Source organism: Passer montanus, unplaced genomic scaffold (assembly GCF_014805655.1).
Source record: "Passer montanus isolate IOZ18808 unplaced genomic scaffold, ASM1480565v1 scaffold65, whole genome shotgun sequence".
In the NCBI taxonomy this organism is placed as follows: domain Eukaryota; kingdom Metazoa; phylum Chordata; class Aves; order Passeriformes; family Passeridae; genus Passer; species Passer montanus.
The window spans coordinates 3,535,858-3,599,221 of NW_024371593.1; the positions used below are offsets into that span (position 1 = coordinate 3,535,858).

The window sequence follows — 63,364 nt, forward strand, 5'->3', positions numbered from 1 at the left end:
GCCTCCCCCCCCTCCAGCGGAGGGTGCCATTGTCGCCTAATATCTTATATCACCTCGTCATAAATGAGCAGTAAAGCAATAAATCCCTTCAAGCCTTGAACTACCTCTGCACTTCCCTGATTTTTTTTTTTTCTCCTTTGGCTGTTCACCCTTGATGGTCTTTTTCTGCGTATGAGACACTTGCGGCCTTTTGTAGAAAAGTTGCCGTTATTGCGGTGATCTTTGTTAAAGCTGGGGTTTGCTGGGTTGTGAGGGAGCTCCTGATAGGCTCCTTCCCTCATCCTTCCCCAAACTATTTCACCTCATGGACTGCTCGCTCATTTTGTTGTATGCTTCACTTCGGCACTCTAGGGCTGGAAAACCCCCAGGGAGCCTACGGATTTTCTAGGAAGTGGTAGGAAAGCTCCAGAAGTGGCTTCGGAACAGGCTTTGTGCTGGCAAAGCAGCTTCAGCAGAACCAAAGCAGTTTTGGCTGAGGCATACCAGACCCTAGTGAAGAGGAAGAGTGATGTATGAGTTAGGGATGCCAAAGTGGGACAGAAGAGATGGAGATTTCTTTTGTCTTTATACCTCAGCTCTTCATTTATGAAATAAAATCCTTGAACTCAGGCACAGATTAGGATGCTGGAGAGGAGACATGCAGTTACTGCTGGAGATGGCTACTCAGGACTGCAGAGTCCTTTCTTTTTCAGGACTCTGTTCAAGTACCTGTCAACATTACCAATGTTAAATAGCTAAACAGAAAAAAACATGTGTGAAGAAGTGGTGAAAATAGCAAAAAAAATTGCCTTCCACATAGGCCCTCCTGTTTCCAAGTGTGATGTTAAATAGCTAAACAGAATAAAACGTGTGAAGAAGTGGTGAAAATAGCAAAAAAAATTGCCTTCCACATAGGCCCTCCTGTTTCCAAGTGCTTGAGCTTCACACTGGTTTGTCATGACAGCACGAATAGCAGGACTTGGGGTTTTTCCTAATTAGAGTTATTTGACTAATTTTTTTTTCTAGATTGCTATCAGTGTAGAAAGAAAAGGCAGTAAAATCAGAGAAAAGAGACATTTGTTCTTCCTGGATATAGAGAAATCGACCCACTTTTATTAGATAAGAAAACTCCATCTTGTTGCTTCTGCCGTTTCACTGACAGTTGTCAAAAAACTTTGCTTCAAAGCCTCCATTAATCTCTTCCAATATATCAGAGAATTTAAAAGGAGATAGGAAAACGATGAACTATTTTTTTACAACCTTTTATTACAACACACCCTTTCTTAGTGTGAGTTTAGCTCGGGTTTCAGTCCTTTAATGACTTCCATTTTGATAAGTACCCTGGATCCATGTGAGGGCCACAAGCGTGTTCCCTTCAGACATCTGCACTGCTCCTGACACCGTTTATTGGTTTCATGCTTTCTCAGCAGTGAGCAACTCGCAGCCATTCATTGCTGATTTTACAAAAAGGGTGTAGCTCACTTGAAAACAGTTCACTGCGTTTTCCAGCAAACATGCTCTCTCTCCTGGGCAGCCATGAGTGGGCAGCTCAATAAAGACAAGAACAAGATACTCCCAAGAGAACCTGTGATATGCATAAGGTGGGTAATCACAAGGGACTGCGGGTTTAGTTGATATGAAAGCAAATAGATATGTTACTTGCCAAAATTATTTTTATTTCATTATGCCTAAAAGTAAATATTGGTTATTGCTTAAGATTATGCTCGTGTTTACATTGTGGGAAGGAGTTCTTTAAGCCATGGTACCCTGCATTGGACATTTCAAGTGTGGCTGGCTGCAGTGGGCAGGAAGCACAGTGGCAGCTGTGACAGAGGCTTTCTCTGACTGAAATCCTAGGCAGCAGTGCCAGAGATATGAAGTCCATGGTCTGAAAACATGATTCAAAACTCAGCAGAGTATGTGGAAAGATAGGAAAAGAAATCTGCTTTTATCCAAGAAAATTTTCTGCTGTTGTCTAAGAGCTTCCCCAGTTTGGCTCATAGCATTCAGGAGGAGCAATGCATCAGAAATTTATGCTGCTCTTCTTCATGCAGTATGCATTTAACAGATAAACAGAGTGAGATACTCTCCTTAGAGAGCTACTAAGATGTGCTTGTCGTAAGTTTTAAATCCACATTCAAATGAAACAGGCAAAAAGAAAACAAAACAATTTCTTCTACTTATATGGGCAATATTTTTCTGCTCCTGAGGAGGAATCAATTACACTTAGGTAATGCTTGTAATCAAATTTAACAAAACTAAGGCTTCTGCTAACTTCAGAATGTATTGAAACCTAAGAGGTACCAGAAAAAAAACAAAACCTTAAAGAAGAAAATTAAGCACTGAATTAGTGGCTCAGAAGCTCCAAGACTGACTGACTAATTGAAGTACTGAACTTGGGTCGGTGAAGCCTGATTTCCCACATTCTCAGCAGCAGCTGATGTCTGTTTCCATGTAGAAGCACATTGTTGTTAGGACCAGTGCAATATCCTATCCCATGGATTAGTCAATCACCAGCCATCTTCTTCAGTAATGGGAAAAGGCAAACATGTCTTCATGATCCTTGTGTTGCATTTTACACCATAGCAACCAAGCAGCATTAGCACACTTGTGTAGCAGACGTGTGTTCTGTATTTATGTTCAACTTCTACCTCAATTTCATAGGTTCATTTGATGTAGCATCTAATAAATGAGACCTGTTAAGAGAATAATTCCTCAGCTGCCTGTATCCCCTGGATAACCTGGCTTTAAGGCCTGTGAAGGAAGTAACTGAGATAAGGAAGGTTAGGCTACAGGCAAACACATAATGACTAATTCTGCTGCAAGCAAGGTACCAGCTGGACTAAGGTCCCCTCTTCTTGTGTGAGCAGAGCCTTGAGACTTTGTATGACCTCTGCTGTCAGCATGGAGGGAGACAAAACTGCTCATCACAAAAATCTCCTTCCTCTCAGACAGTAAAACACATTTTTTTCCTCTGTAATTTACCTTGCCTTCAATTCCATACCATGAGCATGTAATCTGTTACTTCAGTGGCTGAACAGAACGTAATCATCACTGAATCCACTACGTCCTTTGAAGTAATGGAGACACTTCTGCAAGTCTTGAAGGAAATTTCTATTTTTCATTGCCTGTGAATATGGCCTTAATCAAATATTCAATCAGGGCATAGTCAATCATGTCTATTGCCTATGACACTATAATATGAGTCTTTTGTTAATTTATTAATTTGTGTAATTCAGTAAAGCTTATTGGAATATTTTCCCCATTTTTCTGTAAAACTTATATACCTGCAGCAAAGGAAACTGCTGTTGGATTGATGCAATTTTATGTGATTTTATTCACACCAATTGCATTGTTACAGCAGATATTTCTTATTGCTCACAAAAAAGCTAAGTCTACAATTCTGACTCATAAAGCACTCAACTTTCTTTCACAAGTCTCTCTCTATTTCAAGCAGCAGCAGATTTTACTGGCAAGATCAAATGCCATCTAAGGCCAGATCTGCCACATGGCATAGAGAGAATGACAGAGTGCAGATACTTCTTTCAGCTGAAAAGCTTGCAGACATCATAATAGTAGTTGTTGATAAATTGTTGATCCTTTATGGACCAGTAGCAGGTTGATACTGAGTTTTTGAATCCCCTTTCTGAAACTAGGCTGAGCCCAAGACTTAGACATAGCAACTGTGCAGTTGTTGCAGTCTGGGTGAGAGTTTGGGGCTGTCCTTGAGTCCCTCTGCCTCTTGGCTTAGCTCCTCAGTGCACTGCTCAGAGGGGAGCATTTTGCCATAGCAAATACTCCCAGACTAGTCCTGCATTCAGGTTGCACTTGGAGCAGGGAGCCTGCTTTTGTTTTTCAATTCCTTGGTTCTACATCTGGTAAAACACTTGCTGAATTTTAAACAAAAATGAAGGCTGCTGTTTCTTATTCTCTGCATCAACAGCCAAAAAAAATGCTACTTTGAAAGACAGGGATTCGGAAGGTTTGCAGGTTTGCAGTTGTGTTGGACACCTGGGCAAGATGCAGCTGCAAGACAGAGGCTGCACCGCTGTCCCCCTTTCCTCTTCCCCAGTGATAGCAAGGGTGGTAGGATCATGGCAGACAACATTCTCCTAGATCTGTGTCTCCAGCAAAAATACTGCCCGGAAAAGTAGACAAGAAGTCTAGGGACAATAGGGGAGCATAATATTTCACCCAAAGCCCCCTTTGCTTGTCCCTTCCCAAAAGAATTTGCAACTTCTGTGCTTTGACACTGCGAGACAGAGAACTTCAGGACTAAATTTGAGACAATCATAGGTTGCTTTATTTTCCTGCTGTGTTTTTTAGTTTCCAGCACCAAATACTAGCAAAAAACCGAGGTGCAACTTTGGCCCTTGAAGTATACCTGCCAGAACACACAGGGTTAAGGGAGGGTAAAGGGGAGGGATTTACCCTAGGCACTGCTTGGTGTTTGTGTCTCCTGTGAATGCAAGGGGTGTGTTCCACCAGAAAGCAGCCCTGGCAAAGGATAATATGCTCATTCATTTGCTATGTTGGTCTAAGGTAACCACAGAGACCTAGAGCTTGTGCAGTGCCAGGTACTCCAAGCTGTACACTAAGATAACATTACCTGGCCCTAGTCCCAGGGAATGACTTTTCCCAGAGGCAAAGCAACCAAGTCTTTATTATATTACAAGATACTTAATTTCTTACTCTGCACTAATTTGGGCTTATTGAAGAAATAAAGCTGGGAAACTTTCTTAGGACCTCAGATTTAAAAGTCCAATAGTAATAAGCTAAATATTCTCTTACATCTTTTAACAACTGTAGCCTTGAAACTCCTGGTTGTGACATGTACTGTGGTACAGCACCAGCTTCAGATGTAGCTGCCACCCACAGAACAATACACCATGACGTGAGTATCACTTTTAAATGCAGGCTCTCCAACATCTGCTTTACTTTTGGACAAGAGTCAAACTCTTCCACAGCCCTATCCCAGCACCGCCTCCCCGCTCCACGATCCCGACAGAGTTCAAGAGTGCAGCCACGAAACCTTTGTCAAACGAGATCTTGTAGAACCTCCCTCCCCAGCCCGGGGACTGCACAGAAATCCCCATGCGAGGGAGTCCCTCCCAGCCTATGCTCAAAGAAGAGTTGCTATAGTAACCAGTTCTCTACCTGCACGGAATTGGCTCTCTCTACCTCTTAATCTTCTCTGGTTTTATTAGTTCTGAGCGAGAAGCAGCTCGTCAGGTCAGGGCTGTGCTTGGTTCTGCAGGCTGGAGGAATGCGTGGAAGGCACTGGAGGGGGCAGGGGGTCCTCACCCATCAGGTGGTTGTTGCTTGCTAACCCTGCCTGCTAAAGAATGTCCTGTGTGAGGGTTGCCAGCACTGTGCTTTTGTGACAAAGTCACATGAGCTGCAGAGGCACTTTGCTTCCCCTTCCTGCCCCAGCTTGTGGTGGAACCTACTGCTGTCTTGTCCAAGAACAGACCTTCCACTTGCCATCTGTAGCCTTCCTTACACATGTTTTGCAGCCTCACTGGGATAAATTTCAGTGGAAAAAGAAACTGAATACAGTTTCTTTTCTTTGATAGCACATTTTTGCAACTCTTCCTAGGGTTAAAAATTACCAGAAAACACTAAGAAAATTCTAAACTGTGCTAAATTGTATCTTTTCCAATATGTCTGCTGTGGCTAGGCATTAGATTAATAGTCTTCTGTATTATGAATTCCATTGTGGAAGTGTATAACTGGGAGCCAAACAAACCTGCTGTAAGGAATAACATTCCAGACTCACTTCTAGTTCTGCCTGTGCAACATGGAAAAATTGCCTGCACAAGGTGAGGCGTGTTCCCCTGACAGCAAGTGGACTCAGGAGGGTATGATGTGGTGACTAGGGAGGGAGAAAAAAGCCACAGAATTAACTACTGTAGGTGTAGTTATGGCCACTAATAAAAGGCTGCAGAGAATCATGCAGGACAGAGCAGGTAGTGCACTGTAACAAGGCACAGGCACTGTCACTGCTTGTGTTAAATGCTCAGAGTCTGTGTGCTGTGAAGGACCCAAAAGCATGGACTGGACACTGGGACAGACCAGGCAGGAGCAAGCCAACTTGAAGACTTCCTTCTTGTGTTCATGTAGCTGCAATTACCATGATAGAAAATGGCCTATATTTAAGTACAACACAATAAAAAGATTCCAGAACACACCCACATCAATATGTTGCTTGAACAACAGCCAGTAGTAAAATAGAAATGTGCATACATTTATAAAACATTTCAAAATATATTATTGATCCAAATAATGAGGTAGGTCACTGACTAATCTTAGAATGATTTGAACTTCTAAAACACCTTTTTTTTTCACTCTGTTTTTCCTTGTTATGCAACAATTCACTATGCTAAGCATGCAGAGCAATGGACTAATAGCAAGCTGAAATAACTGATTTGTGATGGAACTTGCAACTCCAGTACTGCTGGTTATTCAAGCATGGTGCAGTTTGCCCCATGTTAGGATGTAAAAAGGTGGATTCCAGATATGGTTTCCAGACACCATAGTTTTGACTCAGGTGCTGATTATACTTAAGCAATTGGCATCACTTTTATGGCATCCTGGCAGTTTCCCATTTTAGACAAATAATGGTTTCTAGCTGCTTGTTTCCTCATGGGCCATTAAACCTCTAACAGTCAGCATAAGGAGGTGTCAGAGGGAAGTTTTGGAATCTTTGGGGAGTCAAGCTTGCAGCAATGGTAGCAGTGGAACTCTGCCTGGGGCAAGACACATGTTCTAGGCAAAAGCTTCACCTATTCACCTCACTCAGACCCATTTGTTCCTTGCCAGTGATACCAATTAACAGTCTGAGGTTAAAGAAAGGTCATTGACTTAGAAAATTATTCCAAATAGACCCAGTGTGATCATTCATGGTAAACTGACGTGGTCACTGGACTTGGAGCACACACGTGGAGTGCAGACAGGGTAAACACAGGAGGGTCACCACAACAAAGACGTTTGAGTATTTCAGGGGCTGGCCGTGTTCTTCCTCATACACATTGATTTTCAAGTGCTCTAGACTGAAACCTAGAAAACTACAGATCTTGTCTGTTTTACATAGACACTGACAATTTCTTAGCCTATCTGATGAGATTTAAGTCATATTGCTATTTATAGGAGGAAACACATCACTCTAAATTTTTTGTGCTCATTTATTTTATACATATATATATATATGTTTAAATTTTCTCAAAAGATCAAATAACATTTTAAAAATCAGTCCTCTGACCTAGTATCTTTGACTAACAATATCTTGTTATTGTACAGGTCTTTCAACTTTCAATAATCTTTTAATTGCTATATTGGCATAAAATGAGTGGAGTGGATTTTGTGTGAAATGCTCAAAATCATCCAGATGAATGGCCTTCCTTCAGAAACAGTCACTGATAGTGCCTGGGAGGTGAGGGTAACTTTATAGACAGCCAGAGTGATATTGTGATATGCCTAAACTACCTAAACGTAACAGCTGTAGACTGGTTTTTGACCCCAGAATTAACCTGACTGTTAATTATTACCAGAATAGTGCTGTACACTATAGAGCTTTTTAATGTGAAATTTTGTAAGTAACTAATTTAATCCTAATTTGTTTCCATTTTGAAACACTCATGATAACAATTACTCATGATAACTATAAAATACTGGTCACCAAGAAATTAATCCAGATTAGAAATTCTCTGAAAACAGAATGAAACCCACTGCCTCTTTAAGCAGAGCACATCGTAGTCAGTTACAGGTATTTAATAGATTTATGAATTAAATGCAACATGACAGAATTAATTTCCCCTTTCCATTCTGATGATAACACGTGCCGACTGAATTTACAAATCCGGTTTGTTATGTATTAACCAGTCATCTGGGAATCTGATTGAGTAACACAGCAGTTGTTGCAATACCAAGACTGCCATATAAATCATGCCTGAGTCCTAAGTCAATATTGGTTCAAATATTGATTCCCATGAGAGATAGGGCTGCAGTTGAAGAGGTTACAGGTGCTGACTGAACCACTTCAGAGAGGACTGCTCCCCCCGTGCTCATTTGAGATCGACATCAAAGTGCTCACTTCAGTTTGAATTCACGAGAACAGAGCGTTTGCCTTCACTTTTGATACTGACACTCTCTATCAGAACCTAGTTTTGATGTGCTAAAATCAAAGGTATCACATCATGTTTAAGTACTAAGTTATTCAGTTATTTACACTCCAGAGAGATGTAACATCTGGGAAGAGGAGAGTGAGACACAAAAAGTTATTCTTTATAATTCTTTGCACTAAAAGCAGGAAGGGAGTGGGACATGCAGGTACTTTTTCCTGCTTATAGATTCCTGCTTATATATTTTGCTACACAAAAACAAATGAACAAGCAGAAAAAGGAATGTGAAGTTAAGGAAACACTGAACATCAAAATTGAAAACTGTCTTCAACACTTTGGAAAATAGGAGTCTCTCATCATTTGGAGGAAGCTCCAAGCAGTTGGAAGGGAAAAGGAGTGCAGCATCCAGTTGGTTTTTACTCTAACAAGCGGTGTTGTGTGCCACATCTACACAGGCAATCTGCTCTTCCATTGCAATACAGTGATTTCCCTCACTTAGCCTTGAATCCCAGCTGTTCTTCTGAGCAGGACAAGCACAGATCCTTCTGCATACATTTCACAGTTAGAGACCTAAACGAGAATGAGTTTCCCCAGTCTCTTGGGCACTGCTGTCTTGGCACGTCCTTAGACAGCAGTTAGAGAAAAGAGCATGTATATTCCATTCAAACCAGTCTGAATCAGTGGACTGTGAATAACATAAGCCAGGTGCTCTAAATCTTCATGTGTTGTAGATACTCTTTTTAAGAGTGGCTCTGTAATCGCAGTATTGACTAAATAAGTTGCTAAGAAAAGGGTTTATACCACAAAAATAAAGATCCTCTTTTGGGCAATTTAAGATTTACGTAAAAACAGCTGAACCTAGCCTACTTCTATCTCTTAGAATAGCTCATTGTTTCTATTATTTAAAGGCACAGAAAATAAATCTTTGCATTATCTTGGCTTTCAGACTAATACTGTTTTCTTAATAATATTTGTAACAACTCTGTTGGAATCAATGCTTAGAGCATTGCACCACATGAGACATGATGTAAATCATAACATTTGGAAGTAAATAATACCTAACTAGTCACTGAATTCAGACTAATTAAAATAATAGAACATCCTGAGCTGGAAGGGACCCATGAGAATCGTAAAATCCAGCTTCTGACTGCATGCAGAGCAACCTTATAAAAGGCTGAACAATCTGAGTGTATTGTCCAAATGCTTCTTGAGTAGCGAGAGGCTTGGTGCCATGACCACTTCTCTGGGAAGCCAGTTCCAGTGCTTGAGCACCCCTTCAGTCAAGAACTTTTTTCTAATATCTAACTAGCCCAACAAAATCTTCTCTAGGTGGCATTTTTACTGTGATATGCTTTCCACAATGCCATGGCACATAGCAGAAAATTGTTCCTTGAACTCTGTGCAGACTCTCCTTGCCATGGACACATCCCATGCACACCAAACTGAAGACTTTTGGCCTGCAGTATCTGCTGTGGTTGAGCCTCCCTATGCTCCATGGAATGAAGAACAGAGCAAATTCAGTTATCCCTCCATTCCTTCGAATTGCCAATAGCTGTAAGCCAAAATGCCTGCATGTATCATTCCTCAGCACGTTGTGCAATTTTAAACCCCTTCCTTACAAATGTAGTTAGCAGATTGCTCTGAATTGCACAATTGGTTCCTTTGTCCACTGCTTGACGAACTAGTGAGGTGTTAAGGATCATTTTTGCTGTTGCAATCCAGCTTCTGCAGCCGAAACAAACATGGTGGTTCCCAGCTCGTTGTAGCCGTATATTTTTCCCTATATCAGTTGCAGGAATTCAGTTTGCCAGTCCTCTTCAAAATGAGCTTCCTTTTTGGGACAGGATTTGGCCCAGTGGAGGTCTGCCTTAGCTTCTCTTCAAACTCTGACATGGGCCTGGCAAATCCACCACCTTGGAAGAGCAAAGGACCGCCAGCAGCAGCACATGGGACCCCTCTGTCGTGAATTCCAGTAGGACATCAGGGATCTCAGCTATGCAGCTCATCAAAACATGTCATGCCTCACAGCCAGACATCTGATGATGCACGGAGTGATTCATTGCTGCATCTGGGCAGGAGCATGAGAGTGACCACAGCACTCATTCCTCTGCATATCATTGTGGGATCTGTGCCCCAGCAGCCTGGGAAAGCTTGTGCTGCCGTTTGGAGAAATGCCAGCAGCAGATTCAGCGGCAGCTTGGAGAACCAAAGCTGTGTGGTACCCAATAGAATCACAGCTACATTACACAAATGCTGAAACAACTAATTTAGGAACTAACTTCAAGAAGTGCTGCTCTGGATCCAATGTGCACCTTTTCTGCTGAGAAAAACAAAAGATCTCCTGAGCTACTTTGCAGTTCTCAGCACCGCATGGGAGCAGAGAAGTATTGTAAGCAAGGTGTGATTGATTGTTGTGTCATTTCCTCTCCCCCCTTCTCTAGTGCTGGGTTCAAGTGGGCAATTTTGTACCAGTGACACAGCCATTACTTTATGGAGAGGATTTTCTCTCAGCTTCTCAACAATAGCATGCAAGAGTAGCGTGCTTTCTGGGCATGCAAAGTATCAAAATACTCTATCTCAGCAATTGGCTCTGCTACGAGAAATAATTCTAGCTCATCAACCATTTAAAGCAAAAATTATTGTAATTCCAGGTTTGCACAAGAACAGGAGAAAGTCCTACTTAATTTTGACTCCAAGAACAATATATGTAAGATTCTTGTCACTCGGAGGTTTTAGGAGTGTCTTACAGAGCATTCAAATAAGAATAAGATCTTCCAAATATAAGTCCTGAACATAGATTTTGCCACACATTGTTTTGCAAGGCTCTTTGAAACCTGCATTTATGCTAAATGAAGAGCTAGTGGATAAGATTTTTTTTCCCTCTTGGAATAATGAAAAAGGCTATTTAAACCTTTGTAAGAGTTTTCCTTCTTTCACGTGTGCACGCCAAGGCTATGGCTGCCAAGGCTATTGCTAAGAAGGGCTTGATTCAGGGATGGATAAGTTGCTTAGCACACTGACAGGGTGTGCAGGATGTCAGTAAGATACTCCCCATGCAGAATGTTTGTATTGTGCAGCTATCTTCTTGTCTTGTGACTAGAAAATTGTACAAGAGGACAATTCCCCTCCTCCTGGAGGTTCATTGTTGAGAATATGATGACAAAACCACGGCCACATAGTGTATCAACATAAGAGCAGAACCAGGGCACCTCTTCCCTGTTATTAACCTATTTAGCTTGGGACATCCTATATTTGTCTTTAGAAGGCCACCAGTGTCCTCTTACCTGCCTGGCCATTGCTGTTCCCTGGCACAGCCCCAGCAGTCCTGTTATCCCAAGGAGGTGAGAGGCAGAGGTCCAGCAGTGATGGCACCAGGTTGGGTCAGGCCATTCTGGCACTTGTGCATGACCAGTCTGTCAATGCAGCCTGAGGGATGCTGCCAATCCTGCCTCTTGCTGCCCTTCAAAATCGCTCCTCATGGCTGCATGGCTGCATGCCACAGTAAGACACTGCTCAGTTAAAGTTCAAACTGAATTTGTAGCCAAAGAAAACAACTCCTGGTCCCTTCCTGTCCAGGATTAGAATGACTTCAAAACAAATAGGGTGACCTCACAAAAAACAAAAATAGAAGTGCTCTGCAGTCATCACCTGCCTTCCTAGAAAATCCAATTTCCATCATTTGCACTTATTGGCAAGTCTCACAGGAGCTTCAGTTTTGTAAGGCTACACAGTCCAGCAAGCTGGCCCTGAAATGGGTGACTTGCTGCCTGCAATGTTTTGTCCTCCACACTGAAGCCTAGAGGGGTCTGTTACACCCATTTTCCCCTATTGAAAAAACCATCCCTCTTCATGTAAAGTTGATAGAGTCACAACCTGAAAAGGATTTTTTTTCTTAATAGGTTTTTCATTCACACTTTTATTGTGAATGAATTTTATTGTGATCAGCACCTTCCTTTCACAGTGCAGAATGACTTAGGTCATAAAAAATCCCCTGGGATTTTATTACACGAAGGGTGGGATTTCATCACAGGCACCTGTGTCTTGGCTCAGCCCAAACTCATGGGGCAGTCAACAGCACCAAGGGCAAGGTTCACTTAACCCTGAAAATTCTTCGAACAACTGCTAGTTTCTTTCCTTTGGCTATTAAAAGAACCTTGACTGGCTAGCTTGGTGTACACCTCTACTTTGCAGATATCTAGAATGATGATGTACACCATGGAAAGTGACTCTGAATTCTTTCTGAACAGGATTTACCCTCCTGATTATATTCTCACTGTTCACACAAATGAAGGGAAAGCTAAACGTGCCAGGAGAATGCTCTTTTTTTTCCAGCAGGAGGGCCAGACTTCCTTTTGGTTTGTAACCTTTGCAGCAAGGTTTCTTTCTTTTAAAGGAGAAACATACAAGATTAGAGCCACCTAAATTCTGTATAGTCCTCAACACCTTGGGTGAGACAGTCTCTGTTATGTCCCTAAAGAGCATTTGCACTCCAGAGAGATGCAAAGTGCTTGCACAAGGATCAGTCCATGTGTTTTCCCAGTTCTGGCCCTTACAGGGGCTTTTTGGTCAGACATATCATTTGTCTTCCTTGGTTTCAAACTGAAAAGTCTACCATGGTGAAAAATCTACCATGTCTTAATGGCAGAAGCAAGCTAGGACAGAAGGGAGCTGTTGCAGATTTGCACTGGGAGGGTGGGAATGTGTGTTGGCCTGCTGGGAAGAGGGCAGAGGGCCTGTTTTTAGATGGTGGCCAGGATTAGGTAGACCAGGTTGTTTGGGGAGGGATGAAAGTGTCTGTGTTTCCTTGTTTGTTCAGAAAAGAGCTAGAGAAGTATCAGCATCAGCACAAAGATTGAGCACACATACTGCAAAGGCAGAAAGGATGGTATTTTCTGGTTTAGCCTAGTTGTTGCTTTTGGCTGATAACCAGTAAAAATAAAACTTTACTGTTATTATTACCACATTTGAGAGATCAGTGTGAAGGACAATCCTGCCACCAGATAGAGAGTAACACAGGAGAGAATCTAATAGCTCCCTCCTATCCTTTTCTCTTAGACTGTGCTAAAATGATAACACTTCCTTATCTGCAAATTAACAATAGCTCTGCAGCAGCATAGGAAAGTTAAACAAGCCTTGAGTCAAGGGGATGTAGAGATTACCCCTAGGCACTGACTAAAGCTATAGACCACATATTCTTCTGGGGAAAAAAAAAATCAACCTGCAAAAGGATCAAGTTTTGAGGTGTTACTCACTTAAAACCATAGTCCTGTGGCTCATCATAGGTTCCACCTTCAAATATCTCCCCTAGGTGCTGGTCATAGGCTAGCAAGATCACAGACATGAAGTTTTTTGCCTTTAGCTCAGAATGTATCCCCTGTCAATAGCAGATAATGCTCTAGCAGTGGATTTCATCAGTGCGACAACAAAAATAGGAAAGAAACCCTGACACTGAGCCAGCCATCAATAGACAGGCACAGCATGGTGACTGAACTAACGTGCCCCCAGGAGCTGTCCTGCTATGGAGAGGTTTCCTGCACATGGCAGGGCAGGGAAGAAGTAAGCTGGGAAATTCCTGCTCTTTTATTTATGCTCAGAATCAGGTAGTTTGCAGCTGAATGGTAAATTCTTTCAAAGCATTCTTAAAGGAAAGACAGAAATGTAGCTTGAGCATGTAGTTTCCTTGCTAGAAATGCATTAACTCTGAATAATTCCACTGCACTGCATCATGCTAAGCGGAATAGAATCCCTCTACTTTTTAGAAAGCTTTTGTGCTGCCAGTTACTGAAATCACAGACCATATATCTTGCATTGTACTTGTATGATTCTCCTCCCATGCTATATCAATTTATTTAAAATATTACAGACTTCTGAGGAGGGCTTTGTTCCAAGATGTACTTTTAAAATGTTCTTCACTTTCCTCTCTGTAAGGTGTGTGGTGTGCTCTTCCACACCCACCCTCTGGCCTTGAGAAGCCAGTCCCTTAACAAACCGTGCCACGCTCTGTTTGTTTTAGTAATTCTTACCCAAGGTCTTTATCTTAGAATCCTGTTTGTGCAGCTTTGGACAAGATTCAGTACTTGGAGGGGAGGGTGAGTGAGGTAGGAAAGATTTTTTTAGTGTCTTTAGTATTTAATATGTTATCTCACCTGTGACTATTAAGTAGATGATTTACAAGCTTGTTGACACTGAAATGGTGTGAGTTTCTGCCCCTTACAGTAGATGCAAACACAACTTGAAAGAGCAGCTATAGGAGGGGTCAGGGCTACAGAGAAGTACAGTTTGCAGCCTGTGCACAAAGCACCCAGGAAATCTTTGGAGAAAACACCGTGGTTGGTAGCCCACTGCAAGCCCTTCACCTGCTCCTGGCAGGTCTGTTCACAACAGCAGCACACTAAAATCGCATTCATCTTCTCTTACAGCTGCAAATTCACAGCTTACAGTGCTACTTCACACAGTGAATTTACTAACGAGAGTTGTATGCCAGTCCCTGACCAGAACACACTTGCTGAGGCCAGGCTGCTGCAGCCTGAGCAGCATGAGCTGCTGCTGTGGGAGCTTAGCGGCACAGTGCAGGAATGCCTGGAATGTTTCAGTCAGCAGGTACTTCAGAGATCCTTCTCTAGGAAATGCCTGCACTTCTCAAAGAAGTAGTCCCCCAGCCCACTGCCCCTCTGAGACAGTAACAGTGAGCTCCCTCTTCTCCCCTCCAAGCCCCACACAAATCAAAATTTTCTTTCCAGCTCCAGTGTTAACCCCAGATCCCCTTTGTGAGGCAAAATCACCATGGGAAATGAAAATTCCACAGATCAGCAACATACCAATGTCTTTCTAAACGTGCTGTGGGTCTGGATACAACCTTGGAAGGCAGGCTGATTTTAGAGAATTATCCCCTCCATAGCTGTGGGGCCAAATGCTTGCAACCCATCAATTCAACAGGTTCCAACAGCCAGAAAAAGGAGTTGCTCATTTGCCTGTTTCAGGCAAGAAAAGCTGTCATAGTATTAAAGACCATCTCTGCTTTTGTAATAATATTTCTTATGCTGTCTCCATCTTCCTACCTATCCAACACTGAAACACCTTGCAGACACTCTGAGTTAAATTTTCTGATGAGCACTTCTCTGATTTTCCATATCTTTTAAATTTCCCACATTCTGTAAACCAGTGCTTGGTAAAAGACCTTTGTCCCTACCACACTAATTACCAGCCCAGCATATCAAGGACTTGCTCTCCAGTATCTAGGGCTGTATTGGGAAAGGAGATACAGTATGGAGCCTTCTTTAATACATCCTGAAAACACTTCCGGAACTATTCTAACTGTGAAATACCTCTGTCCTTTGGATTAATTCTTATAATTTCTGGACAGATAAAATGACAGTCAAGAAACATCTTTCACTCGTTTATAATTGGTTAAGAAACTTCACTTCTAGAAGGGAAGAATGTAAATCACTGTAGCTGGCACTTAAATTGACAGGAAGGGTAGAGGTGTCAATTTGAGGGGAAATGAAAGCAGGGCTAGTTGCCAACTTAGCAGTGCAAACCTTTGGAAAAACACCAGTCAATAACATCTCCTTTCTTGTCTCCAGGTTCATTTGTATTACTTGAAATAAGATGCCATCAACCAAATCAAACACCTGAGGTTCTATACCACCATCTGTCCCATTCATGAGATTGTGTTAGGAACACACGACCAGGGACAACTGAACCAGCTATTTCAAAATACCTTTTACTCACCCTGTGCAAACGTGGGTGTCCTAAGTAAGCTGTAGGTACATACCTTGTACACAGGCAGGATGTGCAGTCTTCTGAAAGAAGAATTAAAGCAAATTTCAGTGTTTCATACACAGTTACAGGCACAGTTAATTGACTTGCTGAATATAAAATATTAATTGAACATATAAATATGAGAGAAAGGAAGAAATCAATTCATTTAACTCTAATTTTCTCTATGCTGGCAATCTACTAAAATCCAATAATCTTGATGTTCAAAGGAGAGATTCCTCCAGTGTTCAACCCATTCGTTGTCATTGTTGATCTATAGCACTGGCAGAGGGCAGCCCAATCCTTCCCAGGCATGTAGGGCATTTGGAAAGGCTTGTTGCATAAGGTGCCTCCATTTCAGTATCATGAAAGCACTCCTGAGACAAGCTGCTGCCTGGAGCTCAGCAGGAAAGGGCTCTGCCGAATCCATGGGGCTGGGGATCCTCAGTGTGGCAGATAGGGGCAGACAGAGCTGCAGTCCTGAGCCAGGAGCCTGGCTACCAAAGCTGCAGCCCCAGCGCTGCCGAGAGGTGCGGTGGCACTCCCAGCTGGAACCTCCTGGACTGTAGCGTGCCAGGCAAGCTGCCTTGGCCAGGTTTCCCAAATGCTGTACCCAGAGACAAACTGTACAGAGCATGCCCTGCACAGAGAACACCACTGATGTGCTGCAGCTACTCCTCTGGGACAAAATGTCACACATAAATCCTGAGCAAAAGGAGAAATCCATCTGCCAAGGACACATCTAGAGAAGCTCTGAACTGCAACAGGATGGGCAGCGCCCGGTCTGGTGCTTCCTGTTCATTTTGTACTCCTGTAGGCAAGAGAATCCATCCTCAACTTTCTCCTGAAACAAAGCTGAGTAATGGGGCCCTGCCTAGATTGCTAAAGGGAAAGTAGGGCCTGTCCTTCGTGCACAATGGAATGAACTTGAAGATAAAGGTAAAAACCAGCCACCTGAGTTCTTGCATACCACTTCTGGGGCCCAAGAGAGAGTTACATCAGCAAAATTAGGGCAGCTTTGAGGTTTTATTAACTCAACACTGCACTGACATCCACACTACAGGCTTTGTTGAACCTGCCAAGTGGGTGGTGGAGTTGGTAGGACAATATTTCACTCAGTATCTCAGTGGGTCTGCCACTGACTAGAACTTCAAAGAAGATGAAAAATGTTACCTGCTCAGACTAGCTTGCATGGATGGTGCCACAAACGTTAGAGGAGGAGTTAATTTGACATGTCTTAACTTGTACAGAGAGAGGAATTTCCTTTAAATCTTTATCGGTCTACCAGTCATAAAATCTCAGATTTCTGTTTGTGCACGACACTTCTTCAAACAAAGGCATTATTCTGTATGTAAGTTAAAATCCAGACTCTGGGGAACTGCAAAATTGATCATGTCTTCTGAAGAAATGGCTTCTAGAAGAAAACCCAATTCTAGAGAAAGGGCAAAATTTTTCACCAAATTGGGAGAGGAAACAGAGAAATCCCTTACTCTTGTATTTGTGCTTTCTACCACATGGTGTGATTGTTTATGTCTTTCACTGTGTGGGAAAATGGTTGCACAGTTGCCTGGAAATCTCAGTGCAAGGTCCCTCCGCCTCAGCACAGTTGGGTCTTGTTAATCTTTCCAAGGTCTCCCCTTTCCACTGTCTGTTGCCCTTCCTTCTCCTGGGCCATCGCTGTCTGTTTTTCTCTCCTGCCAAGGTTACTCTTACCTCTGTGCTTGTTCCATTCTTTCTACCTCCTCCCCCCTTCTCCTGTTATCATCTTTCATGCAAATGCCACTCACCTTCTCTGTTGTCTCTTGCTAACTCATGCAGTCTTTATCCCTTTCCAGAGCAGCTGAAAGGCAGGAAAGTGGTAGAAATAGGAGAAACAACAGCTTTCAAACATGGCTACAGGACCAGTGTTTCTGCTGTCCATCATGAGTGGAAGTCTTTGCAAAGAGACTTTGCCTTTCTGCTCTGGGTGAAGACATTGTGTTCTCACACAGCGTCTCAGTTTGTAACAAAAAGGTTTGTACATGCTGACTGTAAGAGCAGGGGAGAGACAGAGCAGGAAGGGCTGGGAGGCTGTGTTCAGTTTGAACTGCAGCAAACAGTACTTCCAGCTGGGAATAAGGGCAGTCCATGGTGTCAGCTGCTCTATTTCTGATTCACAGCTCAGGAGGCCTCTCTTTTCCACAGCCTCACGTTCAGCAGGTAGCTTGGCATGTGCACTTCTGCAAATGCCAAAGCAGACAAGTCTCACTGGCAGTGGTCTGGCTATTGATATTCCAAAATTAGGGATCCAGCTCCATCCCTGCACGCTGAGTGCAGCAGTTTAAAGCACTGTCACCACCCTTGCTGCATAGTTTGCTCTCAGTGCATGAGTGACATAGGGTGTCCTCTCAGTGCCCCAGAAGCAGGACAATAGCACAGGATTTACAGAGCCTGAGGGAATGATTTGCTGGAGCATACAGTGTTGGCCTGGTGCCACTACCATGGAGGTCAGGGTCGAATCAGCCATTGGCTTATGAAGCAGCTGGTACTATTGAAAAATGCCACCCTTGGGCTCTGTGAACTTGGGCTGCTTTCTCTATCCCACAGTAGAATTGAAAACATCTTTAATCTATAGCAGTGTGGAGAGGATGGGCAGTAGAGAAGAGCTATCTAAACAGATGTCCTTTTCTTCCTTCTTCCTTCTTCCTAGTAGCACTTGGGAATCTGCCCTTTAACCAGATTCCTACACAAACTGACAAAGTCATAACCCTTTAAACAGGAACATCTTTCCTATGTAGATTTGTATGTAAGTAAAAGTGAGAGAGCCTGGCAGTTGTCAGAACCCACCTAAGTCCACATCCAGAACTTCAGCTGAACTTAGCTTCTTGCAAGAACCTATCCTGTTTGGTAGTTTTTCTCCATGTTTATATAAATGCCCAGACTCAAGCAAAAAGGGACACAAGGAAAATCCTGGGAGACCCACTATGCATGAGTGTCACAGGTTAAGCATCACTGTTGTGCTTTTAGATACAGACATATCCAGGCACTGCAATGCCAGCAAGTAGAAGGAACATCTGAAAATAACTTTAAAACTTAAGACACACAATTGAAGTAATGAAACATGGAAGCAAAGAGCTAAAAAGACACTAAAATGAAACCTAAAGAGACTGGCCAACATCAACAGAAAAAATCTGCTGCACACCCAACTTTAAGAGGAAGCAGGAATTCCTTGCTGAGGGATGTCTTCTGAACAAAAAGATTATAAAACTGAGATTATAAACTGTCTTAAGAGTCTTGTCCCTTGGGTGGTACTGGCCAACAGGTCTATATGCTGAGATGGCAAAATGAAGTAATACATGCTGTTATCTCAGAGCACGTTACAAGGCTGAGGTGGAGATGGTATTTATATTGACATTCATGTCATGCTTTTTTTTAAAAAAAAAGTAATTCTATGGCCCTATAGTGATTCTTCAGCTGTGGCAGTCCAGAGTCTAAGGTCAGGCCTTCATAAATGGGAATTTACTCATGCTCAGCTGACTGATATTGCCCTTTGAATGGACACATCAATGATATGAGTTAAACTGCCTTACCCACTTCCACTCACCTCCTTCCTTTTTTATACCATTTTGTCAATGCAACCTGGAAGCAGAGATGACAACTCAGACCTGCAAGAGTGAACTTTGGCTGCTGTGTGAAATGTTTACCCTGACTGCTGTGTAGTGTCACCCTCCAGGCTGCAAAATCAACATGAACTTCATGATCTGATGGTTCAGATAACACTCACCAACAGAGACAGAGCAAACTGTCATACTCCAACCAGTGCCTCGTGAACTGCAACACTGCTCAGGTGTACTGTGCCCCTCCACCCAAAGAAAGGACACACACAGCTTCACATCTCAAATCCCACTGTGCTCATGTACAGAAAAGGGGATTTAAGCATGGCCTACATACTGTTAAATGGGAGTAGAGGGGGCTGCTTACAACACAAGCTTTTTGCAGGTGTTTCAGCATGGCTGCTTGTACTAACTTAAAAGAGGCTCTACTCTTAAAAGTTTACCCTGTTCCAGGCTATGGCTGTGGAACAGTAGTCTCCTAGGAGTGCTGTTAGCACCGATACCTTGCGCTGTCCTCAATCTGTCCTTCAGAACTCTGCACGATGCTCCCTGGAAAATTTCCCAGTGGTTCAGCTGACAGTAGCATTAAAAATCACAGCATGTGTCTGTAGTCTTTGTATCAGACATTCAGATAGCACACTGCAGAGATGCAATTGTTGCAGCTATGTGCTCTTAAAAGACTGCATCTGTCCCAGGGAATGTCTTTATTGGAGATGACCATCTCTAAGCAGGCAGCTGCAGATCTTATCCAGTGAAAACACTTTATTCCCCTAACAGCTTTATAATTTCAAGTTTTTGCTGCAAAATCCCCTATTCAAGTTTTGCCTTTAATTTGAGGGTCATCCATACACAAAACCTCTTCGATCTTTCCAGTGGCACACCAAAAGAAAGAGTATTATTCATGCCAGTCACTGCTGCGACAGCCTCCCTGGCACACTAGTTTCCCAGGAATGCTGTTGAACAGATACCTTGTGCTGTCCTCCTCATCTTGTCCTTGAGAATTCCACCCATTATTCCTTGGAAATTTTCCCAGAGTGGTTCAGCTTACAGCAGTGCTAAGAATCACAGCACGCATCAGTAGGTGGTTTTATATCAGGTGCACTGGGATACAATGCAGCAGAGGCTTGAGTATCACAAAGTTAGCTCTGTTACATCCCCCACTTCAGTTATTTAAAAAAGAAAGAAAGAAAGGAAAGAATAAATAGTGAAGTAAGTCAACAAGAAACCACAATCCATTCCTTAAGTGGTAACCAGGCTACTGTGCTTTGGACCTTTTCCTGACACAACAAAAGACACCATGAAGACAGGAACTTTGGCAGCAGTGGTTTTGAACTCCACAACCCCCAGCTTTCCTCTGTTTTTCTATGCATATATTACTGGAAATATAATCATCTGCTAGGGAAACAGTCAACCTCCAAATGGATACCTTAGCAGCAGCAAGCCTCTGGAAGTTACTATTGCTAGAATAAAAAGGAGATTTTCAGCAAAGCAGCCCTGAATTCCCGAATTAACCAATGTCCTCCTTTGCCTGACCACTGTCACCATAGTGACCAGAGGAGTTGCCGCCGAGCCACTGCCCTGTGGCTTGGGACGGAGGCAAGCGGGAGCCGTGCTGGGAATGAAGTGACTGACTCAGGGCTCGGTTATGCAGATGTGGGCTGTGGGACCAGGCACTGGGAGCAGCCTTGGGCGTACAGTGGTGGGAAGTGGGGCTTACAGAGCAAAGAGGTGCAATTCCTGCCCTGAATGCCAGCCTCGAAGGGACCTCGAAGCACTGCTGGAGCTGTTGCAAGGTTACCAGAGGAGTCAGAAGGAGAAACAAAAAGAGTTGATAGTGAGGAGCATGGGGAAAGAAGACATTGACAGCAATACAGCAAACACAGTTAAGCTGGAGCTCGAATGAGCAGATTCATTCCCCTCGACATCATTTGTGTGGACTGCTCCCTCTCCTGGGGAAAACTTGCCCGAAAAAAAAAAAATAATCACAACCCAAACCAGTCCTCAAGCAAACAGTGCACCCCCAGAGTTTACAGGCAGGTAGGCCCCTGCTTCCGGATTCAAATTAGAGAGGGCAAGATGCAAGACCCCTGTGCTGCCGTTCCCCACAGTCTGTGTCCTGGCTACAGGAGCCTGAGCTGGTGAAGCCAGCTGTGACCTCCAGACTTGTGCAGAGCCAAGCACTGCTCCAGCCTGTGCAAACAACAGCAACACTGTCTTCTCCCTGCTTGGTGCTGCTTCCAAGCACCACCCAGACCATGCTCCACTCTCAAACCACTGGAGTGGTCCAGTGGCACAGCAGGCAAGGATCCAGGGAACAGTGCTTGCAAGCACTTTTCAGAGTGAATGCTGGAGTACAATTTCCACTTTGCTGGGAATTGGACAGAAATCACCAGTTCCAGTCTTTAGTGCTGGTAAGGATTGACAATTTTTAGCCACAGAAATAAATTTTAGAATCTGTGAGTGAGAAAATGGAGGAATGACCTTGAAACATACTCTCATGGTGAGAAATATTCACCACTTACTTAATTTTTGCTGCTTTAGGATTCCAAAGTCCAGTTAAAATCTTTGCAGTGAAGCTAGCTCAGAAGATCTTGCAATAAGATTAGAACCAGCTGGTGAAAAATGGCATGTTACTGTAGCCAGTAAATACCCACACGAACCAGCCCTAGAGAGGTGAAAGGCTCTGCTGAGCTTTAAGTATGTACCACACTGGCTGATACTGGGGTATGAGTAATGCCTCTTCCTTTCAAGTCCTTTCCCAGTTTATGACTTCTGATGTGGAAGAGTGATGATTTAAATGCGCACAATTAAAAATGAAAAAATAATTATTTCCATTTTACAGAGAGGGGGACAGGCTTGCCTGTAAACAGAAAGCAGTGTCAGGGTGTAAAAAACCCAAACAAATGAACACTTTCTGAATCCCTGGACTTTGACTAAAGTCATCCATCTTGTCTACTTGCACGTGCTGTGACAGCTTTATGGAACCTTTCACCCTGGTGAGAAAGCCTTGCTTGATTCTTAATGGTCTCTGAGAGTTATCATATGATACCACGTCATGCAATCACACAATCAGCAAAGGTCACAAGACACGCAGCCATTCCTCCTGGCTTTACAGCTGCTTTCCACAGCCAAGACTCCTCCTTCTTACACCATTCTGAAGTCAAGTGCAGCAGCACTCCTGCCTGCCAAGCACTGGGAAGCCCTGCCATAATTTAGACCCTAGAAGGGGCACATAATTTTTTTATGGCAACAAGAGAACCATAATGGATTTGCAACATTTAATCAGTCTAAATGGATTCTTACTGGCTGCAATGGAATCTGCTTGGCAACATAAAAGAAGTGCAATATCTCACTTGTACCGATATGGTAGGTTGGGGCAGGGGTAAAAGCCTTTCCAAGAGATAAAAAGGAATGTAGCAAAGTCACTGTTGCCCTAGATCTTCTACAATCTAAAAGAAAAGAGGTGTTCTAATAATTTTACTGTTCTAACTATGTGAGATACGGGTACCTAATTCAAGGTTCATACTACATACATAAAAATTTGCATAATGAGGAAAAGTCCTTGTCCTTAGGAGCTTGTAGCTTTATTGGACTTAAAGGCTTTATTAGGTGATGGGCAAGATCACCTCTGTTTTGCAGACAGATCACAGATGAGGAGCCAGACTTCAAATGTTTTGGTGATATGTAAGGCAAGTCTAGTAGGGCGAGTCTGAAGGAAGCACAAGAACAGAAGTAATGAATATAAGGTGGAAAAGTTCAGGACTATGCAAAAGAATACCCATTGCAATATTCCCTGAGCAATGCAGCCAAGAAGTCTTGATTCCCAGGCACTCAAACAAACTGCTCCTTTCCTCCAGAGACTACCCCTCTGTTGCAGGGACTGCAGCATGGAATGGCAGCATGGGATGGCTCAGACTCCATAGTCTTGTCCCCTTGACCACAGATCATGTGTGCAGCTTGGAAGGCTGCAGTGAGGGGGCAGATCCCCTTCTGCCTCAGCCCCAGCCTGCTAGTTCTGGCAGAGGCATTTCCCAGTAAGTTGTGGAAAAGCTCAGTTCTCAGGGCCTTGTACCCACTGATAACTATGACTACTCAGTCACTGATTAAAAGCATCTAAATATGCTGTTATGATAGATTTTATAGATTTGGTAGAGCCTCCTCTCTTCTCACCTTCCTTTCTGTGAGTAAATTAGACTTTCTGGAGCACCCAACCTAAGCCAGACTTTCAGAGCAGATCAGTATTTAGATATTGTTCTGCTTTTACTGAACAATAAAATTTGGATTCTGGAACTCAGTTCAAAGGCACACAAGCAACTTATAATAGCCAGCCAAGATTTCCTGCACCCCTGACCATTGCCACCCCTGACTGGATGTCCCAGTCAGTCAGGGAATTCTTAAACCTCTACAGAAGGTATTTTCTCTGCACTTTAATCAGTGTTTAGGAGATCAATGCTATTTCAAAGTGTGTCACTGCTTTGTTCCCTTAAGGAATTAACTGTTAACTGTAACTCTGATCTCCTTCAAGACCATTGTGATATGTGGTAGACTGTTGCTGCACTGTTCTGGGTAATTCTTGATCTAAAAAAAGGCATGGGCAAAAGTAAGAGTCTGTCTACTAAACCCCATGGTTTCTTTGAGAGCAGCAAGGCAGGGCTGCAGAACAAAGAAAAACATCCACATAGCCTGGGTTGAAGGAAGGTCAGGTAGTGTTCACCTACATCTTTAATTTTTGTATTCATCCATCATTTTTGTTAAGACTTCACAGAAATTATTCTACCAGGTCTGCTCAGATAATAAATACCTCACTGTTTGGGGGAGAACAGCAAGTAAACCAAACATGAGAGAGTTCAGTATTCCACAAAGAGATGCTGCCTAGATGGCTACTAGCACATAGCATGGAGGTACGATGCCATAGCAAATACTAATTTAAAAGTACTGCATAGCAACAGGACAGGCAGCAGCCAGCTTGCTCTCACTTGATTTTGGGAGCTGTAAGAGCAGCCAACAACCCTTCCCCCTCAAGAACTCTTACAGCATTCCTGAGGCAAGTGTTAATACTGGATCTCGACCAAGAAAGAATTCCTATAGACTCGGGGGACGAGAGGAGGATGATACACTGCTTGCTTTTTTCCACTCTTTTCCCCTCATGCCCCACTGCTCCTGTACTTGTGCCCCTTGCACAAGGACCTTTAACACAGTGGCAAGCGGCTCCCAGCAGGGCGCAGAGCACATGCAGGCAGCCTGCCTGCCCTTGGCAGCAGTTGCTCTGACCAACGGAAGCAGAGGAAACTCGAGAGACAGGCATGGAGAAGGCTGGAAAGTGCTGAAGGGGGAAACTCGTGGTGGAATGCAAAAGGATTAAAACCAGCAACAGCAGAGCAGCATTCAGCACCAAGTTATTCCCAAACTGTCCTTGCCGAGCATGTGGCTGGTTGTCTTCTTCCCCCATGTAATGCTCAGATGCACTCCCGGGATACCTCACACACAAAAGAATAAATGGCCAAGTAACTTGTAACTAATGCACACTGGTCTCCTAACCGGGAGCAGGGCTGCATGGCTGAGAAGTCCCTCTCTTGGAATCTTAGTGCCACCTTGTGCTGGGAACGGTAACAGTCATGGATAAAAGAGCTGGTCCAGAACAGTGAAGGAGAGAAATGGCAGGAGAAGCAGTCGTTGGAGCAAAGCTGCATTAAGTGTTTTGGCTTTTGGAGATCTTTCCTCTTGGTACAAACCAGCATTACTCCCAATATCCCGCTGTAGAATCCTTTTATGAAGGGACAGGGAGGCTATAGCAACTTCTGCAGGTTTGCCCTGACCCCAGACAGCGGCTCCGAGTCACACCTCTGCTGTAATCGTGCACAGATAGCTGCAGCGGCAGATACCAGCACAGGCAAGTCCAAGGAGAAACGCGATGTCACCTCAGACAGGAAAATTTTGCTGAGTATTATTGGTATCTCCTCTGGAGCCTGGTTTCCAACAGGTAAACCCATAGAGTAGTGCAGGTGTGGAAGATGAACCAGCATTTTACAGAGCAATTTCCAGATGCAAAATACTGCTATCCTAAACCTATGCACAGGTGAGATGAGCCAGCTGGCTTTCTTGGGGGATATAAAAGCAGGGTTTGAATTTCTTATTTGTTACTTTAAAAATTATTTTCAGACTTTTCTCTAAAGATGGATTAAATTCCATCTGGTCAAATTTGAACTTCTGAAAATGCCTGCTTCTCTACACTGAGTGTTAGGGGAGCTTTAGCATTGTCAGCCTCATGGTTTTATTTGTTAGTTTGTTCAAAAACGAGAGGTTATTATTTTGTAAAAAATTGTATTTCAAAGTCAGTTGCAAAGATTTTGCACTGCTGTTGATCAGTTAAGTTTTATCTTTTTACCACTTGGAATGTTTTTGCAAGTTGGCTATGGAATTTTAGACAGTATTGTCTTGAGTTTTATTCGCCTCAGGGTTTCTTTGCAAACTCAAAGGAGGAAAAGAGAAGCATTTTGAAAAATATTTCTGTAGCAAGGTAGGAATTCTCTTGGAAAGAAACAGTGTGAGTATCCTGCCAAAGGGGCAGGATGAATGAACACACAAGTGTATTGACAGGGATAGGGCATCCACAACTTCTCTGGGGAACCTGATCCAGTGTCTCACAACCCTCACAGTAAAGAATTTCTTTCTAACATCTAATCTAAACCTCCTCTCTTGCAGTTTACAGCCATCGCCCCTTGTCCTGTCACTTGTGCAAAGTCCCTCTCGAGCCTTCCTGCAGGCCCCCTTTGAGTGCTGGAAGGTGCTCTAAGGTCTCCGTGGCCCTTCTCCACGCTGAACTACCCCAGCTCTCTCAGCCTGTCCTCACAGGCTCTCTGTCTTCAGCCTCATGGAGCGTAGGGTGCTCCAGCCCTCTGACCATCTCTGTGCCCCTCCTCTGGACCCGTCTGTGTGTTTCCTGTGCTGAGCACTCCAGACCTGGACATAGCACTCCAGGTGGGATCTTATGACAGTACAGCAGAGGGCGAGAATCACTCCCTTGACCTGCTGGCCACATTTTATGGATCTACCAGTTTACCACCAATGTTGTTATAGTGTGGCCAAACATGGGAATTGCACAGAATATTCTGAGTTGCAAGGGACCCACAAGGATCATTGAATTAAATTCTTAAATGAATGGGGACCAAAGCAAAAAATGACTAAAATCTAATTATGAAATAGAACTGACTTCTGATGAACATCATAAAGCACCAGTGGAAAAACCTATGATTTGTTGGATCCATCAATAGCTCCACACTTGACTGAAACTCACTATCAAACACACAAACCTCTGCTTTTTAAGATAAAGTTATTACCAAGCAACACAGTTTCACTGGCCCATATCTGTTTCAGCATTGAGATACCTGCACATGCAACAAGGAGTCCTCCAACAACACCACTTGACCATTCAAGCTTCTGTGCCTGTGGCAGAAACTGTTCTAATCAAATTCCTTGCAAGGATATATCCAAGTAAAATTACAGTTAAATCAAATGTAGATGCCTGGGAAGAAGTAATGGATTTCCTTTGTGGGGAGCACTAACATTGAAATAACCTGTACACCTTGCAATAATAAAAATAGTTATAAAAATAACCTACTTTGTGAAATCAAGAGTTTAGGAAGCGCCAGCAGAGATTATGCAAGGCCATAGGTTTACTTAAGACCCAGCCCAAACAAGGGATTTAGGAATAAGCACGATACTAGAAGATACCATGCAAATTCAGCTGACTTTCAGTAGGTCTTATTCTGCACAGCTCCCAAGCCTTCAACCTTTCATTCTAAAAAGGGCAACCAACAATACAGATATGGGCAGCAAAGAAATTATGTTTCTGAGCTGATTTTAGAAAAGGTAAACTGGCAGTACTAAGCAAAATGCACAAGAAACCAGAAAAAAAAGAACAAAAACCCAGCCAAAAGGAGACATGGCAGACTTTGGCTATGTAAGGAGTTGGCAACATAACTTCACATGACAGGATGCTCCCAAATCTGCAGCCAGCCAGCCTGCCATTTTCATAGTGGCTGGGATGTTTCTTTTATAGGTGGACAACCCATCACATGTAACACACAATGAGCTGGCAAAGCCCATCTATAGTACACTTCCTCCAGTTCTTCAACCTGCTAAAAGGTGCTGTGGTCACCCCTACTCAGCTGTGGCACCTTTTCTTACCAGCATCCTGGGCAATGGGACATCAGGGCTAAACAGGGGTCCCTGTAAGCTCCACAGTGCTTTGCAATCTGGACAAGAAACACAGCTAGGCTGTCAGGTTCTCATACAGGTGACAAACATACATCTTCCCCTGCTACTAAGGTTATGGAAACATTGGGATCCACCAATTCACATATAGATGAATAAAGAAAAAAATGCCCACTTCCTGTGTCAGGGGAAGGGGGCACAACTGGGGTTGTGGAAGCCCTGCCCCATCTGGGGGAACATATTTAATTGCTTTCAAGGTATCTAGAACACAAACATCTGTACAGCAGGATGTGGCCATGGAAATGACCTGGAGCTTTTGTTCCAGATTCTCCAAGACAGGAATGTTGTTCAGTAAACAAGACCAATCCAGAAATCCTGATGCTCAGTTACTTGTACTTACCTTCACACTAAAGGAAAACGAAAGCAGCTTTCATTAAGGGGCTCATATGAGTTAGGAGGATCATCCACTCCAGGAAAACACTTTCTACCTCTAAGGACAGGATTCACTTACTGTTTCTTCTGTTTTATGATCTGCTCTCGTTGCTTGATGCTGGTTTAGCAGCCCTAACCTCGCTCTTGAGCACACTGATCATAAACACCTACAATGGTGGGCACTGTTAGTTGCTGCATTGACCCCCCTTCCCTCACACATCCAGGTGAATGACATTTCTGCCAACCAACCCCCAGCACTACACCCACCGAGGCGGCCCGAGGAGCACTGAGTATGAACCTGCAAGCAGGAGCAGCAGGTTCTGAGCAGAAGGGCTGCAGTAAGAGTATGCAGAGACTATGTTCAGCTTTTGCTCATATAGCCAGAAATGCTTGTAGAGCAGAGCAGCCAGTCACAACGCCTGTGAATTCTAGAAGAAAGAGCTGTATGAGTGCCATTTGTCATCAACTGTTTCCTGGACACTTCCAACTTTAAGGAAAGCTCTTAATAACACATCTCTCTCTCCTTTAACCCATTTTATGACACAGTACAATTAAAGACCCCACAAGATGAGTCACCACAGCTGTGAGCATATTCTTCAAAACATCTGTGTCATCTTCACTGAACTGAAGGCCAAGGTGTGACAGTATGAGCCATGGACTGCACAGAGAGATCCACCCACATTCTAAAAACATAAACACCCTGGCATGACACAAGGCCTTTCCCAAAGACTGACAAAGTTACAAGTATTAGGTTCAATTCTACGCTTAATTCTCTCCACCAATGCTTTCACCACTGGGTAACACAGTGGCCGTGTAAATCAAGCTCTTGATCTTTAGGGCAGAGTTGCACTTGACATCCTGAGCAGCCAACAGTGGATTCAGCTGACCCAACAGCACCTGTTTTAGCATGAAACTTGTGTTTCTACACCCCTAGATACAAAAACTCGAAACCTTAATCCACAGTCAAGTAGAAACACAAATACTACAGACCAAAGCAATACACAGTTATGTCAACTCTGACATTTCAGACCTGTTTGAAAAAAATGGCTTAGAAAGCTGATTCATACATACAAACAATCCATTGTGCCCAGAAGTTTCCTAACATTCTTTTATTAAAAACCAAAGAGCCAAAGATTGCCCTGATGCTCTTCATTGTTATAAAGCAGATTCTGAAGTATTAAGTGAATTATGTATGAGCGAAGAACTCCAACTGATGCAGAGTTTAAAACTAGGTTTACAGTTTCCTATTTTATTGGCATGGATGTATTTCTAAACTTAAAAACCTTTCTGGCAAGTTATCTCAATTTCTTATGACAAAATTTCTCACAACACACAAATATTTACAACATATACATATTTTTCATTCTTTTACAACTGGTTCTTAAAAGACAAACAATTCTTAGGTTACCACAGAACAAAAGCTGTGACTTAGTTGTTTTTAATTTGATAAAACTATCATAAGTTAAAGTGAATAGATTTTTCTTTAAATTCCTTGTAGCATTTTACAAGTGCAACAGAAAAATATGAAGAACCAATTTAGGATAGCTGCAGTTCATTGGATAAATGTTGCCCGTCGTTATCACATTATTTCACAGCAAATTCTTGAAAAAATAAGCACCAATCATTCTTGCAAAGAACAATTTTATCTAAAAGTATTGAAAAGTGTTAAATACAAGGTGTTTAATTTACGTAACAAGCAATAAATACACCATATCCAAACTTTATTCTGCATACTGCTACCCTTGTACATATAATGTACTAAAAAGTCAGCAAATTGTCAACACCTTTTCATATTTTTTTTCTCTTTTTTTAAAGAAATCAATTTGACTTCCAACCAACGGTTTGCTACTATAACAAAGGCCACAAACAGTACGTCTGGGACAGCATACAGTGTTAAAACTGACAAACTCCAAGGGGGAAAACCATCTAGCAAATAAATCGGAAAGCTGTAGATCATTGCTGGTGATGTTAACATATACTAGAAAACCTTAATATGCTGCTACTATGATTTTGTAAATTGTTTAGTCAAATATTGTAAGAGCAAACTAACGCTCCTACTGATCAAAAATAATTCTGTAGCCACACTGTATTCTCATTGTCCTGCATGGAAAGATCTGATGCAATTTCGTAACTTTGCTTGAGCCTTTATTTTACAACAGAGCATTACCTCTAACTTGGAATTGCACATAAGAAGGCTATTAAAAAGTACAATAAAAATCTGCACAAATCAGACTTAAGAAGAGTCAGTATGCTGTACACTTTCTACAATATTACGTTGATAGGTGAATAAAGAAGTGCTGCCACTAAGTTTTTCAGAAAGTTCTTTAGTTGAGGAATAATCAAATGGAATTTTTGTTGGGTTTTCTATTATTATTTTTTTTTTATTATTTTAAATTTTTTTTAGAAATGACATCCAGGTCAGTTTAAGACCTATAAGCTTATGCATTGAGCCTTAAAGACTGATCTTCTCTCCTCCTGGAAGAAATATCAATATCTATTGAATCCTTGCCAACAATAAGCCTTAATCTCTTCGCTGGAGGAAGAGGAATAAAGTCATCAAATTCATCATCATAGTCATCTTCCTCTTCATCATCCTCTTCTGATGAAGATTCATCTGCTGTTTCCTCTTCATAGTGACCATAATCATCTACTTCCATTCTCGACTCCAAAAGGGAGAGAGTTTCACTACAACACACACCATTTTCATGAAGGTCCTCTGGGTATGTCCCTCTGTTTTCGTCCTCTCGTTTTAGCTGTATTTTTAATTTTGTTGAACTATTGCCTGATCCTGAGTTAAACCCATTATTTAGCTTTGCTACATATAAATTGTTATCTTTTTCATGGTCTTTACTTAATTTTATGCTTATTTTTGAAGAATTCATTCCATCACTCTCTTGATCATTTGCCTTGCTACTGCTATCATGGCGCCTACGAAGAGTCAGTTTAGGGATCCCAGAGCTATTTTCAAGGATAAGTTGTGCATCATACCTCGTGATTCGTCTTTTCTTTTTACTTTTTGCAGTTCTAAAGCTGTCTTTTGCTTTAAAATTGTCAGTTGTTACAGAGCAGCCACCAGATCCAGGGATACAGTCTTTAAACCCAACAGGTGTGTCCGCCATGTTATTCCTCTCTTCGAGTTCTGAACGAGAACTAATCAAATCTGGTACTTCATCCTTCATAGGTGTGTTGTGCATAGTATCAGTTTCCTCTGTTTTAGAAGATGGTTTCACAAGCTTTCCTTGTCGAGATTTCTTTTTTGATGTGCCTGCATCACTTTTCTGGCACCGACCCTCTCCTTTATGTGATGGTCCATGAGCCACATCGTTGTCGTTTAACGCACGAGACTGCTGCTCTGCAATGTCCGATTGTGTTCCAGTCAAGTTACTCTTATAGCTATCCAATGTATTTGGTTCAAGCTTTGTGTCAGAGGTCTCCTTCAAACTCATCCTTGTTCTCATCGACCTCCTCGTGATGTATGTGCAGGGTGCAATATCACCATGCTCATAAGCACCTTTCACAGAATTCAGTTTATGTTCTCTCGCTGCATGCCTCGTTAAGCATCCGCTAGAGACTGCAACTTTGACTGGTCCCTCCAATTCTTTATCCTTTTTAATGGGCAAGTTCTTATACAAAACTACTTTAGGCTCTTTGAGAACTAAATTTCCCATTTCAAGCTTTCGAGAAGCATTCTTTTGCTCTGGTCTTTTGCACTGATTTCTCAACTTTATCTTTGAAAGTAAAGGCTTTGCAGGCTTTCTCAGTCTCTTTGGTACCCTGGAATTATTTATATGAGTTAGTTTAGATGAGGTAGAGTTTGATGATGCTGGAATTCTTGATATAGACTGTCTGGTTAATGTTCTATTTTTGCTGTTCTTTTTTACGCCAATTGAAGATTTTCTGTTAGCTGAAAAAGAAAAAAAGCAGTTTTGTTATGACACTACTGTATCCTGAATTTCCCACTCCCAAATACTGCAGTTATTTATTTGGGGAACCTCAAAATATTCCATGAGACAGGAGACAGTATGTAGTAAGGAATGAGACGGCTTACCTTGCAACTCAGCTTATGAAAGGAATTGCCAAACAGGCCACAAGTACATGAACATTTCCAGATACACTTCCCCTCACTACCCCAGTATACCAAGCCGTGTTTTTACTCAGTTTCTTCTACCAATTTAAAAAAAAATCTATTTGACATTATCCACAGCTTTTGCTGAGTATTATTCCAGTAAACTCTGACGGTCAGCATGATGTAATATTATCTCTAGGATTTTTTTTCATGGAGAAGGGGTGAAAAAACCCCAAATACTTTTATCTAATGTAATGGTTTCAATTTCAAGAGAAACCACTGCCTACTGTGGCATGCAAAGGAGTTTTGTCTACTCAACAGAGGTGCAACTCAAAATACTGGTAATTAGAAATCATAAAAAGATTTGGGGACATTTTTAGGTGGTTTTTTTTCATTGGTTGGTTGGGTTTTATGTTTTGTTTTTGTGTTTCATTTTTTTAATATCACATCAGCAAACAGGAGACAGATGGAACCGCAGTATTTTACACAGCTCCAAACCTGTTTACCAGTTAAATCAAAGTTTAAATTATTTGTATTTTGCCCATACTGAGGTTAGTGGAGGTGGGAAAAGCAAGTAAATCATACTCCCTACTGCATGGACAGAAGTCTTGCAGGAAGATTACAAATAACAATCCCTTCCAATTTCTTCTGAAATCACTAACTGTTCACTTTCACTGCACAAGAGGTACCTGAACTATCAACACTGTATGTGGAAAGGGAAGAGCTGCCCAGTTTAAAAGACCTCTAAAGGAAACAACAATTTGTTTAGCAATATCTACTAAGAGTATTTATTTAATAATTCTTTTCCTAAGAATTCAAACTATATAAGTTTTCTTTCATAAACCATACTACTGCCTGTGGTAGTTTACTGTATTTTGAAATACAGAAATTATTGGCAGGACTTTAACTGACATGTTTATAAATATTTGCTTTTGATATTAAAAAAAAGAAAACAAAATAACATACCACCTATTGTTCTTCAAACACTTGTGGAAATCCATGAAGTTGCTGTTTAAATTGCCTTCAGATTCTTAAATAAATTATTTTTAACGACCAGTATGTGAGAAGCATCTCAACACTAAGAGAGGAATTCCATTACTGTGGAAGTTTTCCATGTTTTTGTGAAGCCTTTAATGACTCCAAGCTCTTTCCCTTACTTACTTGCATTACCTTTTTCCTGAGTGGTATCTGCATCAGTGTTGGAGCTGACAGACTGGCTGTCTGAATTCTTGCTGCTGTCACCCAACTTTTTAAGTCTGTTCAGTCGTTTGTCTGTTTCTCTCAGTCCATATTTACTGTTAATCACAGGAGTAGGTGCTGGCAACCCCACTCTTGATTTAAAAGCACCAGTTCCACGTCTACAAATAAAAAGAGGACACAAGGCATTAATAAATCTTAACGTAAACTTAGAGCTTTGTTTCATATACAGTAGTTTGGATCCCAGGTGTATCTGGATCAATGATACCAATAAGCCACAGAACTGGTTAGCATTTTGTGGGCTGTTCTGTCTTCTACCTGTCATCTTGGGTGCCTAAATGTCTCAGCTGGACAGCAAGAGATCACCTAGGAAGAGTGCATGGACATATGCAGAGAGATGCAAATCTTCCTGGTGATGACTTGTGGAGGCTTGAAAGAAATTGTACGGTGCCAAATCTCCCACTGCTCCAAACATACCCACAGATCCTTAGATCCCACCATTTTAACATTGCAAATTAACACTCTTTACAGCATAGTTAAAATTGAGACACTTAAATATTAATTTTTTGTGGCATACAAAGTGACTCTTACCTCATCAGTCTTGAAACAAGCAAAAAATGAGTCCTTGTAACTCCCCCCAAAATAAAATCTTATATATTTGACTGCCTCTGCTACAGCTTTGTAACTAAAAGCAGGTTCCTAAAGTCAGAATTACCCAAAATTAGCTTTAAAAAATAACATTTTCATTTACTTAAAATACAAAACCAAAAAGTTAATGAAAATGTTCAGACACATAAAACTAGTTTGTCCTGAAAAAGAAAGTATGCCCATATTACACTGAAATCAATGATCAAAAGAATTTGAGAAAAACCCCATATTGCTCCATGTCACAAGGGAAGAGCAATTCTGGTGCCTATTTATTCAACACTTTGCAGTCTCCAGGACTGAGGTACATTTTTACTAGTAGCTCTTGAGATTGTCTGAGATTGTATCCTTCACTTGGAATGACATAATATCACATGAGATTGGAGGCCCAAGCCAGAATGTTTTCCCTTTAATTTCAAGATTTGTTAGTGACCAAAGTAGCCAATAAAAATTAAAGTGGGATTATTAAACTATTTTTATGCAGGTGCACTTAGCTCTTTCCCAATATGAGCAATATTTTGTCCTTTATTTTTCTTCCTACAGTTGGACCAAACAGAACAGTGAGTTCTGTGCAGCTCCTCTTGGAACTGAGTGAAGCTCTCTCAGGTAATGCTGAGCCTCCCTGCTCACAGTGAGCAGAAGTTTCAACATGGCAAAAACCAACTATGGAATTCTTTCAACTGATGTGAAGAAACCAGGGTGGGACAGTACATGTGAAGAACAAATACTGAAGGATAAACAGAGAGAAGCAAATACTGTCCAAACCAGTAGATATTTACAAATACACAAACCCCCAAGCTCTAACAACACTGGGTGAAAAACTACTTTGCCCATTCCCAGCAGAAGAGAACTTCAGTTCCACAAATAAAACATTACTGGAATTTGCTTTATCAAGTGCAAAGAAGAGCAAAAGTTGGGGATCAGTTCACAATGGTCTTGCAGAAGCTCTAACTGCTTTTCCTTCCAATTCTACTTTATTCAGTACAAATATTTTTAAGGATCTACATCCCTGTTTTGTTCTGCCTCATTTGGGCTAATCGCCAGAATGGAGGATCAACAGATTAAGAGAACACAGAGTTCTCAGGAACCATCACCATTCTGTAACAACACAGAAAAATCACTATAGGAAACAGGTAGGAAACAATTATTTTGTGTCCAAAAATCTGAGTACTCATAATAAAGGACTTTCAGTTTCACAAAATAGATCATGAATATGCCCAATTCCATCTGAAAGCCATTTACATCAATGCATACCTTTCACAGGTGTAACATTCGCAGTATTCATTGTTTTCTCCAAAAAACCCATCTCCGTAGTAACAAGAGATTTCTTCTCCAGGTTCAATATCTCGTAGAGCTTTCACACATGCTGTATCTCTGCCTGTTGATACGAACTGGAGAAGCAGATGACAGGAAGGGAAAAAAAGATTAATCACTAAGGTTGCACAGTATCTGAGTAAGGAATAAAACTAAAACAGTTGGGGAAGAAATGTTGGAAGGACAAAGAAATAGAAAGTAGGGTACTTTATTTATTTATAATTTCTTGCTTACCTTACAGTTAGGTCTGCAATCTGAAAAAGGTCCAAAAGATAAAGTCAATTAACTGTGGATAAGACCTGAAACATGAATAGTTGTAGATATCTAAAGTAAGGATTCACTTTGACTTCAAAAACTGCAGAATCTCAACTAAATACTGGGAATTAAGTTAGTACTGCACAAAGCCATACACAAAAAGATTCCTGCTTTGGTATAGCTGCATTTCTGAGCTCTCCCCTATGCTATCACGAATGTCCAGTTTCCCTCCTCTTTAGGGTAAACAGTTTCATCTTAAATCCTACCTGCTCTTCCTTTGGTACACAAATGCAACACAATCAGCTAAGCTTCTGCAAAAGGTTAAAGAGCCATAAGAAGTTCACCTAATCAAGATGTTACTGTTGACTGAGTTCACAAAGAATTCAAGGTAACCCACAATATGCTCCACTAACTGAGCTGCTAGTTCCAAAGTCTCTTTCAAGGAAGACAGCATCGCTTCCTAGAGCCTTCTCTGAGTTTCACAACCAATCAGCTCTGGCTGGGAAAATCCCAGTATGATTTTGTCCTACATTAATATAGCATGTCAGATTCAGACATTTTTCTCCAAGTTCTTGTGCTGTTTGGCTCATATACAACACTTCTGAGTTTCTTATGCTCTTCAACATGCTTCCTATACTTACTACTCACCATGATTGATAAATGCAGCAGGACCAAGCCATAGTTGTGCACAGTTTTTTCGTGTGGAATACATGACACTGAAGTCATTTTCCCCATGTCTCAGCAGCATGTTTTCTTCCATTTCTGATAGTTCAGCAATACAGCCCACAAGTAATTCTATTTTATCATTTCGTTTCCTTTAATGTAAAAAGAGTAGCAGAAATAAGACTACACGTGCCAAAATTATAAAATAATTTCACAGAAAGAAAAGTTGTTATGGGATCAATTACATCAAATCTGACGTCAGAAACAATTACAACCATTGTTTCTACAATTTCCTGAGGCTGCTTGCAAGAGTTGATTACTTCAGCTTCTGCAATTGTTAAAACTAAAAGCAAGATCTTTTCATTTGTGTACACTCCCTCCCCATCACCACTTGAGAAATTGACTTCCTCCAGCTGCTCTTGCTTGTGTTTCCTAAACTTCTTCCTGTGACCAGGAAAACCCAGCATAATGAAAATGCTTAGAGCTTCACGGCTTTTTAAATGAGGCCCAGTAGTGACTGGGCCTCATTTAAAAAGGAATTCAAGCAGGATGTTTTCCTCACTCATGTTCTTCAGCATGAAGCTGGTCCTTGAAATAGAGTGAGGAGGGGGAATGACACCTACAAAAATCAACAAAACCATGAAGCCTTTGTGTGCAGACAGCCCGTGTGCCATCACGCCTGGAGCAGTGCAGAGGCACTGAATGCTCGGCCTAGCAGGAGCACATTTCCTTGCACGGGTATTTTTTCCACTGCTCTTCAAAGTGGCCATTCCATATTCCTCTGGCAGAGATGACCATGCAGATGCTAAAGGTATATGAAGAACACAGACCAAAAGCAAAGCCTTTTAAGTGCAAATTTCTCTTTTGACAGAGACTGCTGAGTACTCTAATCTCTAGTTTTGAGTCTTGACAGGTTTCCAGATATCAGCAGGGTTCAGATACCTTTTAAGTGCAAATTTCTCGTTTGACAGAGACTGCTGAGTAATCTCTAGTTTTGAGTCTTGACAGGTTTCCAGATATCAGCAGGGTTCAGATGCAGCCCTCCTGTCTTGCTCACTCCTCAGGCTTCTCTAGATTTTCAGCATGCAAAGTTAATCTATTTTCAACACACCCACATGTAAAGCTTCGACCCAAAAGAATCAGCCAAGGGGTGAATTCAAACAACATCATCATCAACAAAAAAAAACCACCCAAGCAAACAAACAAACCCAAAAAAAACTCAAAACCCAATCAGTATTTTTTGGGTTGTATCGTGATTGTGGAACTCTCAGCTCTAGTCATGAAGAGTCCTCAGTGTATTTAAAGTTTCCTCTACAACATGTGCAGGTTGTGTTGCCACCAGCAGGGTGTCTGGCCACTCAATCCCAGTGTGAACATAACCTCATTTCCTCACCTCAGGTGTGCTGGTATGAACGGCTACTGCCACAAAGCAAAGCTCATACAATTTGTGTCTACATTTGAAGTGATTTTAAAATCTGAATCTGCTGCTGCCACACACATGCTTAAAATGTTAACTCAGATGTGCCAAAATGAGATGGGGCACATGGGTTCCAGCCTTGTGCTTCCAGGAGAGATTTATTTTGCAGACTCAAAATATGCTAACAACACCAGTTTTAAAAAGGCAAAAAAACTCATTTCCCCCACAAAATGTTATTGCTGTGTAACAAATCTGCCATAATGTCATGTTTCTCAGGAAGTCTAACAACTCCCGAGTAGAGAAAAACAATTAACTGACTAAAAACAAGATTTTTTGAAAAAAGTATAATGAACACTATATGCATAAACCCAAACATACAAAGGACTACCTTCCAGAGGCATGGATCCTGTATTAAGTACTTAGCAGAAACAGAGAGAAAATTCAGTTTTCAAGTAACAATAGAAAACTATCTATTTCACTGGTTACAGTTTTAATTCCAATCACACTTCAAAATATATTTTTATAGATTCTTTCAAATAATTGACAGAAACAGAACACAACAGTAAACTGTATTTCTTACCATTCTTTTGTTGCAACGATTTTGGCTCCATTTTGCTCAGAAGAATACCGATTACAAGGCAGTATCTCAAACCCACTGTCAGTTGCAAACATTCGTAAATAAATAAATACCTGCAATGAAAAAACCCAGTACTTGTCTGTTACATGCAAAATGAAAGCAGAGAGGAACTTCTTACATAAATAATGAAAGTGAACTGTACAAAAACACACACAAAATGGATACTGGAGCAGGATGCTGTCTGCTGAAATGTGTTTCAATACATTTAAGCTATACATATTATGTTGATCATATTTCTCCACAGTGACTTGCAGGAATCGTCACACAGGTATTAAGATTATCCAAAGAGTTTAAGAAAATTAAAGACACCTGGAGTGGTACAAAATTGGTCTACTGAAAATGGATCATTTTTTTCTTAAAATCACTGAATAGTCGCATTCAAGAAATCTCATATCTTTAAGAACCAGTGAGACTTAATAATCTCTAGAAATCCATTTCATTGTTTGAAGTTCTGAAAAATGATATTACTTCCACAACAAACCTAGATACTGAATTCAGGGACTCTTGAAATCTTTTTTTTTAGGTTGAGGTGTGACTGTGTTACTCTAAAAACCACTCTAACAAGGAAGAACTTTTTCTGCTAAATCTTTCTTGCATTACTAGATTTGGTGCATTTTAAAGTAGGCCACATTCCTTTTTGATGTACCTGGAAACAACAGACTCATTCTTGAAGAAGCATCTTTTTTGTTACATAAACAGTACCATGGTTTTTTTTCCTTTGAACTTTGAGAATCAAAAACTGTTATGCTACATACAAAATGGATTTGGGGCATGGGAAGTGGAGGAGGAACAACCCTTATGGGTATAGCCCCTATACCCATAACAAATGGGGTATTTTGAGGTAACAAGGCTACTCCCTTTTCCTTTATCTTCCTTTGTCGCCCAATTTGATTGTCACCCAGTGGAAAGTAAAAACAAAAACCTAAACCAAACCCCAAACAAACCACAATACAAACAAATTATGAAGGGGAAAAAAAACCCCTTCCTTTCTACATGCTATTAATAAAAGGCAATACAAGTTAACAAGAAAAAAAAAGGGGAGGGTGTGTCTAGTTAAGTCTTTAAAAACCAAAGGAAGTTTCTCTTAAAAGACAGTAAAACAACATATAACAGAGCACTTGATTGCTTTACTATTGCTACATTCTTAAGAAATTTTTACTTTTTCTTTGCCTTTCAACCATCTGAAAAAGCACATTAATTACAAATACACCTACATGTTCCTTGAACAACCTTTCCTGCATTTTGTTCTTGTTAAGAAAATAGTGCCGGGCCCAGTCACCTGACGTCAAGGACTTGAAGGCTTTTTCTAAGTGCTCATCTTTCTTAAAACGTTCAATCACCTCTTTGAGTTCTTCTTGCCTTCCTTTAATAGGTCGAAATCTGAAATAAAAAATAAAGCTATTCCAGTCCACCATCAGCCATTCTTAATTTTTCCTCAGTTACAGCACACAGTTCTTTTGCTACCCATATAAATATTTAACTCCCTGTATAAAGACACTGAGCAACTTTTGCCAAACCCAAAGCCTTTTTATACTGATAAAGTCACTACATGGGTTTATGTGGATTGCAAATTTAACACGTGCATTCATATAAAATACAACTCTTAATCACAACACAAGAAGTATCTACAAATACTAACACACGGCAGATGCTACATCTGTGGAAGATTAAGGCTCCGAAAGTTAGTGCAATTGTAAGAATTTTTCTCCGCAAACAGGAAATCTTGGGCATGTAAACATGAAAACAAACACCTGTACATTAGCAGAGACTTCTGCCTTCTTCCCAATGCTTGAGATTTAAGAGAAGCTACCCTTCATATCTTCAGTGGGAAAAAGTTACAGGAAAAAACCTGCATGACTGCCAGAAGTGGAAGCTCCGTTTTTGAGTTGCAAAACCACCAAGAGAAAGCAGCCCTTAGGTATTTTGCCAAATCCCTGTAGATTGCCTTTGACTGAGCACATACCCATATGTATGGGTATGCTCTGCTTTGGGGCAGAGGTGGGGTGTGGGTATTCCTAAATGCATGCCACACCCCAGGGGACTCTTTACAAAGATAAAAATTTCCCAGGATCATGGGAAACAGTTTTCTGCAGCTCTTTTTACAAATCAAATATTCTGCTTACAGAGCATATGACAGAAGTGCTAAACAAACCAAGAGTTTTGAGAAAACATATAAGAGTAAATCCTGTTACTTGTTGCGGGAAATGCATTACTATGCTGATGTTATTTCTCTTACTTGCCAAATGAAATCTGTATTTCATTACAAAAGTAAACAAAGGGGGAAAAAATTCTTGAAGTTGATGGAAGGAAACCTCAATCGATTTTCTCACTGATAACTCTGTTTTTTAAATTGCCATATGAACTGGCTTATTGTCACCTTAGAATGCTGAATGTTACAAGTAACTTATTTTACTATGACCACATAAGATTTGCCTCTTCCACGCAAGTTGTATAAAGGAAGCAAAAAAGCGTTACCTCCTGGTTTTGTTTCACTTTGTAAAATACTAAGAGTCTAATCAGAAATAAGTAACAACCATGAGGATTCAACTTCCTTCCTCAGAAGGAAGATCATTTATGCACCTGATAGAACAAAGACAGATCTCCAAAGAGCAGAATCACTTTCAGCAGGTTATCAACGTTCCATGCTACTGCTTTTATAAATCTCTCAAATCTCCATCTGAAAAACTTCCTTGTGACATAATAACTAACCTTTTAGACCTTTTTGAATCCAGCAAAATTTATCAGCATAAACCTGTGAGCTTTCAGAGGACATGGCAAGTAAGGAGTTCTGAGCAGACACCAGGTTCAGTTCTCTTTTGGCTGGGATATGACATTGAACAAGACAGCAGGAATCAGTCCAGATGAACAAATGCCTGCTTACAACTGTAGCACACACCATGCCATGAAGTTTCAAATCAAGTTCTTTATTAAAGACTATACTTGTACTGTCATCCCAAAAAGGTAACTACCTAACAAGATGATGGGACCTTATCATGCAAGAAAACTCCCCTAAGACTAGAGATGACACAATCATTATTTTTTGTTCTGCAGCACACCAAAGTCTTCCTCAACTTGCCAGTCACACATACAAATATCTCTGCTCTCCCAAATCCAGAAAGACTCTGCCCAGATTTGATAGTCATAACTCACAGAGCTTCCTCATGCATGAAGGGAATTTAAAATCATGTAGCCTGAACTGAACCTGACTAGTTTCAGAACAGGATTTGCACTCACTTTCAATTTCAACCAGAAACAACTTTCCCAGCAAGAAGCCAACTGCACTTACACCAGGAGAAGTAGGGAGCTCACCAATTTGCACAAACATGTAACAGTAACATGTTGCTTACACCTCTATCTGCAAATCCTACACATGGGAAAAACCCACAGGATTTCCAGTTAGAATTGGTCTTCAGCTATGTCTGTTTCTGCTGGCCTACATGAATGACTGCCCTCTCCATTACACTGTATTTTACATGTTGAAATACAACATTTTTTAGCTAAGTGACCTGCAGGAGCAAAGATGGGTGGAAAAGCCATCACATTCAAAATTGCACTAGCACATGAGACAGACAATGTATGTGCTGAAACACATCATCATACTTATTTATCATCAAGAAGCTTGGTCTAGGCTAGCTAAGAAAGCAGTATCCCAACTGAACCACCAGTGTGGAAAAGAAATACAGATAAAAAAGAAGATCAGATGCTAAGCTTAACAGTGGCTCTCAAGACCTACAGAAAAAGAATCAACACCCACTATTTTCTAGCAATTTGAAGCACATCTTACAGCCCCAAGTGCTCATATTTTAGCTGTTTCACAAAACATTATTCTCAAGAGGCTGACTCTAACCTGACCAGCTACCTTAGGTAGCTTGGAACTGGCCCCAGCCCTTAAAGTCACTGGCACACCTCCATGGATCACATTCAGCAGGTGTCTCTATGGATTCTTCTCTCAGGCACTACACTGCTGGTGGAATTCATTTCAGCGATTAGCAGAAACTTTTTAAACACCATTCCTGTGAGGTAAAATAGTGTATGCCCAGGCCCTTCAATGGCCAAAAAGATGGCTGGAAACAAGAAAGGGATGAAGAGATTTTAGAATCCTCAAGATGTTACAAGGTCTGATGAATGCTGGACTTCATGGCAGGCATTTCAAACAGGAACTGGGGTTTTTCAAAGAATATGACTCTCTGCACCCAGGGGCTCAAAAATTAATACCAAGGACTCTCAGCAGCACCTCTGTCAAAATGTTGTTCTTAGATAGTGACAAGACAGATATAATGAGGAAAGACAAACAGGAATCCAAACAAGCAAGAAGTATACACAAGTGTATGGAAAGATGCTGGAAACCAACATTATGTTCAACACTTCACTCCAAGGGTTCCCAAACAGATGAAACAGAATGTGCACCCTGAGCCTGAGTTAGAGGGCTGCTCACAGTTCAACAGCACATGTAAATTGCACCGAGAGCATATGAAGTTTGTAAGCAAATTCAGAACTACAGTCCAGACTCCTCATGAAAGCTTTAGTCTTTCACAGGTGTATTTCCATATATACTTTAAAAGGTACCTTCTCATTTGAGACAGTGAAGAAGCCAAGAAACCCTAGAAGTCCAATGTTCCTTAAGAATTTGTGTCTGCTGATAGATACTTCATTTCCCCCAGGAGTATAATTAATTAGTTTATTCATTCGTTTTTTGCAACCAAAATGCCAATTGATTTTGAGAAGCAACCTTGCATACTACCATTTTGCTGTTACAGGGCTTCCACATTCACACACGACATAAAAAAACCCCCAAAAACCTATACATCTGCTAGAAGAGTTTATACACTGTTTCTGAGCTCCACCATGAAGAGAACCTGAAAAGGCCCCACAGCTAAATGTATACATATAAAATGAGCCAAAGAAACTAACTTTTAATCAGTAAAACAAGTGACTAGTTCAAAGAAGAGAGATAGAAAGAGCACAAGGAAACCAACAGAACAAACCAGCCAACCCAGTCTCTGAAAAAAAGGCAATTAAAATCAGAATTGTTTATCCAGACTTTTGGTTTCCTCCTGTCAAGAGTACCCTTATTAAATTCCATCATGGAAACTGAACAAGACACATTGGTGTTTGAATCTGCTCACAGACACAGACTTCTTGAGCCGCCCTACGAGCAGCTTTACAGGTCAGGTCTCATGGGACATGAAGCCTTCTGCAAGACAAGTCAGGTGTTAGAAGTGGGCAAAGAATGAAAACCTCAGCTACGACAGGGTCTTTAAAGAAATAGTATCAGCCCTTCCTGACAACCTGCAGAATATAAACTTTTCACACTTCCCTAGAAAATGCTTTTTTTTTTCCCTAGTCAACAAGATCTGATAAAGCTGTGGCTACTGCAGTTTCAAAACCAGACAGAAGATGATCTCATCCCAACTAAGGGCAAACTGACATGGTCTCAACAAGGAAGACGTAGGAAAATGGCCTGGGGAAGCAAAGCTCTTTCCCTCTCAAGTTTCTCTTACCTCAGGAGTACTTAAAGACTCTTGGAACTCCAAGGTATAAAGCCAAAGGTCAGTGAGATGCTTGCCTATAAAGGAAGTTAAAGGAGAGTTTCTGGTAAGTTCAGAAGCACAGTACCTTGCTCAGTCTCAGCCACTGAGAGCAGTGAGTTTGAACAAAAAGGATAAATTGATCCTGCAAGAGATCCAGTATGGAACTCCACACAGCATACAAGTGCATGATAATAAACAAGGTTTGGAAGTAAAACTAAGTTCTGACTAGGGAACATCAAGAAGAGTGAATTTATCAAAACTACAGTTTACTTCCAAACCTTGTTTATTAAGTTCTGACTAGGGAACATCAAGAAGAGTGAATTTATCAAAACGATATCAACCCATTAGCCTTTTAACAACTGGCACCTTGTCTGGATGGTATTTCTATTTAAGCAGCTCTGGAAAACAGCATGTTCACCTAGTACCAGAGATTGAGCACAAAAGCTGAAACTGCAAGCCTGTTAAGCATTCAAGACAGCAGAATAAGAGTTGAAAATGATCTATTTAAAATAAGCATAAACAACTTAATTAACATGCATTTTGGCTTCCTCCCTGCCCAACCCTGTAGTGTATTTTTTCCTCAAAGCTAGTTATACAAGTTATGATCAACTGGTTCAGCATTTATTGCCAGTGTTTTCATACAGAAAAAAATTAATGTTCTTTAAAGGCCAGATTTCAAAACAGCACTTTTAATGAAGAAAGTAATCCACGTTACTTAAATTTCTTGAACTGACACTAAATTGTGGTCAAAACTCCAATACAGCTGAGAACAGAAATTTCTCACAATTAAGCAAATAGGTAGTTTTAAAAAATAAATATGGGGAACACAAGAAACCCCCCAAACCAAAAACCTAACACTGTCCTCTGATCCTATTCTGACACTCCACATGGTAAATTTAATTTAGCATTTAATCCAGCATGACTGCTGGATGCAAGCCATTCCATGTTTTGAAGATGTAACACTTTTTGTTAAAGCTAAAAGTACAAATAAGAAAACTGTAAAAGCAAGGTGGTGGGTGCTGGTTTGAGGGGCAGGGCATGGTTGTTTAGGGTAGTTTTTTTGTTGTGATTTTTTTTTAAAATTCAAAACATTTGGGAACAGCAAAACAGTTGGTTCCAATGTAATTACTGTGTGATTTATATACAGTGAAGGAAGACAGCATTATATACAGTGAAGGACCAAGGTAAAAGACTTTACTGAATCAAGCTATCTGTAAAAATAATCTAGAAAAAAATGGAAAAATCAGATTTTATGCAAAAGTCAAAACAATCTTGTAAAGCATGCAGACACTGAGGTCTGAAGAATGTAAAAGCTTCACTTTAAAACAGGATACCACTACGTAAGAGTTGTGTACCTCTAATCCAGTATCTCCATAGCACTACAACACTGAAGCTGAACTGTATGGCCACATAACTTTATTTAGCAGAACCCACATCACTTTTCCAGCCTCCAGACCTCACTCAAGATGAATACTGAACCCTTCAGTTGTTATACTGAAATGAGCTAAAGAACACAGAGAAGATTCAGCACAGGCTCATAAATGCAATGGAACTGCTTTGTGTTTTTTGTCTCTATGCCTAGTGGTGACTCTAAGGGATGAGAGTGATGTTCCCTGTCAAGTCTGGTCACATAATCAGTGACTGCTGTTGAGGCAGTGTCCAGAGAAGCAGCTTCCTGTACATCATCCCCAATCACTTAATGTTTCCAATGGAAAACATGGAAATTCTTAAAGCTTGGTCCTTTAGTCCCATGTAATCCGACAAAACCACCCACATTACACACCTGTTTGTAACTTCACTAAAAGCAGCAAACAGACCACAACATATCTGACTTCCTAAACCACTTGCAGATTTGGAGACACACTGGAAGTGCTCTCAGTATCCCCTAGCATGATGCTGGTGCTTTAGGGAACCAGGAAACAGCAGCAAAATGATCCAGAGTCTGGCTTAAGGTTTAAACAGTAACACCTTGGTATGTGAGATAGTATGAAGAGCCACTAAGGCATGTGACTTCAAGATTCAGTGCTCAGCATAGGGAAAAGCACCCAAAAATAAGAGATGGTAAGACAGGCAAGAACTCACTTGGCATTTTACAAGTGTCAGTTTTAATCTCTAAAGTGTTTGTAAACTTTCAACCCAGGAAGAGTAGCTTGCAAAATGAGTTGTTTTTTATCACAAACAAAGGCTGATAAAACAGGATTTCTACAAGAAGCAACAAAACCTCTTAGAACAGTGATACTTGACAAGAACATACTTTCTAAGACATGGGGTTTCTTTTATTAACTGCTAAACTGCTATTCTGTTGAGATAAGAGCTACAACATTGATGAAAGAATGACAACTGGGCCTGTAAAAAGGGTTGGAAGCTCTGAAAACATCCTGTTTTCTCTTGGAAATCCAAGAGGATGAAAAAAAATACTTTTGGGTAAAGCCACTGAGGACATTTCCAGTGCTACATGTTATACTGTCCTTCAAATCCCTAGTGACAGGAAGACATTTCAGAGGAACACTGGACAAACACATTAAGGGATTCAGTTGTAAGCTTTTAAGAAACAGTCTTCAGTTTTTTCAGGCACTCCTGACTTGACAGTTTACAGAGCCAACAGCCCTATTCCCAAGATAGTGGGCATTCACAAACTGTAGGACTTTATTTTTATACACTCAGAAAAAACCTCCAAACCAAAACAGAATAACGCAGCAAGTTACAGTCATGTTCTTGTCATCACCCTACCATAAGATCATTAACTCAATATAAAGAAGATGGAAAACAAGGACATTTCAACATCAACCTAGATACTTTACTTTTTTCTTAAGGTTTTTTTCTTCAATCAATATATTCTGGACAAATCAAATTTACAAACTCTTCAACTGGAAGAATTAAGTAGAAAAAATGCTTACAGAGAAGACACTCATGCATACAAAAGTACAGACATGGCTTCCAAGGTAAGAGGAAGAACTTCAGTAAGTGATCATCAACTTAAAATGGGTTGCAAAAATACAAACCTCTTACATATTTCCAACACAGCACAGCAGAAGAGTGGCACAGACACTTTCACAGGGCATCTTCAAACAAATCAGAACAAGGGAACAGGAAATCTTTGCTTGCCACCATAACTGCCTGTTTTACTTTAAGTGCACCTCCACACACAATCTATGTAACTAATATGACTCCATGGCGCTGAAGCAAAAGATGCCCAAACATAAGCTGCAAATCTTCAATTCTACTACATCATAATATTTGGGTACTGGCACCTGGCATTTCGGAAGCAGTATAGTTTCTTCATATCTGCTTTCCCCCCACCTTCCCTCAAAGCCATTAAAACAACAGTAAGGAGCTCTAGAAAGACTACCAGTTTACTAGATGGAAAAAGATAATCTAAGCATCACAGCCACAGTAACAAGCAGGTGTCATCACTACACCACAAAGATAAACAAGAACTATGCTGATGCCTGGACTTTAATTATTACAGCATCAGAAACTTTCTCAGTATGATAGAGGCAGCAGGTGTGCATCTGGTAGGAGTTGTAAGCCTCACCTAAGTACTTCCCATAGTGCTCCAAGATTATTAACTACTGTCGTTGAAGACTGCCTGTAACTTCTCCAAGTCAGAGAAAGGAAGAAATACATGATGATGGCCTCTGTGTAGCCTTTTGATTCAAAATAGTAATAAATAAGTATTTTAGTTGACAACCTGTCAACATAAAAAACATTCATGAAAGTAGCTTCTCCAACTATTAAACAATGACTACATAATTTCCACAGCAAAAATCGTAATAATTAACAACTTGTACATAACCTGCAGACTATCATTCATGCAACAGAACAAAAAATTCCTTTCAGCATATATTCTTAACTTGATTAACTGATGAAAATACAAAGACACTTCAAACTGAACTGTAAGAGTATCTACCTGGATGTGCTACTGTAACCAATAGCAGGGAGGGAAGAGGAAACATTCCAACATCCTTTTTAAAGGTAGATGTTGCACACTCCAGCAAAAAGGAAAGATCTCTTTGGGGTAAGTCTTTACAGTTATTAGGACTGCACTGCTGCAATTTCATGTGCAGCTGATGCTGTCAGGCTATACCAGCAACTATTTATGTAACATGACAGCACCAATTCATCTAGCAGTCATTTTTGAATCAATTGGTTTGTTGCATACATACAATTTGCTGAACTGATACTGTGTGCATATGACTGCTGCACAGGTGAACTGTCCTTTAAAAATAGTCACAGCAACAGTTTGAAGGGCTGAGAGTCTGTTTCCCATCATGTGCTGCCAGGAAATTCAGCTCTTATTATTGCACAGCAGTAAACACACAGTTCCTGTGCTTAGAAATTTATAGTTTGTATACAGTTTCCCCACTGAGCTATCAATACAGATCCTGCATGCAGGCAAGCTTAAGAGAGATCTATAGAACCCAGTTATCATCAGTGATACATCTGTAACAGAGGGAGAAGCACAAACAGCTAAACCCCGAGACCACACAGAATTCACAACCAAAGCATTCAGACGGATGTGTAACAGTGCAAAAGTAGGTGCAACTCTACTAAGCAACTTTCCAGCTGGCACACTCATTTATCTTATCCACACAGACACATCTGAGCAGCAATTCCGTCAGCAGGGGTCTGCCAGAGCTTCAGATCAAGTAGCACCAACACTGAACTGCTCAGGAGCTACATCTTCCGACGTATGAGAGCAAGGAAGGAAAAATAAAGCATCCAGGCACATGGAATAAACAGAAAAGTTACTAAACACTGGCTTCTGCCTTTGAGTAATTTCAAATGACTACTGGTTTCAAACTTACAATCAGTTAACTGTTTAAGCTAGAAAATGGTGCCTATTACCAACCTGCTCTACAGCACAAATACATGGAAAGCCCTATGATGGAGCACCGTGAGAAGCTGCATTTGTAGTGCCGAGTTCCAGACCCACATGCAACACCATATTAAAGGCAGAAGCAACTCGCAAATTTGCGTTCTTTCACTTTCTTAAAACATGCACAAAATTCCATGGTTTTGCTGATTTACATCAACTAAGAAGATGAATTCTTTTCTAGAAAAATAAAGACAAGTTACCTAGTATTCATTTTGTGTGTCTGAAAACCTAAATAGGGATCAAGAACCAAACTAGTTGCTAGGTCATCATTTTCACAGAGTTCCTTGGCAGACATTCCAGAGGAAGGCACATAACGACTTTGTCCCTCAAATCCTGAAGCACCACTACCTGCAAATAAGAGAGCACAAATTAGATATCATTTAAGGGACACTATAGAGCCCAGCTACATTTGGGGACAGACAGACACACAGGCTGGAGGCAAAAAATATGGAACAGTTGAGGAAGATGATGAAGTACCTGGAGAAGCAGAATAAAGGACTGTAAAGGACATCTGAATAAAGGACTAATTTTTATTTAATCCTTCATCCCAGACCAATAGCAAAAATAACAATCCAAATTCCTTAAAACCTTTTTTAAGGTTTTAAGGAGAATGGCTGCAGAATGGCTATTGATGTAAGTGACTTGATTAAAAAATGGGGTTTACTTCCACAAGTGTACTCACTGAAAGTTAGGCAAGTACTTCAAATTATGTTATCCACTTCAAATCAAACTAGTTGTCACTTAGTGCCAATCATGCATTTTATAATTACAACAGTTCAAAATTAATTTACACCCAGTTATTCTTACTTGACTTTTAAAGTGATCTGAAGAAATCTATATTCCTGAAGGGAGTTAACACATCCAGATAATACATACGTAACTAATATTTCTGATGTTAGCTCCATGCTGACTGCAGACCTCCCTCATGAATTAAGCATGGCAGAAGCCCGGCTGGCAAACTAGGAAGTGAATCATAGCAGTGAGCAGCAGAAACATGTACGTACATCTGCTTGATCTTCTCTCAACTCCATTTTTGCCCGTCTTTGGATTCTCCTTTCCTGCATGCTGCAATTTGGTCTGCGCGTGGTCATTAGATGACTTGCTTCCACTTCTCCGGCCATTCACTACCATGTTCTTGGATTCTCCCAGCCACTTCATACCCACAGACAATCTGACTCAGTTGCATTTAGCCACTTTTCAAAAGGCTTGGAGAAGTGGATGAATAAATTCAGTTCCAATTCCTACTGGAAGTAAAACAAACATGATTAGAACTTACTGGGAAACTGTTTTCAAGACACAGAATTAAAAAAAAAACAAACAATAATACCCCAACAATAATAATAACAATAGTAGTAAAAGAAAACTGAAACACACCCTCACCCCCAGCTCCCCAAAGAAAAAGTGGGGAAAGGTGGGAGGAAAGATGGCAATCTGCATTTGCATCAGGAAGAAAGAAAAGCCGTCATTAGCACCAGTACACAGAACTGTGAACAGGTGAAGTATTGTCCTACACTTACAGTGGCATCTGGCAGCAAGGATGCAATTCTAGAGCTGATAAATTGCTAATGGCAGCTCACTTGTAAGAGCTGGACTATACCCACAGATACACCTGTACAAGCATATGTACATGTGGCTCCAGACCCAGAGTATTTTCAAATACATATCCAATAAAGATTCTATCTCCTAATACATAAAACCCATAACCTACTGGGAACTCTACCCCAAAGACCATTTTACACGCATCCTCCAAGAACTAAAGATGAGCAGAATTTAGAAGAACAAAGGAAAAAACCCAATCAGAAAATGGACATTTTTGGACTGGGATTAGGGGAAAGATGTTACATCTTTGTTCAAAAATCAGAGCTCAAGAAACCCTCAGTGATGACCTAGAGGACCCAGGCTACTATTCTTACTATTCCATTTTACAAAACAAACCAGTCACAACACACCGGGTTCAACAGGCCAATACTACGTGGGCCAGAAGTAGAGTTGCAATTTTACAGTACGTAAGTGTCTAGCAAAGCACATGCTAGTTTTTGCCTGCAGTCTCATGTCTTTTGTATAAATAATTATAAGAAAGCTAATAATGTTTTTGTACACAGTTGTATCTCACTCTGTATAACTTGCAGGAAAAGATCTGATTTACACAGTTATTTTACAATTGCACTTACACATTATTAATTTATTCTCTTGATTTTAATTCACCCTCCTCCCTACTGCTTCCTCACAAAGAAATAAATTGTGCCTTTTCACTTTACTGCAATTATATAAAAAAGCAATGCTCTGTTCACAGCTGGTAACAGGCCATTGCAACACACATTTCAATCTGATGAAGAAAGTCACAACAAACTAAGACATGTTAGAAATACTGTCTTTTGTAGAAATTCTGCTTTTTATCAGGTAAGAGTAGTAAATTACTAGATTTCTGTTAGACACCTACGTGATACTAAAGAAATGTTTATGGCCAGATGATTTGTAATTAATTATTTACAAAGATGCAGAAGATTGAGGCAATTAGGGAAACACGGTAAAGAAAAATGTGTTGTATATTAAAAACGCATTGGCTCAAGCATCTTACTAGAACATATAACCCAGAAACTGACAGGTTTTAGAACTTTTTACAAATTGTTACAGAAGGGCAGTAAAGACTATCAACAAAGTGTAACACAGTCACACTGAGCAAAAGCTGGCTCAGTTACTGCATCAATATCAAGAAAAAGAATTGAGATTGTTTCAGGACAAAGAATATTTTTGCTGCCAGTAATAGAAGGGATTTTCTTTAACCTCAAGATTAATTCTATTAATTCAACTATGTAAATGGGCTAGGTCTACCCAAAGTACTACCAAAACACCCTTGGATAAGCTTTTTTTATTTCAGAGTTTGCCTGACAACATACACATGTAAGTTTATGGTAACATACATCTGAAAAAAAACCCCAACCCAACAAAACTTCAAAAACAACCAAACAACCCCCTTAAACTTCCTTGTTAAGCATCCCACCTGAACTTCTGCCAGAAGAGCAACTCTGAAATCTGCCACTGACTGACTTTGACGTAAACACTTAATGACAAACCCACTCTCAAACTTGGCTTTTCTTACTTCTCAATCTATTAATTTTACAGGTCTATATACTCAATTAACCCCCAATCTGCCATGTTTTTGTAACACTGGTAATGAAAAGCATTAGGACAGAAACTACGTTAAAGACTTACATGAAATTCAGTCTTGGTGTCTTTGTACACCAGGACTGAACTCCACGCTGTGCTGTGCTGCAGCTCAAAAGCAGCACAGGTGAATGAAACGACCATGAAGTGTGACTGTAGGTGAATCCTGTATTGTACCCAGCAGTCTGGGGGAAATGCTTACTGTGGCACTTTCTGATAATCACCAGGTACAGTAGCCACAGTGGGCTGAAGGAAAGGCATTCTCTGCATGGAGAAGGAAACCCATCTTTCACAAGGACCCTTTGGGCAGGGTAAGTCCTGTCTGTGCTAACACACTTCTGCTTAACCAATAACAGCAATGACAAGGAAGGTACCACTGCAAAGGTAAGAAACAACATGGCCATGGAATGATACTCAAACTGTACTAAATATTAGGAAAAACACTTTGTTCTGCTCCAAAAGAGACTGATATAGACAGCAGTGTAAGTCCTCCTCAAGCAAAACCAGGACATTTAGTGATGCATAGCAAAATTCTGGTAAAAAATAATTATTTGTTTGGGCTCATCAGCCTAATGAGCAAGAAAACCTTTGTCTCCATCTACTGCTGCCTCGATTTTCTAGTATCAGTGAAATGACAAACTTGAAGACTCCGAGTGTGCTTCTTCGGCCACCATTCAATAGGACAAGAGGCAGTGGACAGAAACAGATGCACAGAAGTTCCACCTGAATACGAGGAAGAACTTTACTGTGCAGGTGACTGAGCACTGGAACAGGCTGCCCAGAGAGGGTGTGGAGTCTCCCTCCCTGGAGACAGTCAGGATCTGTCTGGACACAGTTCTGCGCCATGTGCTCTGGGATGGCCCTGCCTGAGCAGGGAGGTTGGGCCAGAGGACTCACTGAGGTCCCTTCCAGCCTGACCCATTCTGTGACTCTGTGATTCCTTCTCCCAGTACCCAAAACAAGCTTTCCAGACATGATACCAAAAGCCAGAAACACTAGCGAGGATTCCTCTCCCCATGATTATCTCAGCTGCTAATGCCAACAGAAAACATGAAAGGAAGCAAGAGATCACTAACCACCACCATGTGGTATTTAATATATCTTCTGATGTGATTTGTTTTCACTGCTTTCTACGTCACATTCATACTGACAAGTCCTTTAGGAACTGAGGGAGAAAAGGCAGAGATGAACACCATCTTCCCAGCCAAGAAAACACTCAAATATATTTACACCACCACATACTTCGAAACTCTTGCAACAGAGCTCTGCCACCAAAATCTAACACCACACCTGGATCACTCAGGAGTTCAGGTTTACCTGTAACAATGAAGTTTATCAGCACAATTAGAGCTTCCAAGGGATCTTCTGCATTTCAATATAAATGACCACAATGCTGCTTTAACCCTTTATTAATATCACCACTACTCTTTAAATCACATTGCCTTTAGCAATTCTATTATGGTAGTTTGACAGGCACATTTCCTCAAATGCCAAAACATAGCTCAATTGCATTTGGTACCTCTCACTGAGGTATCTGGCATTTCATTGCAACAGTACTCTTAAAAATGAAAACTCAAGTTTCATTTACTTGGTTCTAAATTTATTAAACCTATTGACACTTTCTGAGCATTATTTCATTATTTGCTTGTCAGTAACATTCAGAAGCACCATTCAACAACTGAAGCACAAACACAATTCGTACAGACAGGCAACGGACCTCCTTTAAAATACAGTTTATGGATTTTTAAAAAAAAATATTTTTAAGAATACAAACACCTACATTTTGGCTCACATGCCTTTTTTTTTTAAATTAACAAGAGCTGCAAGAACGTTTTCCTCAACAAGACAGTGACCTAAAACAAATATAAGACATAAAAAACAAACAAAAAAACCCAAACAAACAACAACAAAAAAAACCATAACAAAAACCCCTGCCTCAGCTCTTCTGGACAAATCAGAGGTATCAAGAGAAAAGACAAAGGTTTGCTTCTTGACAGCCCTACAAAAAGTAAACAGACCTTGGAATTCAGGAAGCAGAGCAAAACTGTGCAACTAGTTTTCCTATAGGATCATCAGAATAAAAATGACTGATCAAAATCAAAGCTGAAGGAAAACTTGCACAGCTTTAAGGAGTTCCAATAACAGTTCCAAGTCTTGTTGAGAACACTTGAGACTACTGAATCTGGAGGTTCAGTGAACTGGACCCCCAGAAAATGTTTGAGTCTTTCTTTTCAGCTAGTTAGTGCTGGGAATAAGCTCAGTGCAGAACTGGACAGGGATTAATAGTGGCTGTGCCACAACTGACTCAAGTCAGTCCAGACTCCTGCGGAGGTGCAGCCCCAGGATGCAGGTTTGGGAGAGCACACCTCGATCCAAAACTGACCCAAACCCAGCCTCCAGTCTCTCACCAATAGCTTGGCCTGTACATTCCCCCTTTTCCTTGTGCAGCCACGCGATTTTTGTGTGTCAGTGTGGATACTAATCCGAGCACAGCACAGGCACAGAAGCAATCCAGTACAGCACAAAATGAGCATCAAAGAGCAAACTACACTTGAGCAGCTCCTGCCCCTCCTCCTCTGCCCTGCCATGTCCTCCACCGGGTGCTCTCTTGGGGTGGGGCTGAGCACAGCCCCCCAAAGCCCGTGTGATTCCCTCAAGTCACTGCAACAACTCCAGCGTTCAGCAGTCACAGAGACAATATAAAAGCTCGGCTGCTTCCAGGAGAGGCAGCACCTCCTTCCTCCCACTTGCCAATTCACACAAACATTTCCACCAATTCCAGCACTCCATGGACTTCTCCCTAACCCAAATCAGCTCTGTGTGTGTGCAGCTATGTGACTTACACAGGTTCAGGTTCAGTCTGAGGTAGCCCCACCGTGGCTGGGTCAAACAGTTCAGTGAAGACTCCAAAGTAGCGTAACTCCAAAAGTAGCACTGCTGCCCCCCCACCTGCTTGTGCCCTCTTCCATGCCATTCTCCCTCTGTGTCAGCAAAACAAATGCAGAGCCAAGCGATCTGAATGATTCGGTCACCGAATCAGGGGAGTCACCAGACAAATCTGAACCTGGCTGCCTTGAACCAGGAGTGGATGTCATGGGGCAGGGGGGACACACAAGGTCAGGGATGAGGTCAGGAGTACTTAAGCTGGGACTCCTTTGCATCCTCAAACCACAGCTCTGCTTTGGCACAAGAGTATCACACCTTACACTTACTGGGCTGACTTGGGCAACTGTCTGTTGCCTTAAAGCATGTGCTGTTTGAAGGGAGGAGCATGCTGGGAAGTGTAGTCCTGGAACAGGATACTGCTAACAGAGCAAAAAAAGGGCCCTACTCAGTCCTGTTACTGAGTATACAAGAATACATCATCCCACTCATTCATTTAAATGCAATACGTTAAGCAATTGCTTTAAGTAAGTCTGAATTTCCAGTTTGTGAGCTCCAGTGGGCATAAAGCAGAGACGTCTGTGTCTACCTAGTCCTAATAAGAAAACAGCCTCATAAAGAAACAATAACATCCAACTTTTCAACCAAGTAAGAAGTGATTTCCTCTCATATTGTTACTTGCAAGGAAGAAAGCAAAGATCTGAAAAGTTCAGTATTAATGAAAATTGAAGCAGCTGCATCCATAGTTATAGTGGTTAGATTATGGAAACAAGGCATGGCTCCATGAGAACTCATCCTACAATACATTTAACCTCATTGATAAAAAAACTGACAGTATGTATTTACAGTTACACTATTAAACACTGACCATATTACCAACTCATATCACAGAATCAATTAGGTTGGGAAAGACCTCTGAGATCATCGAGTCCAATCTGTGACTGAACACCACCCTTTCAACTAGACCATGGCACTAATTGCCACGTCCAGTCTTTCCTTAAACACCTCCAGGGACGGTGACTCCACCACCTCGCTGAGCAGCCCATTCCAACGTCTAATCAGCCCTTCTGTGAAGAAATTCTTCTTGATGTCCGACCTAAACCGCCCCCGGCACAACTTAAAGACTGTCGTCTTATCCCGAGACATGTTGCTGTGCACTGAATTTAACGCAGCAGAAAACTCCACAAAGTTCTGCGCTTCAGGTTCTCCCACTGCCAGTGACACACCCTGACAGAACACCGCGCACTCTCCCTCACTCACCGGTTTGAGCGTTTCCGAGAGTAACGTCTTCAAGGCAACCTCACTTTAAAGTTTCAGATACAGATGTTGGACAAATACGTGCCTTTTACTCCTTCCCTAATGGCATGTATCCTCCGATAAAAAACCACAAAAAGCAACCCAAACAAAAAAAAACATACCAAAAAACCCCCAAGGCAACTAGTCCGGCCATTCCACCAAAGCGAGGCAAGATCGAGAGTGTCACTAAAACCATCAACCCAGACGTGGAACTAGTGGAGCCGGCAGAAACTCCCGGCGCAGAGCCTCCTCACGGCCCCCCCGCGCTCAGGGGCGCAGCCCCTCACGGCCCCGGCGCCTCCCCTGCCCCACAGAGCACACACAGATCCTCCCCAGAGACCCAAACTCACCGCCCCGCGCTGGGGTCCCCCGCCGGCGCTGCCCCCGCTGCCACTGGGGGAAAATGAATCATCAAAGGCAAGGGTGCGGGAGGGGGGGAGGGGGAAGGGAGGAAGCTGAAGGGGGGAAAGTGAAGACCGAGCCAGGGAGGGCCGGAGTGGGGAGGAAAACTAAGGAAGGGGGGAGAAAAAAAAAAAGCGGCGATAGTGATAAAAAATAATTCCAAGTGGGGGGAGGAAAAAAAATGGCGGATTAAAATCCAAGATGGCGGCGCCGAGGGGCGAGCGGCGCAGGGGGGAGGCGGCGGGGAGAGCCGCCTGGAGATCCCTCCGCCGCGCCCCGCGAGAAAGAGTCCCCCGGGCTCCCCCGCAGAGACCCCGCGGGGTGGCGGCGCGGACCGGCCGCCGCTTCCTCGTCCTTCTCCTCTTTCCCTGCGGGGAGCCCTTGTTCCGCCGCCCTGCCGAGCCAGGCGAGCGCCGCGCTGGCCGCCGCGCCCCGAAGTTTCTTCTTGTTCCTCCCGGCGGAGCCCGCGACCTCCTCGCCCCGTCCGGGGAGACGCCGAGTGCCCCTGCGCTCCCGGCGGCGGAGGGACACCGCGGACACCCGCCGCCGCGCACTCCCGCCGCCGCGGAAGGATACACCGCTCGCAGGGAAACACAGCCCGCCCCCAGCCGCGCCGCTCCCCGCCGCCGCCTCCTCCCGCCGCCGCTTCACCGCGAGCGGCGCAGGAGCAGTCGGGGCAGCGCGTCCGGCCGCGGAGCGGGGACGGCGGCGGCCGCGGGGCCCATGACCGCCCGGCGCGGCGGAGGGATCCCGCCGAGGGAGGGGAACGAGGCCCGGGCCGCCCCGCACGGCCGTGTGTGCGGGAAGAAGTCCCGCTCCGGGATCCCTCCGCGCGGAGCTGCCCTTTAAACGCGGGGGACTCCCCGCCGCGGGGCGCGCACCGGCACGGAGCCGGGATGCGTCTCCTTGTGGCGCCTCGGGGGGGTCCCCTGCCGTGCTGGTCTCGGGGGTCCGGGACGCGGCAGTTCCCCCTGCCCTGCCCGAGAGGGGAGTGGGACCGCAAACTTAGCTCTTCCGGCACCTGCTTCCCCCCCCCCCCCCCCCCCCCCGACAGCGGCATTTAAAAATGGCCCCCGCGGGCTGGGACGGCACCTCCCTGCCTGCCTTGCCCTCCCCGGGGCAGCGCCGGGGGCCGGCAGCGGGGCCGGCAGCGGGCGGTGGCCGCGGCCCTCAGGGAGCGGAGGCGGCGGGAGCGCCCCCCGGCGGCGGGGCGCGGCCGTGCCCCCCGCCCGAACAAAGGCGGCGGCGCCGCTGTCGCGACAGCGGGGCGGGAGGGAGCGCTGCGATAGCGCCCGGGGCAGGACCGGGCTGAGCTACACGCGCTTGAGGGGGAAAAAGGCTTGCTAGTGCGGCAGCTGTTGAGCGGCGCTACATTGGCGGGGCGCGGAAAGCTCGGAGCCAGCGTTTTCCTTCTGGAAGTTCAGGAATTCTGTGGTGTGCGTGATGTTCCGTGCTGCATATTTTGTATTTTGTTGTCCAATAAGTATGTGGCAGTACAAAGTATTCTCGAATAGGCGCTTTATTTTTGTAAGTTTCCCAAGGCTTTTCGAATGTTTGCACTCGTTCTAAGGCAACCAGAAACGTCTGTGGAAGAGGGAAAGCTTTTCCGTGTAACACCTATCCTGTCAGCAACTACTCACCCAGAATACCAAATTCTCGGCTTTATGCATAGTAGGATGCTAAAGGTTTTCAACTCAACATAATTTTGCATGTGACTTTGTTTAATTTTGCTTTAATAACACCAGTGAGACGATATTTGGAAATGCCATGTGTCTCAACAAGCCAAATTGCTAGGCAAATTGATTTTACTCTAATTTGATAACAAGAAATTGCCTCTGAAGCTGAGATTTTGCCTGCCCAGTTGCTAAACCAGGTTAACATGGACTTTTACAAGTGAATTATAAACGTCTAAAATATTTAATTCAAACCAGAACGGACTGTCAGCAGCATTGCAAGCAGTGGCACTGTGATAACATTAGTAACAACGTGTGTATATTGCTTTGTAGTGCACCTGGTTGCTCTGCAGGTTTATAGGAATGGCTACAGTCCTCTTGGAAGGTTGGATATTGTTAGGAATATTGGATTAGATTGCCAGGATATTGGAAGATGCTGGCTTCAGTCTTTACAGCAACAAGAGTTTTCCATAGCTCTGGCAATGGCTGGTGAATCCTTAGTGTGGTTGAACACAGCACACAGAAAAACTCCTATTTACATCCTCTCCAGCAGGTGATCTGGTGACAAAGCTCTGGCTACATCTGAAAGGACAGTTTTGGTTTTGTTTTGTTTTGTTTGTTTTTTTTTTTTTCCCCAGAATGAATTTATCTGAGACTTGTTTCTTCTGGTAAAAATTACAGAAGTTTAATGACAAAATAATCACAATTTCCAATTCAATTACAGTTTGTTATTTTTCTGCATTGTAGAGTTTTTGCATTGTAGGCCTTTGATTCAATAGAACAAAATACTGTCTTTGAAAATAAGAAAGCTGGGTGGTCAAACCATGGTCAAATTATGATAGGATGCTTCAAGAACAAGTTTACTATGTTAAATGTGCCTTTTGGGTTTTTGTTGTTGTTGGGTTTGGTTTGTTTGGAGGTTTTTGTGTTTGGGGGTTTTTTTGTTTTGTGTTTGTTTGGATGTTTTGTTTTGCGTTTTTTTGGAAACCAACAGATACATGGCAACTATCTCCCACTAAATGTAATTTGGGTAATTTATTACATTTTGTATATTTGTGTAGAATTCAGTTTAGAAACTGTTTAGGTTAGTTCCAACATTGGTTTTACTTTCTAAGTTAATGTTACACATCAGCCTAGACCCTCACTAGAACATGAAAAAAGTCTCAGGAAACAAACCTCTGTTGTTTCTACTTAGTTATCAAAGAATGGGAATGATGGAATCATTCATTAAAGATGTAAAAATTTCAGTCACATGTTACTCAATATATCTGTGTTGACTTTGTGACTTCTGGAGATTTTTTTTCTGGTACTATTAAACCAAAAGATCTTCAGCATGTACCTACATAAGTTTCAGTGTGCATTGGCAAGCATCAGGAGATTTAAATTCCCAAAGCAGTCTTCCTAAATTGTTAGTTATAAAAAAATTTGCTTTTTGCAGATTTTCTAGATGTTCCCACTTTGGGAATAGTTTTTACATTTTCAGCATCCTATAAATGCTATGACAGCACAGCTCTAATATTGTAAATGTTTTTGGTCATCCAGTTTTTTCTGGAAATTTGTAGTTGCTAAAATATTAACATGATGAGTGGTTTTGTACAAGCCATATTGTTTAAGAAGCAAAAGGTGAACTTGAGACTTGTTGCATGTAGAAGCTGCTGCTGCACTGATCTCTGGGGCTTTGTGTGGGCCCATGGCTGCAGGGTCAGAATCCAGCCCTGAGCCTCCCTCTTCCAAACCACCCTGCAACAAAACCTCACCATTGATATGAAGCCAAATCCAGCTTAGGCTGAAAAAGATACAGCTCTAGCTGAGCAAATGGTGTTCTGTGCCTGTGTGCCCACTCTGACTTTATTTGCAAATCTGATTTACAGGCTGTGGCAGTTTGGAGAACTGCAAACATACAGCCATGATTGAAAAGTCCATCACCTGCTTGACAGTTGTACTCTGCCATGCAGGTGTTGGGGTTTTATTTCTGACTTTTATTCTGCAGCTTTACAGAGACCCAGCATCAGCAGCTGTGGCACAGACATCTGGGAGTGTTCCTGTGCCAGTGTCAAAGCCAAGTTGTCAGGTATGTTCTGGCTCTTTAGCACGCCTGCCAGGCTCTAAGGCACCCTCATGCCATAAAAGTTTTAAAGCACACCATGACTTGTGCTATGTCTTATGTAAAGCTTGTGTTGGAATTCTAAACTGGAAATATTGTGCCCAAATCCTTACCATCAGTTCTGACAGTCCAGGAGCCCAGCAGTATCACCGAGTGGAGGTGAAGCATGCAGAAGCAGAGAGTGTTACAAGGAGGAGCCAAAGGAAATCCTCAGGTGTAACAAGCCTGATCTTTCATTTGTGGTGGTTTTTTTAATATTCTGTGCAGGGCAAGGAGTTGCTCTGTAGCCATCACTTTGACTACTGGGAAGAAGTGATGTGCAAAGAGGTAACAGGTTTCACATTGCAAATAACACTCTTCTGTTGGCATGGTCACGCTGAGAATTTGTTTCCTTTGTGTGCTGGGTGAGTAAATACCTTCCTGTGGTAGCTGTGAGAGGATCAGCCCCTTCCCTCTGTGCAGGAGCAGGGTGTTAAGCAGCAGCCCCTGTGCCTTACCTGAGGTGCTGGCAGCTAGGCCCAGGCCATCGAGGTGTGACCACCTCTGGCTGATGTCACAAGTTGGTTTTGACTGACAGTCACAAACCCAAAGCTGGATATCACAAGTTATTATACTTAGGAAGAAAATAAAAGATGTTTCCTGCCAAAGTCTTATTAATTTATCAAAAATGTACGTATTCTTAGTAGCAGATGGTCAATAATAGATGATAGATGGCCTCCTCTGTGTAAATTAATGGCTGTAATTCACTTGAGGGGATCTGCTGATGTCATAAGCTGCCAGAGTGCAGCTTGAGTGATTTATTAACAGCTGCAGAAATCCTAGGCTGAATTACATCCTTGTTTTCACTTAAGGTCTGCAGATTTTTATTTTTAAAATGTGTAGGTTTGAATTTTTTTATGCTTCTAGGGATCACTTCTGTGACTCCAGTACAGGGGCATGGTGAAGAAATTCTGACTATAAGAGCTCAGATGCCTGCCCATGATTAAAGGCAGATTTTCTCCACTGCTGCATATCAGCATCATCCCTTTTCTTTATTTTTGGAATCAGCTAATCAGTATCTGTAGAGGTTTTACATAAGTCCTGTTTGGGGTTTTGTTTCCCCCCACCATCAAATATAAACGATTTCATTATCTTCAGGTACAGGAGCATCACTTAGTGTTGTAGTCACAGCCTCTGTGCACATTAGGCTGTGTCCAGCACAAAAAGCTGGGAGAAGATTGAGGAGTTTAGGTCTTACTGCTATCTCTAATAATAACTGGATTTCGCTGTTTAGAAAGAAGGCAATGGACATAGAAAGCTAGAAGAGGTGCCTGGAAACCAGAAGTCTTTGTGTACAGGGAGGAGATTCTGCATGTTCAGGGAGAAAATGTTCCTTTCTTCCATAAAAATAGTGAAAATAATTTTTTCTGAATATGGATCCTAGATTTATCACACCCTTCTAACATATGAACATATGCAAGCAAATGAAACAATAATAATTTCAATTCCTTTTTCCTTCTCCCCCAAAAATTGGAGCTGATTAGGGTGATGTTAAATCCTCTTTCTCAAACAAGGGATGCATTTCCAAAATGTAATTCAAGTTGTAGAGGAAGAGGAAAAGGGAGATGAGAATAAATTATGAAGAATTGCATGGCAGGAAGGAACAGTCAGAATTCATTTGCAAATAACTGTGCACATCACATTTGCTAAAGATGCAGAATTTCTTGAGAGAACTCCCAGCAAATGTTTGGATGCCAGTTAGAGCCCAGTGAAAACCCTTCCAGTTTTGTCTCTTTTCTCTCTTCTCTGGAATTAGTTTTGTTTGTTGATGGTTAGATTTCACCAGTCCTTGGAAGAATGCTGCAGTTATTGTTCTCAGCAAGGAATGCTGATTTGCTATTGAGCAAATACTGCTTTGTTCCTGCTTCCCTTCTCCAATGTCTGTGTGTCTGACCTGTCTCTGTGTAAGAGGTACCAATAGAAGGAAGGTGGTATTTGTACAGACAACAAACGTTGGAACTTGAAGAAAAACAGGCTCCAGGTATTGTTCACAGCCTTGAGGCAAAGCCCTTCCAATTCATTATGAATTTACTAATTTCAGTAAGCCTCTTATTGCTCTTTCAGTGTCATGGACAAAGCCCAATCACATCAGGGAAGCACAATGTTAGATCAGATATTATACAAATGTACAGAAAGGTATCAAAAAGGTATTTTAAATAAAGATGTGGGTTTTTTTTGTTTTGGTTTGGCTTTTGTTTTGTTGTTGGTTTTTTTGTTTTTCTTTTTTTTTTGGTTTCTTTGTGGTGGGTTTTTTGTTTTGATTTTTTTTTTTGTTTTGTTCTGGGTTTTTTAAAAATTTTTTTTGTCTTTTTTTTCGGAATAAATGCTCACTTCTGGATGCTTTTAAAATTGCTGATGGTTTTGTAGTAGCACATCCCTGGAAGCTTTACTCTCCTGGCTCACCTTTAACTTCATAGGAGCTGTACATGCAGCAGGTGACAGCTGGACTACAGCCAGCCCATGATTTGCAACTTCCAGGGCAGTTGCAAAAGCATTCTCCATTTCCTCTTGAATTGTACCTAAATCCATCCCTTTTTTTTTTTTCCCCCCCCCAAAATCAGCTTAGGTAGTTTGGGATTGCTTTTCCTTGTCTCTGTGTGTCCTTGCTTTGCTTGCTTACCTTGGATGCAGTTAGAATGAAGGCTGCCATGCAAAAACTTTGAGAGCTTGGCAAGTGTCTCCCTTAAGCTGTATTGATCTCTGTGATTTTCATGCTTTGGAGGGAGGAATTGTTACTGTCTTCCCAAAGCTCCATTGTTACTCAGAAATTCATTATATTGGCTTGAGTTTTTCATTTTCTTTTGTCAAACCAACAAGAAAGGCTGTTAATTCTGTATTTTTTTTTTTACCATCAGCCTTTTCCTTGTGCACAGACAGGCAAATTAGTGCAAGACTACAGAGTCCCAAGGAGTTATGATACAGAGTGTTTCTCCCCATTCCTGTTTATTCTGCAAGTTCTGAGAAAATTTGTTCCACAAACAACAGCAAGATGCCTGGTGCTCTCAGCCCCCCAGGCTCTCTAAAATAGAGACAAAGCAGAGGTAAGTGTTACAGCTGACCTAGTCCTGAGTGGCCACCAGAAGAAACAATGCTTACTATCTC

General features: G+C 41.8%; 1 protein-coding gene across 10 annotated transcripts; it reads right to left on the minus strand.

The window, feature by feature from the left end:
• Positions 1 to 29,800: 29,800 nt before the first annotated feature.
• On the minus strand, positions 29,801 to 56,530 carry KMT5B (lysine methyltransferase 5B). 10 transcript variants are annotated; one of them, XM_039728302.1, is made up of 10 exons: positions 56,395 to 56,530; positions 49,705 to 49,941; positions 48,901 to 49,048; positions 39,505 to 39,670; positions 38,234 to 38,343; positions 36,222 to 36,388; positions 35,553 to 35,572; positions 35,259 to 35,395; positions 33,333 to 33,520; positions 29,801 to 32,000 (listed from the first exon to the last, which is right to left on the minus strand). In XM_039728302.1, the coding sequence occupies exons 2-10, from the start codon at positions 49,856 to 49,858 to the stop codon at positions 30,535 to 30,537; spliced, it is 2,556 nt and encodes an 851-aa protein (XP_039584236.1). In that variant the 5' UTR covers positions 49,859 to 49,941; positions 56,395 to 56,530; the 3' UTR covers positions 29,801 to 30,534. The 10 variants fall into 10 exon arrangements, with proteins under 10 accessions (XP_039584236.1, XP_039584230.1, XP_039584231.1 ...); XM_039728296.1 differs by having other exon boundaries at positions 33,324 to 33,520; XM_039728297.1 differs by having other exon boundaries at positions 33,324 to 33,520; positions 49,705 to 49,944; positions 56,395 to 56,529.
• Positions 56,531 to 63,364: the final 6,834 nt, after the last annotated feature.

What these genes read in the sequence shown, in the direction of transcription:
- KMT5B (XM_039728296.1), bottom strand. Translation starts at nt 49,858, where the DNA reads ATGAAGTGGCTGGGAGAATCCAAGAACATGGTAGTGAATGGCCGGAGA. An exon ending in AAAGGTTGTTCAAGGAACAT is followed by an intron (nt 38,344 to 39,504) that starts GTAGGTGTATTT and finishes TTTTCATTGCAG; the next exon opens with GTATTTATTTATTTACGAAT. An exon ending in GAATGTTACACCTGTGAAAG is followed by an intron (nt 33,521 to 35,258) that starts GTATGCATTGAT and finishes TTTTATTTGTAG; the next exon opens with ACGTGGAACTGGTGCTTTTA.